This window comes from the organism of the source record quoted next, unplaced genomic scaffold (assembly GCF_019419815.1).
Source record: "Pyrus x bretschneideri cultivar Hongxiangsu unplaced genomic scaffold, Pyrus_bretschneideri_v1 Contig38, whole genome shotgun sequence".
NCBI classification, from domain to species: Eukaryota; Viridiplantae; Streptophyta; class Magnoliopsida; order Rosales; family Rosaceae; genus Pyrus; species Pyrus x bretschneideri.
Window position 1 is genome coordinate 3527695 of NW_025999701.1, and position 70559 is coordinate 3598253.

Below are 70559 nucleotides of genomic sequence, written 5' to 3' on the forward strand. Positions count from 1 at the left end.
CCACTGGGATTATCAAGATATTGCATAATTGACCTTTTCCAGTCATCGGGTAATGTCTCGACTACACAAACATCTATAGGATCTTCTCGTTCCAACAACGAAGGTAGGGACATAACTCGTATACAGATCACGTGGTCATGCTGGAGAACTTGTTAATTAACCAAGGCCGGGTGTGGTCGTCGCACTACTGGTATGACTCAACCTAGCTTGTCCCTCAGGAGTTATGCTCGAAGGGCTATTTGAGCCAATTCATCTGCATAGTGTTTCAAACTTGTGAGATGTGCTTGAATGTGATGCCTTCAAACGATTTGGCGAAATAGCTGGTAACTATGTGATAGAGCGCCAGAGTAGAACTCATGCAACGAAAAGTTCCACTGAATTAGTTAATCATAAGTTATGAATCGCAAATGATGAGCACACGGGATGCCCTTAAGTCGTGAAGGATGTTAAAGCCGATAATAAGGGCTTTGTATTCGGCTTGATTATTCGTACAATCGAAATCCAGCTTGAGAGAAAAATACCATTAGTAATTCGGGGATTGGATGACGATCCCAATGTCAATCGAGGTCGAAGTACTAGAGTCGTCAAAATACATTGTCCAATCATTATCACGTGTTTCCATCATGCCAGTTTTAACGTTGTTGCCCCAAAACCGTATGGAGAAGGATGTTGGGCTAAGAAATTGGCCAGCGTTTGTTCTTTTACAGCTTTCTGGGGCACGTATTGTAAACTAAACTCAGATAGTGCCATTGTCCATTTTTCGATTCGGCCTTTTACTATCGGTCGAGTAAGCATATAACGAATATCGTTTGTTTGAGCAATAACCTATGTAACAGAATAGAGCACATAATGTCGTAGTTTGGACGCAGTGAAGAACAAAGCCAAACAAAGTTTCTTGACGGGTGAATATTTATCTTGACCGAGTTAAGATTTTGACTAAGATAAAAAATTGGCCTGCTCTCATTCCATGTTATTGTCTCGTGCAAGAAAACAGCCAACTGATTCCTTGGCGGTCGATACATACAACTTGAGTGGTTTACTGCGTCAAGATGGCACAAAGACAGGGGGTAATGAGGGAGACCTTAATTTGTGTGAAGGCATCTTGGTGTTCCTCACGCCATTCCAATTTGTCAGAATCCTTAAATTTCAAGAGCGTGGAGAAAGCTTTCATCTTCCCTGCCAAATTAGAAATGAAACAATGGAGGAAATTGATTTTACCGAGTAATGATTGTAATTGCTTCTTGGTTGTCGATGATGGAGCATCGATGATCACTTGAGCTTTATTTATGTCCACCTCGATACCACGATGATGTACAAGGAAACCCAAGAAGTTGCCTACCGACACACCAAACGCGCATTTAACAGGGTTCAATTCAAGGTTATGTTAACGCATACGAAGGAAAGCTTACCGAAGATCATCTAAGTGTGTTTAGCGGCGTTTTGATTTGACCACAACATCATTGATATATACCTTAATGACGGTGCCAATTAAATCATGAAAAATAGTATTCATAGCGTGTTGGTATATGGCATCGATGTTTTTAAGGCCGAACGGCATGACGATCCTTTCATAAGTCCCGAGTGCCCTTGGGCAACGAAAAGCAGTTTTGTGGACATTGGCCTCAGCAATGAAATTTGGTTATAACCAACATGGTCATCCATGAAGGATAACATCTCGTGGTTTACTGTTGTGTCAATTAACAAATTTGAAATTGGCATTGTATATTCATCTTTAGGGGTTGCCAAATTCAAATTTTGAAAATCGATACAAATACGTAGAGCACCATTTTTCTTTAAAACTGGGACGATGTTCACCAACTATTCGATGTATCGAGCTGTCCAAATAAACCCGACTTTTAAAAGTCGAATGAGTTCATCTTTTATGCTGAGTTGTACTTTGGTCGAGAATCGTCGGGAAGGTTGGTGAAATGGTTTACAACCAGGTTTGATGTGTAATTCGTGCCCGATGAGCGTTTGGTCTAAACCAGGCATCTCATGGTAACTCCAAGCAAAACAATCCTTAAATTCCTTGACTAAATTACAAAGCTCGATTTTCATAGGTTGGGGAACAAAGCACTAATTAATAAAGGTCACGGGTCTTTGGCCATTCCAACATTTATTTCCTCTAAAGGGTCCTTAACTTGGGGCCAACTGTCTTTGAGCTCGACTAGGGTAGCTTGCACCTTGTCAAATGATAAAACTAGACCATTATCTCATTCGACGAGAAACTCTACCAAGCTCACACCCAAATTCGGCTGCTTGGAAATAGCATGCTAATAGGCCAGTAGTCATTCCATGGTGGATGAAACCGTGGCCTGGCATCTATCTTGTTTAGTATCAGACATCAGGATCGGCAATCAGGTCGGCCAACCTGAGTCTCGCTGACTCTTGGTGAATAGTCTTAACGCCTACCTCAATGGTTTTCTAAACTGAGATCTGAGTTGACTGTCCTTCCTCATTAAAACCTTGTAGGGTGATGTAGCCGACGTGATCGTCATAATAACGAGCTTGAATCATATTAGCTTCGAACGGCTGATTGTCGGCCGGATGAACCATGACCGATTTGCCATCCTAAAAAATGAGGACCTGATATAATGATGAGGAGATACATCTTGTTTGATGAATCCAATCATGATTGAACAATGCATTATACTTGGTCTTCGAATCGATTATGAAAAATACGATCATGTGATTACGACCTACGATATTTACCTCCAACGGAAGCACTTCCTTGGTTTGGGATTTGTTACCAACAAAGCTGCTTATGGTGACCCTAAATGCAATAAGTTCATTGTTGGAACAAGGTAATGCCTTCATGATAGCGAAAGGGATGGTGTTGACCGTTGTTCCATTGTCGACGAAAATTTTGGAGACCGGATATCCTTCAGTATAAGTCGTAACATATAACAACTTTAAATGATGGAGATTAACTGATGAAGAGTAAGGAAACAATTCGTCAATAAATGATTTGAGTTTATCTTCTTTTGTTGCCAGCTCAACCTCTTCGGTGGCCACAAAATCGATTTGCGTGGTTTCCTCAGCAACCACGTCACCATCTAGGAAATTTGGTTGGGATGTGGTTGGCTAGAACTCGGCAAGTAAGATATAGACCATGTTGATTTCCATGTTGTCGAAGACCGAATGACCCATTGGGTCGCGATCTTCTTCCTCTGGACTTTCGGGTAAGGTATCCAGTGCGTGGGCAGTATCTGCTTGATCTTTTTCGGCTGGCACCAGGGTATGTTTCTGCTGTATGTCTACTAGAGTCTTCTCGTTTTGCATGTCAACCTCGAGTTTGCTCAACGTTGGAATTGCGTTTTGGTCTTGTGACGACATACGAATTTGCTTCTGATATGCGATACGACATTTCTCGTGTCAAGGTAAGCATCTAATCATGCTACGCGTTCCTTTTCATCGGTCGTAAGGCTGAAGAGAAATATGGCTGAAAAGACTTCGAAATGGTATCACAAATATTGGAAGTCCTCAAACGAAAATGGAAGTTCAATAATGTCAATATCAGTGTATGGATCTACCTCAAAGCCGAAAACTCGAGCCTCTCATATATGCTGGAACCTAGCTTTCATCCCCATATCCGAGGTCTTTTGGATGATCCATTCGACATCGAGGCAAGTTAGAATGAGAACAAGAGTATTTTGGCACGCTTTCGGTAAGCCGTATAAACCATTTACCGAATGCTTCTTGTGAAACTCCCACATATATTCCAAAGCTTCATCGAAGAACGGTGGGTGAGATTTCGTCTAACTCTAATCAATGGTTATTGGGTAGATAGTGGGGGAAGTTTGCTCTCGGCCTTATTCTGGAAGTGCTCGAGGTGAGCTTTTATTTCCTCAAGTTGAAGAAGGAGTTTGATTCGCTTTTTGGATTCTTCAATCGTGGTTTCAAAGTCATGATCGATCGCCTTTTTCCCTTAGAGCAACTCGGTCATGATCGCCGGAGGTTATCGGTCATCTTCATTATCGGCTGTTTCCTTCGGCTGCCATTTGGTAATTGAGATATCCTGAGCTGCACGTCGGTAGGCCATGCAATCCATTCTTTGGCATCAAAGTTTCTATGATTTAAACAACGTAATATATATACCGGTAGGGGAGTTGTAGGTATACCAACGTTGATTTCGTGGCTGAGGATGTTTAAAGGTGCGCTGGTTTACGGGTGAACTTGAATTGCCAGAGTTGCGCACATAATAATCTTCGTTGTAAAATGGCGCGTCGAAATCAAGACGTCATTTGGCCAAAGATAACTTGTTATCTTGTACTTGAGAACCAAGCTTATAAAAAACTTTATGGCGTGGGCCTATACCGAGCACCTTTTGGGATGTTACCGCAGCTGTGGACACTTGGTGCGATATTTCGACCCAACGTGGCTTTTTCTTTAGCTCAGCTAAGACGACGCTCGCTTTGCATCAACTACATAAAACCATCGGCTCGTCAGTTTCCTCTACGCTAGAGTCCAACATTGACTCGACAATAACTGGTCCCGTCAAATCTTTGGGTGGCTTGTTTGAAAATAAATCAATCTTTAATTGTGGCCGAGAGTTCTGCTTTGGGATGAATTGCATTAGAACGAACTCGGCCTTTCCTTTTCCTTTATCCCTAAGAAGATAAGCATCTACCATGCTTACTGTCGTCGTAGGGAAATGATCGGTATCAATGCCCATTTACTTCTTAGGAAACTTGAGCTTACCATTGTCGATCTAGCTTTGAATGGCATCATGAAATACGACACAATTATTAGTCGTATGCTTGTTCGAATTGTGGTATTTGCAATATGTCTTGCCTTTTAAATCATCAGCCTTGGGAATGTTATGCCATAGCCGAAGCTTGACAATTTTCGTGAGCAACAACTGGTTGAAGATGGTGTCAACCTTAGTGATGTCAAAAGTATTAACTTTCGATGTTTTGATGGTAGCTTCTTCAGAAGTCAAGCGGGTTTTAGCATCATTGGAGTTAAGATGAGCCAATGCTTTGCATATGTATGGTTTGTCGATCACTATCTTGGCCGCGTCAATACTGGCATATTAGGATTCTTCATTTTTGGCCGACGCATAACTAGTTGTACGATTCTTGTAGATTGTTCCTCGGGATAGGGACTTCGAGATCTTTTCTTCTTGGTGGATTGGAGGCCTCACTGTCGTCTTCGTCACAATCTTCCACTAGTCTTTCAACAAAAATGCCCTTTGTTGTTTTGATGGGGATCTCTGTATCATGGGGTTGGCCACTGAGATTAACTTCCTTTTCTCGGTGTGTCACTCTTGTGGCTTCAGGAGTCACGGCAACAGAAGGATTCTGTGCCTGTAACAAGCCATCTTGTCCTGGATTTTGGACTGGAAGACTAGTCGTTGACTTTCCCATGACTGTTTTCTTCTTTACCGACCCTACCTAAATGGTCATGAACTTTGTAGTTTTAACATTGGGTCCCACTAGGCGAGCCAAAATGTTAACCCTAAAAACTACCAAGCCTACGTGGTGTGCAGGCTGAGTAACTAATAAGCTAACTACATCATTCAATTATGTGTGGGGCGTGCCAACTCGTCGACTGAGCTCGGCTAGGGAGTAAAATGTGTTGATGTCGTGTTGGGTGCGCTGCTGACTTCTACGTCTTACGATTGTGGTTGAGGAAGGAACACGTCTCGACCTTTGGGTTATAAAGCCTGAAGACAAGGCTACTAGTTTTGCAAAGTTCACAAATTGTCTGCGTCGGGTTCGGTCACGGTGATTATATTCGTGAAAGTATAAGCACGTCAAACTGGCACCAGACTATACGGACACAAATACTCGAAAGATATGTACGTCTTAGTGGTAAATGTGGTTTAGCTGTCGAAATGCCGAACTCTGAAACTTACTTACAAGTATCCAATCATAAAACAACTCGACGTTCAATGTGCCGAGCCTAGCAATTTGTAACACCTCACTTCCCCGAGAAGGCTAATGAGATGACATCTGCCAACAAGGATTCAAAATCCTTCTTGACCAAGGCTTAGATAAATAACTAGTCTACCTCGAAGTAGTGCTATTTATCCAAACTGAAGGTGTTCCTCAATCGGCTGATTCTACAGCTATAGTGTTGTCTATCCAAATTGAAGATGTCGTCGGTTGCCTTCACAGTGCTGTTTATCCAAACTGAAGATGCGTTGGCGGGAAAAAATAAGAGAAGGATAAAATCTCAAAGGTTGTTGAAAAGTTTTGCGCAGGGCAATTTGTATGTTGAATTGGAGGGGCCTTGAATGATGCACTCCATTCTCTATTTATAGTAGCAAACCCCCTTATAGCCGAGCTAGAATTGTACTCAGATTAGAACTCCTCATCCTAATTTGATTAGGTCTCGGCCAATCCTAACTCTAATAGGACTTTGAACCAAGCTCTTTAACAAACCAAATTCATCTCCTAGGTCTTAGCCTTAAAGACTCCTTGTTACACTAGGTTTCGACTACCCCACTCTTATCTAAACCAATCCCCTTCATGATAGGATTCGGCCAATCCTCACTAGACGGCCCGTGATAATTTTAGAAGATTACTAAGCCAAGAGCGGCTCTAAGCTTGGCCTAAAATAATATTTTGGGCCCAAACACATACATATTTCACCATTTGTATAATCACACATAATGTATCACTCTGTATTTCAGTTACACTGAAAAATCTCTCCAGTAATTAAGGGCTTGTTTGGTATCCTATTTGAAAATTTTTATCATTTCTCAAAACATTTCTTAAGAACATTTCTTAAAAACAATTTTCTTTAAGACTTAAAAACTTGATTAGTTTGCGATGTAAAATTTTTAAATCATACAACTTAAACTAGACAAAAAGATCTAAAAAGAGGGGATTGCAAGAGAAGGAGAAATAGGAGAGAGGTGGAAAGAAAGTAAGAGATGATTGAAGGAAAGAGAAAGAATAGAGAGGAGAGGACAAGATAGAGAGGAAGAGGAGTGAGAGAAAGAATTGAGAGAATGAAAATAGCAGATTGGAAGAGAGACGAAAAAGGTTAAAAAAAAGTGGAGAGAGATAGAGAGAGAGAGAGATTTGTAGTGAAAGGGGAGGAGGGAAAGAAAAGAAATTAGTGAGTAAGTTTAAAAATTCTAAAAACTCATTTTTTTATGTTTTTAGAGAATTGACTATATTTTTAAGTTAGTCTTGAGTTCAGTTTTTTAAAATAGTCATACTAAACAAGTTTTTAAGGCTTAAAACTTGAAAATTGTTTTTGAGTTTAAAAAGTTAGATTCAAGTAAAGTACCAAACATATGGTTGTCATGTTCTTAGTAGCAGTACCTATAGAACAGTGTACTTGGCCAGAATGAATTATTGGTATTGAATGTCAACCTTTATACAGAAGTTTCCCTACAAACTAGCAGTTAATCCAGCTATCCTGATGTACAATAAAAGTAGGAAATAAAATAAAAAATCGATTGCAAATATTGACATGCCGAATTTATTCTCTAAATAATTTGGATTCCGATTACATTTTAACACTTTCTCTCAAGTTGAAGAATGAATGTTAAGAACACCCAACTTGAACAGCATGGTCGGAAATTTTTCTTTGCCCAACGCCTTTGTAAACATAGTCGAAAACTGTTACGCTAGCTAACTGAAAGTCAAGTGTGCAGTAAGTGCTCATTTCTCCCTCCGTGTCCCAGATGCTACACGTGATTGTGTAAGTGCTTGATATTAATATTGTGGTGAACGGTGGTGGCAGCAACGGTGGTCATGACAGCAACAATGGTGGGAATATGGTGGTGTTGCCAATAGTAGGGTGTGGTGGTTGGAGTGTAGAGGTAGCATTGTGGTGGTAGAGAGTGGTGGCCTTCTTGGCAGTGGCAACAGTGATGGTGGTGATGTCTACGATGGTGTAAGGCTGATGGTAGTTGTTGTAGGTGGTGTTGACGATGGCAGTAACGATGACGGTGAATAGTGGGCGTATAGTGACAGTGCCAATAGTGGTATGTGATGGTTAAGGTGCATAAGTAATGGTAATAGGAACATCTGCGACAATTATATAAATGGTGACGGCAATGATGGTGGTGGCAAGGGCAGCAGACTAATCTTAATGCCGCTAGTACTTCATGAAAAGACACTCTGAAGTCTCTGGAAAAAGCACTCAAAACAACTTAGGTGCACTTTTTGCCAAATATAATGTGAACCATTTTTGTTTATTAGAAAACATTTATTTCCTCACAAAGCGCTTTTGGTCACCATGCTCGGTTTATTCTAGGACTAACTACATTTACACCCTCAATGTTTGAGATGGTTTTCAAAACATCCCAATTCATTTATATTACACTTCTTAAGTTTCGAAATTATCTTAGTTTATACGTTTAAATGAAACATAAGACATAAATTGATACAATTTCAATATCTAAAGTACAATATGAGAAAACTGAACAAACACGACTCACCACAAACTTAGACGGTATGAAATGTACTGTTACCTTCATTTTTTAGTTCCTTTGAAATATAGGGTATTAAAGAGTTTACGAAAACTTAAGAGGTCAGAATGTTGCAGAAAAAAGTTCAATGTAGTTTGTGATGTGGAACTAGAAGCCGATAAAAATGTTCCAACCACGCCATGTTGATATTCCGGGATCTGGAACATGCAGTGGAGTCCGGAGATCAAGGTCGAGGATCGGTAACGCATGAACATTCGATGCTCGGATGCTCGAAGGACGTCGCATGAACATCCAAAGATATCTACCCTGCAACTGTTGCGTCTGCAACTTTTAATATGCTAGTCAGTCACCTGACCACTTAATGTGAAAAGAACACTTGGGGGAAGAAATTCTCCGCCCTCTCTCTAACAGGTCAAACCAAGCTCTACATTCTTGCATTTTGTAGAACGTCCGATGTGAAGCCGGCATTTTCAGAAACGCATCTTGCCGGCCTGCTACGACGCTCTTGATAGGGTAAAAGACTTCATCTGCTTATCGCCATTGTAACAGTTTATACGGGTGTAGCTTAAGACATCATTCACAAGTTCAAAGAACAAGAGATAATAATAGAGAGCTTTTATTGCCCACGAGGACAAAAGTAACTGTTTACCCTTTGTCCCTAATTCAATCAAATCTTTCTATTCAGTTCCAACGGATAGAAGCAAAAGCGTCTGTTTCCGAGACCCTTTGTTTCTCCCTGCTCTGACAATCACAAGGAAAATGATTCAATAATTCGTACGACAGGCTAGCCAATGCACACTACTCTTACAAATACCAAATGAAAAATGGTAGAAGCAGCAGGCATACAAGAAGAGCAAACCCAACAATCCAAACCGGCGACGAACAGAAAAGAACAGCCTTCTCCGGTCGTTGGAGGAGTCAAACACAAACGCTCACCCGTAAATTTTTGTTTTCCACGTGAGACATTCTCCATCCAGCTTGGGTCTGCATAGATTGTTCACGAATTAGGCTCTTGGATAATAACAGGCAAGCTTAACAAATCTCAGAGAAAGTAGTCTGGTGCAGGTTTCTTGGCAGGCGCCCCTCTTGATTCCTGCATTTTATCACCATCGTTTAGTGTAAGGAAAGTGAGAGAACAGGAAAAAAAAAAAAAAAAAAAAGACAGCGGATACATTCACAGTCCATGTCACTGAACTAAGTGTTATTCTTTCATAAATTTAACTAATCATACTTGATGCTAATTATTTCCACATAATCCAATTCATAGACTGCATTTCAACTCTTTCCAGATTTTATTGACAATGTCAAGTAGAATCCTTCGAACACCCAGTGCAATTTTAATTTTTTTTTACTGGCTGCATTAACCCACATAACACCAATTACAAGTGGACAACACGTACAAAGTTTCACGGTGCTGCTCAAAATAAAGTACGTTTCTTATTTTTCAAGAAAAATCAAATTTTTGGACACACCTGTGGGGCAGCATCAAAAACACGAAACTGCTTGTTAAGATTTTCATCCAGCTCAAGAATTGCAGCTACATTACCACATCTGAAACAGACCACCATTGACAACTCAATATAAACCTTCAAACTCTGGAAAAAGGAGGAGAAACTTGATTGCAGACTGGTAACTTACCTGTAACAGTAATTTGGTGCTGACCAGACAGTTACTATCTGGTTATTAAACATCCATTTATACCCCTCCATTACCAACTGATGGGCACGACATATATAGTCAATGTTGTTTGCATGGTTAAATGAAGTAACAACACTGCCACCAAAGAGGAAGCCAGCACCACGCGGACTTAAACCCCAACCGTCCACGATATCTTCAGGATCTGACCATAGTAGGTCGCACATGCCACCATCATGAGGTACTTCTTGCTTCCTATCAATTGTTCGTATCTGCCAAACAGAACATGTTGGTCGGTTAGCATACAAAGGAGAGACTAAAAACTAAATAAAACTAGTAACAATTCAAACTCATAAAGGATTCTCAAACCTGATCCAGAGTTGTAATGGCAGGAGAGAGACCACCATGTACGCTGAAAATCTTATTTTCAATGAGAGCTGACAGACTGCATGAAACCACCATAAAAATTCAAAATATGTAAAGGAGAAACAATATAATATGCCCGAGCCTTGGGCTCTATTGGAAGCAGTTTAAATGAAGACTAAACTAAACTGCCTAATGGCCTGTATTGAGGAACAAAACGTTTACTTTGAAGATGTAGTACTTGCTTCTAAACAAAGGATGCATAGATAAACTGAAAAACCGAACACCTACTGAGTTTAGTGTGGCGCGATGGGTAGTGTGCCAAAAAGAAAAGACACTGAGAAATATGGGAATCAAACAGCTGGAAAGAATTTGAGAAAATTAACACATTAAATTAAGAAATTTCTAGCAATTATTCGATATGGGAAATTTGTTAAAATGGTGTAGCGACAGTAACTGTTTTACGAGACTAAAATGGCAACATCCAGTTATAATGATCTCAACATCCAATTTGGATGAAATTTAAAAATGGATTTTAATAACTTTTTCTCCTTTCCTATAGGTACATTTGAATCCCAAGATCTATCACAGTCCTGCACCAACCACCTGCTACCTCAACTAAGGCCAAGGGGATCCTTTCCAAAAGAAAGGAAGGGTAGTTTTGATAACTAATACAGGGTTTATTTCACAGATCATAATATCCTATGATCTCCTTCACAAGAAAATAAACTGTCATAAACCTTTATGAAACAAGGTTTCCACTACGAAATACTAATCTGTCCTAACCTTCAACACAAAAATCTTATGTGATAGGAAAGGGCAAACCTCAGATAATCAAATATATCTGTGCAATATCTCCAAACATTGACGGATCCATACTTTCGTAGACATTCATCGTAGAATCCATACACCTGTCTACAAAGGATAACTCAGTAAATATTCTGAATGGGTAAGCACTAAACAGTAGGCACCGGTAAAAGAGACTTAACCTGTGTGATCTGACGACTCTCGTGGTTTCCTCTAATAAGAGTTATCCGATCTGGATATCTAACCTGAAGTAATTAATTTGGGTTAAAATAGTAAAAAAAATATGAAATAAACTAATGAAACATGAGAATAAATGCACGACCTATAGTTATTGTCAAAATCCAGCATGACTATCAAAATGAATCACTATCAATTAGATATTCTTCTACAAATTCAGGTTGGAAATTTGTAGCCATAGGTAGGAAATTTGTAGCCATAACCTTATATGTACTAGCTTGCAGTTTACAAAAACCTTTACAACAGTTCAACCACCAAAGACTTGTGAGTGAAGTAAGATAAGGCATTAGAGCTCGTTTGGAAGTGCCTTTAAAATGGTTGAATGCGCTTCTGGTGAAATGTTTTTGGAACCAATCCTTAGTAAAATGCAATTGAATCCTCGAAAAGCACATAAAGTGCTTCCTGCAAGAAGCACCAGTTATTTGCTTCCTGCACGAAGCCCCAGTTATTTGCTTCCTGCACGAAGCACTTTAAGTGCTTTTAGAACCCAAAAGATTTTCGCTAGAAGTGCTTTCAGTCATTTTAAAGCACTTCCAAATGAGCCCTTAATGTAGTTGTATCATTGTGGAACAAGTTCTATCATCTATAAGAAACAATAGTGGCAGGCAAACAGAAAAAATAATAGTAAAATACCAAGTATTAAAGAAACTTAAACGTTTAATTAACCATTTAAAGACATTGCGTGCTCTTAAGACAAAAACAAACAAACTCTTAAAAACTTGACAGACTCCTTGTAATACTTGACAGTAACTTTCACACTAACAGTTTCACTTATTTAGCTATTTTTATTGAATTTTTTATTTTCTGATTTTTGCACTGTTGCATCACTGTGTGGTTTTACATGGCAGGAGATCCATGACATGGAATTTAGTGTACTTTTTACAAACACCAATCTACTGAAAACAAATAGATCCTACAGTTTTAAAAGGGAATTGTTATTAGCATGCCAATAATCTCATTTGGCACTCCAAACTTTCTATAATTAGAAAGAAAAATACACTTGTGAGGAGTGTAGAATGAGATTTTTGGAGTGCTAATAACAGTTCCCTTTTAAAATTAGGGTTATGTTTTGAGGCAATAGAAACAACAATTGTCCTAGAAACTTTGAAGAATGTGTCGAAAACTCCTAATGCAGTACACACAAAAAAAATAAAAATAAATGAATCGTCTTTAATGATATAAATATTAAATAGCAAGCCAAGCATCTTCAAATGCCCAAGAAATCAGGAAAAAGTAAAGAGAAGATAAGCCTATCACCTTCAGGGCAAGTAGGAGTAGAAATGTCTCAACAGAATAAAATCCTCTGTCAACAAAATCTCCAAGAAACAAGTAGTTGGTCTTCGGGCAATCACCTCCTACTTTGAAAAGCTCTTTCATGTCATAAAACTGCCCATGGATGTCACCGCATATCTATTCATCAAAACACAAAGAACAATAACAATTAATTAGCCTGAACCCCGCAACGTTCAGGACTTGAAATTCATATTTTATAGCACCATCTATTCAATAAGAAGAAATAGTTCCACTAGCCCTATTTCCCTGCTAAGCCTTCTTATCACTAGACCACCTCTAAGTAGTTCGTAAAATCAAGTAATAAGCACAAATTATAGCAAAAATGGGACTGATCGTCACTAAAGTAAATGGTAACTACTGATAACGCTATATTTCACTCCGGACCCCAAACCTGGGTCTACACGAAATTCTACAACCATTTGATTATCCAAGTAAAAATAGGAAACCACAATTGAAATATCATTCTAAAACCCTTATCTATTTCCTAGAATCCAATAGCAATTTAAGCTTTTTCCTTCATAAATTCAGGTAGCAAATGCACAAAAATTGAAATTAAAGACAAACCCACTTGTCTGAATCGAATTAAACATCGAAAAACATAGCAAAATCAAATCCAATAACCAAAACAATCAACGAACACCCAAATAAATATCATAGTACTACTTCGAAGACTACCCAAAAACCCACTGAGCTCGCAATTACAGAGAGAGTGAGATATATATATGTATATGTAGAGAGAGCGAGAGAGAGAGAGAGTACAGTGACAGGAGCATCGACTCTCTGAACGTTGCTCTCTTCGACGAGGATTTCCATGGCTTTGAGGCAGAGAGCCTTCACCTCCGACTCTTTGAGAGGCTCGCACTTCTTCAGCTGTTCTATTTGCCGGTCTAGGTCTGACATCTCTCCCTCCCCCACCCTCTCTCTCAACTTTCTCTCTCTACCCTACCCCCTCTTCTCCCCTTCCTCAGCCCCACGCCGCCGCGCCGCCACCACGACCAACCCTCTCTCTCTAGAACAGTGAGATAGTGATTCGTGAATCTGTCTCTCTCTACTGTCCTCCACAACCTTCTCTATCACTCTCCCACTTCCTTTTTTCTGCGGGCTCCTCTCACTCTCAGCCCTCCAGATTTTTTTTATTTTAGTTTTGCCCACTTCCAACTTTATCGTTGCTAAAATGGCCCCGCCTCAATTTCAATTTTTAAAACAGATCACACGACAAGTCGTTCGACCCGAAAGTCACCACGCGAATAAAAAACCTTGGAAGAAATAACCTGAACTTCTTCATCCTTGAGCTTGCGAGTTAGAGAGGGAGAAAGAAGAGAGAGAGAGGGTAGGGAGAGAAAATGGCATGGAGAGGGAAGCTATCTCAGAACTTGAAGGAGCTTAGGGTTTTGCTTTGCCAATCGTCCCCTTCAAGCGCATCCACCAGGTCCATTCAATCACTTATTCTTTTTATTATTTTAATTAATTAATTAATTAATTAATATATATTTTTTTTTTTTAATTTTATAGAAAGGGTAAATCTTTGTTTGAATTTGCAGAGCATTTGTGGAGAAGAATTACAAGGATCTGAAGAGTGCAAACCCCAAATTGCCCATCTTGATTCGTGAATGCAGAGGGATTGAGCCTCAGTTGTGGGCTAGATATGGTATTCTTCCCCATCCTTCCTAATTTTTTATGGATTTTTATTTTTATTTCTACATTTTCCAGTGCTTTTTAGAATTTGAAATGCTTAATTTCATGATCGTCATTGGTTCAAGCTAGATATTAGCTCTCACTACATTTCCTTACGATTTATGATGTGTATCGTCGTTGGTTTAAGGTAGATATTAGCTCTCACTGCATTGCCTTATGATTTTATGAATAATTCTGGAATCCAACTTATGACAGCCGCTCGTTTGGTTGCTATTTTGATTCCGGTATTTTCAATGGTTCATAAGATGATCTCTAATAAGCACGAAAGTATATGTATTGGAGTCTGCTCATTTTAGGGCCTTTTCGATAACATTTAGTTTTGTTTTCGTTTTTAAGTAGAGATAGAGAAGGGAAAATAAGAGAATAGTGAGAACAGAGAAAATAAATCTGAGTAAGTAAGGAGAAAATGGATATGGGATAAGGAGAAAATGTTTTAAAGAGGATGATAATTTCAAAAAATTTAGTTTTAGTTTTATTGGGAGCTGATCAACAAGAGGAACTTGAGATTTCTAAATCTCGGAACACTTGAAGATGTTTGTATTCTAGAATTGCAATAATACCCTTTTATTATAACCAGAACTATGTTTCACTTCAAGATGTTTGTGAAAACTGCTAAGTAGCGGAAAAAGAGATGCAGCAGTATCTTGGACAAATGCAGTGAACATTTTATAATTGATTGGTTAAAACTATTTACCGTGTTTTTTCTTAAGTTCAATGCGGAACATGAGTGTTTATCTTTAATTACAAGTGATAATAAAAAGTTTGAATATGGACTGGTCATGTGCTTGTTTTCTTCACCGGTATCATATATATGAACGAAAATGTGTATTTAAAGCTTTAGAAAGTTCTAATTATTTTGATAATGAACAATGGATAACTATTGAAAATAAGTTAATTCCTAACTTAAAGTTCCAAGTACATAAGGTTTACTCAAACGTTACTAAATAGATGTCGCCTCTGTTACTTTGATGCTCTGAGTTACAGTCACTGTTATGACATTTGTCACCAAATTTATGTATCTTGTTTAAGTTGAAGATGCCACCAGAGGTCAGAAGAGAAAGAATTTAGGTTTCGGCACTTAGAAGAGCATGATTGCTAGCAATAGAAGATGTCTTTTTCAGGTGGCCAAACTATGATGGTTCTAGCCAGCCTCTAGCAATTGGTTCATAGGATTGTTTAGAGTTGGAGCTAAAACTTTTATTAATTTCCTTTTTCTATTCTTCTGTACGGAATGCTTTAGAAATCCCAAGGTTTGGCTTTGCTTTCTGTTTTCCAATATCGCACATGCTATGGATACGCATAGACTAATTTTAATAGGCCATGTTAAAAATTGTATTTCAACTATGGTGAAATTTTCAATAAGCGACCTTAAAGGTGTAGGGACTCGAGTCTGCCTGCTTTCACCCTATTAGATAACAGCTTTACCTATATAGTCGTCATCTTGGGTGGGGATTAACAGCAAAGCAGGTTTAGGTATGACGACTTGACGAATGGTAAACAACATTCTCTCTTCACAATAAAGTGCCTGTACTTAACGACTCACTTTTTGCCACACTTTGTCCTGGACTCATGGTCTGATATTTTTCATTCTTGATGTACTTTTATTCAACCTATGTGTGTTCTTTTATTGGTTCTTTAGTCGTGTGCTGTTAACTTGAATTTTGCACCATGTTGCTCTGTCAACTTAACCTTTGATTATTTGACAGACATGGGTGTTGAGAGGGGCGTTCGACTGGAAGGTTTGACAGAGCCACAGATCTCGAAAGCACTAGAGGAACTGGGTAAGGTGGGGGAGTCTCTAAAGGCCTGATAATCGACAGTGTGAAATGAAATAAATGTACATTCATGGGAAATTCTTTCCTATGATCGCCTGCCCTTTGTTTAGCTCAGGTGTTTCTTGTGTAAGATGATTCTTTGGGTTGATTACGCGCAGTACTGCGCGTGTTGTAGTTTGAATAATTCATGTATTTTCCGTCTTCCATGAAGAACAAATCTTCTAGAAATTGAGTTCTTTGGTGCCTATGCGCTTCCTTTTCGATTTTTCCGTCTATTGGCCTAGTTATCAAGATGCAAACAAAGCCAACGTTGTGAGTTGCAAAGTCGCTTGCACCACCATCTATATCGCCATTACCCTGCAACCATCTTCATCACCATCACCCTTGCCATCATTACTCTCCCACACAGCATTCATTGGTCCTCCCAACTGTTGCGATCACCTATACCCACCACAGCCATTGGCACCACCACTTTTGCCACCGACGCCAATCACTATTGCCGTCACAACCCTCAACCACCGTTGTTGGAACCACCATCCCCACCACAAACGCCACCATGCTAAAATCTATATAACAAAAAACAGTCTCCTTCCATTGAGGGACACCTTGTCTGGCTCAATATATGATGGATTCGACGATCTGATCGTTGAATTTTTCATCCCTTAGTTCTACCAAAATATCATTAAGACAATTTGTCATAATGGGAAAAAATAGACCAACATAGTTTTTTCAATAAACAATAAAATGACTACTTTCTAATTAAGAGGTCACATGATTACCGATTTTGATGATTTTTTTCATAAAAGATCTATGAATCAAGAGATGAATATTCAACCGTTGAAACATTGAAATTTATCATACATTGAACGATCATCAACATAAGTGGATTGTTAAAAAAATATTACAACCAACACAAATTTGTTAATTTTTATAAATAGGCGAAAGTAAAAGAGATAACTTTTGCTAGAGATAGAAGTGGAACAGGTGCAATGTAACACACAAATGATGTAGGTAAAGAAAGGAGGGGATAGTGGTCTTATTGCTTTTCACTTTTGATCTAGTGTGTTATTTGATTATACACTAATGCTCTTTATATTGAGCCTTTTACGTGCATAATTCTACAAGGCAATTTAAGGCATGTTAAAAAAACCATGCTATATAAGTTGAAGATCATGTCATCCAACAATAGTAAATTTGACAACACCGCCATTTTAGTCCTTCTTACCTTTTAACTTTTGACTAAACTATGTAGGCATTCAAATCCACACCTTTTACAACATTAATCCTTTTCCTTGATACTACACACTTTCAAAGTTTTTATCTCGCAACAAATATCTTGGATTAAAGGACTAAACGCATTTTTAAATTATAAAAGTTAAAATAAAATATTTGTCGTTTCCATTTTGCAAAGTAATTCTTCCAAGATTACTAAATTACTAATAATTATTTAAGTAACTTCACACTTATTTAATGGAACGCGTAATTAATTGTGATAATCTCGATTAGCAATGTAAACCATAGAGGATAATAGGACTTGGTCGGCTAGACCGATGGAGAAGCCTTTGGGTACCACGACGATAACGACGCTGTATACGACACACAGCCACCAGCTAAACAAATTATAATTCCGACGTCGGGGTCGGACAAAGATTCCGCCCTCTCTCTCTACCCCTCTCCCTCTCCCTCTCCCCTTTGTTGTTGGTTGGTTGTGCCGCCGTACGGCGTCGTCTCCTTCCGTTAAAGTTAAGCCGTTTCCATTAATCAAATCAAATTTAATCAAACTGTCTTCATTCTCGTCTCTATCCCGATACGACCCCGTTTCGATCTCCCCATTCTCAACGACCCTCAATCGTAATCCCTAATTCAGGTAATTACGATCGCCTCTATTTTAATCCTGTTTCTCCCATATATATATATATATGCTATGTATCCAAATTTTCTTCCTTTCGTTTTGACAATTTCGATTAGGTTTTAACATTTTAGGGTCGATCAGCATTTTTTTTGTTTTGGCGAATTATGGGTTATGTGGGATCGTTCAGGTTTGTGCATGTTGTTTAATTAGTTTTTATTTGTTTAAATTTTTTATTTAGCATGGCTTTTATCTGGCCATGAGTTGCTTTGATTTAATATTTTCTTGAATTGGTTCAAATTGTTTTACTTAGCTTGAATTATGGAGTTTTCTTTAATCCAAAGGAGCTCGATTTGCATCTTTTTACTTTTGTTGCTCTCGGTTGAGCGCTATCGATTGAGAAGACTTGGTGGAACACTGTTTCGTGTAGCCCAATTAACTTACTTAGAATTAGGCAGATTAAGAGCTTAGTTATGGCCGGTGTCGCTGCATTGGGGAGTAAACGAGACAAGCAGGATTTTTTTTTTTTTTTTGCGAGCTGATGCAATGTACTGTTTAGCTGTATTTCTTGAATTTATCCGAGTTATATGAGCTAGTGGGTGTAAGCTTGTGGTCCTGTATATGGCGTTGGATATTTGTGATCGTATTATGGTAGAAAGTGGAGTTGTTACTTTTTGGGAAGTGGGAAGTGCTCATGATGTATATTAATGTTTTTGGTTCATCGTGGATTTAGAGGTTTTTAGATTCGTTAAGATTGGACTAAATATATAGAGATATTGAGATCTTATAAGTGGAAGTTTACGCTCCAAAAGATGGTGGTGTAACGGCTCTCAGCTGGCTATCAATTCCCTGAGAAGTTTCTTGGTTTGCAGTCGGTCAACACAGCACTTTTATTGTAACAAAAAGTACTTGGTAGTTTGGGCCGAATTTATAGCTAGGTGACAATGCTTTGGTATTGATAGGTTTAAATTAACTGGAAATTAGCTGCAGGATTAGATAGAAGGAACTGCCGATTTTGATGCGAATTTATTATTGTTTCTTAAGTGCTTATCAACCAAACAAGTACTGCTCATGCTATGTTACTCTTACCAAACAAATCCTTTGTCTTTTCAGCTTACCGTCAAAGATATGGTGGGTTGATGAAGTTCTTGGGGAAAAATAAAAATTGTGCTAACCAGAAAGATAAAATATCCTTACGTGATGCTATTCTAGATATAATCTGCTGCCTGTGGTTAACCTTGTATTATACTTGTCATTTGATTATTTTGAGCCTATACAAGGCCCAAAGATATGTAAAGATATTGTGTTCATTTGTACAAAAGCAATCCCTGAGTATGTTATTGATGAATTAGTGTGCCCTTTTTATTTCAGCACAATGGCATCTTCTTCGGACTCATGGATGAAGGAATATAATGAAGCAACAAAACTTGCTGATGATATCAACGGTATGATATCTGAATGGAGTACATTGCCCGCAGGTCCAGACACTCAGCGTCATGTCTCTGCTATACGGCGGAAGAATACAATATTGGGGACTAGACTTGATAGCTTACAGTCCCTTTTGTCAAAACTCCCTGAAAAACAGCATATGTAAGTCATCATAGACTCATAGTTGACTTGTTTTAATGCATGCGTCAACTGCCATTGGAGCTAAATGTAGGAACTGAACAATGTTGTATGCTCTTGTTTCATTTCCTGCTTCTATTGGTCAATGCTGCATGTGAAGGGGTTTATGCCCAACTTATGAGTTCTTTGAGTTAGTATTTCATGCTATCACCGTTTGTGATAAAAGCTCATGAAACTTTTGATCAAACATTGTTATTGTAAGATAGTCCTTTATAATGTTAAAGTGACTTCTGGCTATCATTATATGACATTCTTTTATGCTGCCAATTTTGAAACTCAGAACAGAGAAAGAGATGAACCGTCGGAAGGATATGATAGGAAATTTAAGGTTGAAAGTTAAGCAGATGGCTTCAACATTGACGTCCAACACTGCCAACCGAGATAGCTTGCTGGGATCAGAAATAAATAAAGCTGATGCCATGGGAAGAACAGTTGGCCTAGACAACTACGGCCTTGTTGGTTTGCAACGACAAATTATGAAAGGCAAGAGATCCTTATTCGGATGTAACTATTTTGTTGTCCTGTAATCTTTGCACATGATTGATTTTCACAATATTGATCTTTACATGGTATTCCTATGAAGCAGAGCAAGATGAGGGGCTCGAGAAATTGGAGGAGACTGTAGTAAGCACAAAACATATTGCATTGGCAGTCAATGAAGAAATTGACCTACACACTAGACTTATTGTATGCCCTTGCACTCTAATACTTGTGTCTTTGAATCTTCCATCTAAAAAGTAATTACTTATTTATCTAAAATGTATTTGTACTCTCAGTATAACTTATGTCTTTCCGGCCCATTGTGCAGGATGACTTGGATGATCATGTGGAAGTTACAGACTCCCGGTTACGGGTAATCATCGAACTCATGTATTTTAAATTATTATGAACCCTTGTTTAGCAAATGAATATTGCACAACTCTTTCTTCCCTCCTGTCTGAATTCCCGGAAGAAAGAAAATCAACAGCGAAAAAAAAAAAAAAGGAGACGTGTGTACCATGACACAACAGAAGTGTCCCCTGGTGGAAAATTTTGACCATCTTGTCGTTCATAAATGCATTTTGATTAGTGTGGGCTGTAGTTAATTCTTTGCTTGGTATTTCTAAGAAAAAATTATTATTGAAAGTAAGGCTGACAGGAGAAACAGTAGATGCTGTCGAGTGAAGAAAATTATGTTACTTCAAAGATGTTAGGAATTGCGATTCCTTACTGTAGCTGAAGTTGATGAAGTTGATTGTTTTGATCTTTGTTTTGTTTCCTTAAGAATTGCAATGTTTTATTGGGAGCAAATATTAATCAAATACTATTTTGTCTACCCGTTAATGCCAAAACAGCGGGTGCAGAAAAACTTGGCAGTTTTGAACAAGCGCACAAAGGGTGGTTGCTCCTGCATGTGCATGCTTTTATCTGTCGTCGGGATAGTGGTTCTGATTGCCGTGATATTTTTGTTGATCAAATACTTGTAATAGTACCAACTATAAGTCTACACCGAGTATGAAGATCTCCTGTTTGTGTGTTTTGATGTTGTTGCCGTGATATTTTTGTAACGTTCGATTGTTTATAAATGTTTTATGTGTTTTCTTGCTTGGAAGCATGTTTTTCAAGACTTTGACATGAGGTGAAAAGAATCAATCATTAAGCAAAATTGTTGACATATTCCTTTGTCATTGAGGGCTCGTTCACGTAACCGTAATCAAAATAAAGGAATTTGGAATGAGGAGGAATTGAACTGGGGAGGAATTGCAATTGGAGCAATTACAACGAATCATATATTGTGAATAACGTTGGAAGATGTGTGAATTGAAATCGTGACCTCATGTGCAACTATTAATGCTCTCACGCGCTTCAGTTACAAGCTACTTGCTTTTGTTCAAGAGAGGCAAGTAGCTGAGGAATTGGCGATGGGTATGGCATTTTATTCACACATTGGGTCACTGATAACAATAATTATACTGGACCGTAATATTAGTGACACACTTGGCTCTTTCATTTAGTTCAACCATACATATTTCTTATTGTTGAAATATGTTCGAAGTTCGAATTACATAATATAAAGGCAAATAATCACCCTCGCGGCCCAAAAATGACGGTTTGGGCCTAATTGATTTATAGGCCCATGAAAATAATCAACCTAGCTTTTGAACCTGATAATCATGGCTCTAACTTCATCATGTCTATTATTTAGAGACAAAGTTCAACATGTCATCAATAAGAAATAAACATATTTATTAACGTTTAAGTAATAATTCAATTATTAACGTCCATGTTATTTAGTTTACAAAATTTTGTCAATCAATTTAATCTTCCTAACATTACTCATATATTATATTAAACCGCATGTGTGAAATATGGATATATCCATATTGCTCCACATATACAAACATATATAACCATGAAGCTGACGGACCCAGATGAGTTTTTGGCACTTTCTTTCTGCTTAATCTCGTTTCCTCGCAAAATTTGATACCCAATTGGCCAATTTCGCAGCTTATTAGGGTTTTTCTTATTAATTCGATAATTGCTTTCCAGAACCAGTGGGGTTGTTCATGATGAAAGAGGGTTTATGTAAAGAATTAAGCGAAAAAAATTTGTCAGATCAAATAAAGATGAGCAATGTGCCGAAAGAAGCTATAGAGATCGTAGCACAGAACTTGGCGTTTCCAATTTGTACCCTGATGTCGCCCTTGCTTTTATTTAAATCCATTTAACCTTGAACCCAACTTAGTTTCCATATTCATATTATTTTTAATTAAAGAATTAATATCTTTTTAAACTCAAATTTATTACCGAAAGTACCCTTCCTAACCTAATTAAAAAGTATATTTATTTTTACACCCATTATAAAATAAAAAAAATCTCAAAGAAACTCAAAAGTGAAAACTCTTCTCAGTCCTTTGTCTTCCCTCCCATCTTGATCTATTTAGAAATAGAGTGTTTTGTTTTTCAAATTTTTTTAATATCAAGCCTATTGGGTGTAAATGGGTATATAAGACAAAAAGAGATGCTGCTGGCAGAGTTGAAAGATATAAGGCATGTTTAGTAGCAAGGGGGTTCAATCAAAGGAAGGGTGTAGACTATAATGATACATTCTCACCAGTTTCTTCCAAAGACTCGATGAGGGTAATTATGGCTTTGGCATCACATTTTGATGTAGAATTATGCCAGATGGATGTAAAAACTGCTTTCTTGAATGGAGACTTGCAAGAACATATTCACATGATTCAACCTCTTGGATTTGTTGAAAGGGGGAAAGAAAAGATGGTCTGCAAGCTTAATAAGTCAATCTATGGACTTACGCAGGCTTCAAGGCAATGTTTTCTTAAGTTTGATCAAGTAATCACATCCCATGGCTTTACTGAAAATAAGATGGATGACTGCATCTATCTTAAGTTTAAAGGATCGAACTTTATCTTCTTAATTCTATATGTTGACGACATTTTGCTTGCAAGCTCAGATTTGCAGTTACTTATGGAAACCAAGAAAATTCTGAGCACAAATTTTGAGATGAAAGATTTGGGAGAAGCTCATTATGTGCTTGGAATCGAAATAGTGAGGGATAGACAAAAGAAATTGCTTGGCTTGTCTTAGAAGGGTTACATTGAAGGGGTCCTTAGCAAGTTTAATATGGAAAGCTGTAATATAGCTGATGTCCCAGTAAACAAAGATGATAAGTTCTCTCGAAATCAATGTCCTAAATCTAAGCATGAGATAGAATTGATGAAGATAAGGCCGTATGCTTCATTGGTTGGAAGTCTTATGTATGCAAACATATGTACTAGGCCTGACTTGGCAATCATAGTTGGTTTGCTAGGAATATTTCAATCAAATCCAGGTGAATCTCATTGGATAGTTGCAAAGAAAGTTCTGAGATAATTGTAGAGAACAAAAGAATTCATGCTGATGTATGGTAGAGAGGATTGTCTGGAGATCATTGGCTATACTGATTCAGATCTTGCTGGAGATTTGGATGAAAGGAAGTCAACTGGAGGTTATATTTTCATGATGAAATGGGGTGTTGTTTCATGGAAAAGTGCAAAACAGACAATCGTATCAACTTCTACAATGGAAGTTGAGTTGTAGCATGTTTTGAGGGGATAAAACAAGCAATTTGGCTTAGAAATTTTGTTGCTGAAATGAAGATTGTTGATTCTGTGAAGAGGCCTTTAAGAATGTTTTGTGACAATTCTGCAGCAGTATTTTTTTTCTCAAAGAATAACAAAAGAACTTCAGCTTCAAGATTGATGGATGTGAAGTTTTTAGAGAAATGGTAAAGAAGGGGGAAATCGAAATTCAGTTTTTTGTCAACCAACTTGATGATTTCGGATCCTCTGATTAAAACACTCCCTAATAATATTTTTAAAGGACATGTTGTTTGAATGGGGGTGTTAGAGTCTTTTGACAAGTGGGAGTGAATCATAAAGGTTGTTGTTTGATATTTCATTGCTCTGCATTGATATTGAAGTTGCAGTTCTGCAAGCTGAGTTAGTTTTATATATTTTGGTTGAGTTTAATCTTCTCAGGTAGTTTATTGTTAGCTATTATTGTTAGTTATTTTCAATTAAGGGTTTCAGTTTTTCCATCTGGGATTAACTTGTGCTAGAAAACAAATTTTATATATGAGATAGTTTGGTTTGTTAGAAAATCATTTTGTGATTTTGTTGAAGCATACTTTCGGGACTATTGATTATACTATTGGTATTGATAAATTTTAGTTATCAACTGTGATCATGGCCTTATTGTGTCAAGATTGACTTATATGAGTGGGAGTAATGTGTTTTAACATTGCTGCAAATTTTAGTTCACATGTTTACAAATTGCAGATTGGGTGTGTAGTGATTGATGGGTTAATTCTGTAATGGACAGAAGAAACTCAGCAGTTCCATGCTTTAAAATGCTTAGGTAAGGTTGTATGTGATAATGAGCTTTTGGTTAACTTGGACTTGGTGATCACTTCCATGATTTATGAGGCTGTTAGTCATATTTCATACTCAAGTGGGAAAATGAAAGAGTATGAGTATGAGACAAATATTTAGAGCCGGATTGTATAAATCTTTGTTTGGAAAAGTCCCGTTGATAAGCTTTTAGTAAATCCTGTTTGTTATAGAATTATGGGTGTGGTATACCAATTCTATATGGGATTTGACTCAGTATCAGGAGTCTAGTTCATTCATATTGTGATATGGTTTAGCTGTTTGAGTCCATACGAATTCTAATAGGAGAATATTTGGAACACTGCTATATGTATGTTTAGCCACTGCTCTTGCAAAGATCTGCATTTTTTATATTTGTTCTGAATACCTATTGTTCGGTGAGTACTTGTGCTTTGTTAAAGAGGAGAAGGTTAAACCTGTTCGAAGAGCTGCAATGGCGTCGTCTTCGATCTCAGGTTTTGCAGGCCAGTTGTTATGCAGGTTTCAGTGTTTCTCATGAGCATGTTTGGTCTAGATACATATCTTGTTCTTAGTTTCTGATAATTCAATTGGTTAACTTATGATTGGTGGTGTTAGGACATACATATGTTTATATTTGTCTTACCCCATAAACATAACCCACAATTTATAGATAATTTTCCACCAATCCTACATAGAAGGATCAAATTACTCTCTCGAAGAGTACTTTGGTAAGGTGGTGGTTGATGGTTTCAGGGTCCGAGTATGCACAATAGTAAAAGCTCCTCGCAACTATGGAAAAGGTTTGCTTGGTCGAAGACTCTGCGCCGTGCAAAGGCTTTTGGAGCAACATTTGCACGAGTTGCTGCATGTCTAATTCAATTTCCTGGGTTGTTACAATGTAGCTGCCATTTTCATTCACCTGAGAAAAATAAAAAATGAACTATATCAAAGACGCCCCAAAAACAGAATCTGGAGAAAGTATAGCTTACCCTAATGCAGAAATAGGTTTAAATTTCTAACTTGTGCTTTTGGTTTTGGTAGCTGCGGAGTCTGTTGCAAACTCTGTTGGTGATCTTCAGAAGTTGGTTATGGTCAGGATCATTGGACAACAACGGCCCCTCTGAAAGCAAAATGCCGGCAGTTTGATTTATCGTTTCCACCAGCAGTGCGGCTTCATCTTGGTGCATGTCTCCTTTATCTTGTCACTTCAGAAGCCAGTTTTCCCACTGTATTTAGTTAATGAAACAAAACAGAAAAACCCAAATTAGATTTTTGGGATTGTGAGGATGTAAAAATTTTCGCATGTCGAAAGTTGAAGTCGCATTGCAATGGCTTACAGGAGTTGGGCCATTCCCTCTGTTGCCAATTGGTTTTAGGTAAACTTATGTTGTTTTGCTAGGAACTCACAGCTTGGCGTAGAGGGTGGCTGATGTTTTGGCCATGCGCCGCCATTGCGTCCATTGAGAAGTGGTGTATGGTTGCCAGCAAGGTCTCAATAAGTCCCTGCCGTTTCTTGTTTGTATTCATCTTCCTGTAAAACAAGGCATGTGTAAATTAATGTCTCATCCAATGTACGTAAATGCATGCTTCCTCAACAACCGATTCCTCATGTATATGCGCAAAAATTTTTCCTACGGCGATGCTAATGAGTACTTATACACATATATCAGATTGTTATTTACCTACAAGTAATTAAACTATATAATTCTGGCATTTGTCTTTTTTAACAAACGATATGATAATCTTACACTAAATGTCTTTGCTTGGGGAATTGGTACTAAATCTAAGCTGGAGGCCAATATATATATAAGACCAAGAAAGACCAAATTAACAGAACGGTTGTATTTACGTACTTAGTTCTGAACTCATGTACAAATGCCCTCCTTTGTTCAGAAGTTTCTTCCTTGAAATGAGACCCAATAGTCTCAATTAACGATGTTGATTTAGCCCATGCAAACCGTTCGTTGGATCTTTCCGGTTTAAAAATACTTGCCGCCGCAACAAAATAAGCCATGAGGAGGCTTCTGCTGGTCAATCCATAGTCTTCAAGTTTAGATTCTGCGTACCACCGGCGTATAATTGATACAGCATATATATGTAAAATTAAAGTTCCAAAAATTAACAATATACAATTTGTAAGTTTTAATAATGAAATAGCTTTGGTTTGGTTATACTTTTGAATGTTGTCCCATTCGATCAGATGCAGTGTTTGGCAATTGTTGTAGTCCAGTTTTGCCAGCTCGAGATACAAATCATTGTTCACGTATGGCATCCTAAAACCAATCAGTCGTTAGAAACCAAGTTCAAAATTATTGAAAAAATTAGTTAATAAATAGTCCTAGATCGATGCTGCCCCCTTACAGGGGCTGTCAGATTATATAGGACGAATTTGAGAATTTAAAAATGGTGAAAACATAAATAAATAAGTGAAACACCTGTTGAGAACCTTGCCAATGCAAACGTCGTCTCCTCCAACTTACTGTTGGATGTAGAATCTGGCCTCCAGTGGAGGTAAGCTCGCATACCATGGAACATCCAGTGCGTATTCCACTTGTTTATTGGCTCGTTCTCTTTAGAATATCCTTATTTATTTTTGGACATCAATGAATTGGTTACTGGAGAAAATGTACTCATGTGGCAACTTTTGTAATTGTTCTTGTTTATTAATAGAATACAGCTACCGATTCTTGTTAAATAAAAATGCTGCACGACCTAATGAAATGGGGAAGGACGTGTGCCAGAATCTGAGGGATATAGGAAAGTCTCTCCCCATGAAATGACAGCCCGACATTCAAATAAAAAAAAAGTCTTTGCTGGGATTCTGCTTCATACCTCGCCGGGCAAGTCCTTCGTGATGATCCATTTGTCTATCAGCTCATTGGAAGCTTGTTTTTCTCTGAGAAATTTTGTGGAAAACTCCTTAGCCTCCTCAAGGATCGTTTCTCCTGGGAACAGCACCTGGCTAGCCCTAAACAGGTTGAACGTTCCAGTCACAGCTTGTGTGCTTTGTCCAGCAAAGCAGATGAACTCATTGCCCTTCTTGAAATTCTTGAACACATTGTCCACATTACGAAATAGAATTAATTAAAGGGAAAATTAGGTTCACATCCTTCATTTTGTTACTCCATTGATTAAAATTCTATTCATTTTGAATTTTTGATCAAGGTCCTTGAGTATTGATTGATAACATCATTAATTATTTGAATAGTAAAATATTTTTATTTTTAAATATATTCCTTTAGTGTTAAAAATGTTACAATTAGTATATTTATATTTATGGCTAAATTTTTTATCATATATTTTTATTTTTAGTTTGTACCTATTTTTAATTTGAAAATATTTTTTAATTTGTACCAATTTTCTTTTCATGTTTAATTCGTACCCATATATTAGTTTCTTTTTGTGCCCATACTTTTTAAAGTTTTATTTGTGTTTGTACCATGTGTATAACATCACGTGACATTGTATATTTAATCAATGATAGAAAAATTACATATGATATATTTATGTTTTATGCTAAACTTTGTATCATATATTTATATTTTTAGTTTGTACCCACTTTTAATTTGCAACATTTTTTTTTTGATTTGTAGTATTTTCTTTTTAGTTTTATTTTGTACCCATGTATTAATTTCTTTTAGGGCCTACAATTTTAAAAATTCATTTGTACTCATAATTTTTAATCTTTTATTTGTACCCTAATTTATTTATAATGTACCCATTCTTCTTTATTAATGTACCACTTTGTTATATGTGAAATGTACCAATTTTTTTTGTAAAATGTACCAATTTTTTAACATTATGGATACATTCTTTTGCCATTTATTATTTCTTATTTTTACATAGTTTTTATCCATTTATTCAATCAAAATGTTCGAATCTTTTTATTATAACCATTTCTAATAGTATTATAATGAGGGATTTTAAATTTACAGGATTATAAATCTCATAAAATATCAAACAATTAACGTCAAAACTATAAAAATATAAATATTAATAGTAATATAATGAGGTGTACAAAGTCAAGGGACCTTGATCAAACTTTAAATACTATTAAGGTTTTAATTAAAGAATGTTAAGGATTAGAGACCACATCCAAAGTATCTCATTTATAGGTTATTTGCCATCAGGTTTGACTTATTAACCAAAACGATTGTACATCGAATGAGACGTTAGCTTGGTTAAATTTATTTTATGCCTCCAGTGCACGAGGACTTGAAATCCATTGGAAAATATGTGTTTGTCCAAAGCCAACCATAAGAGAATATAAAGAGGTGCATAGTAGGAGGAGTGGAGTGTGAAAATCATTTCCCAGAAGAATTTGGGAAAATTCTAATAAAAAAAACCTTGGAAAGGAAAATACTTTTAAGATAAACCTAGGAAAGGAAAATACTTTTAAGATAAACATGATAGATTTTTTTTTTTTTGGGACAATTAAACAAAGCGTTAATGAGTTAAATTGTTAGTTGTTAGGGGGAGGGAAATCGGTGAAGATCAAACTCACATCAAGATGCATAGACATGTTTGTTTTCCACAATTGCGGTAAAGCGCCCTTTACAAAAGCAATTTAATTTTAGTCATAGCGGACTCTAATAATTTTTCACTTTGGAATGTAGTTTTGAAGGAATTTTTTTATTCCTTGGCCTCAGAGGCCATTACCTTCCAAACCTTTTACAATATGCCTTATTGTTTTGCTTCTTGTATAATTGACACCTATGGGTTTTGTTGTCTTAGCTGCGAGGTCATGGACTCACTCAATATTCTAATCCCATGATCTATTAAATAAGTCATTATGTGCTTCACTAAGCACTATCATGTGTGTGTGCTTCAAATGATGTATATAGCTTATTGACAAAAATATTACTATTATATGTAAGGGTTTTTATTGCAAATAGTTTCAGAAATTGACCTTCACCATCAAAACGATTCCTGAAATTAAAAATCAATCAATGTAGTCTCTGAAAATAGGTGTCGCAAATCAATGTGGTCCTTTCATCACAATTCTGTTAAAAATTCCGTTAAATGATGATATGACACATAAAAAGGGCCCTACAAGATTTACGGATTTTTATCACAAATGGTCCTTGAAATTGAAAATCAATCAATGTAGTCCTTGAAAATAGGTGTTGCAAATCAATATGATTATCCCGCCACAATTTTGCAAAAAAAATTGTTATGTGCTATGTGGGTTTAATAATTAATTAAAAAAATTGTGTAAATACCTTTTTGCACAATGAATTTTTTTTTCCTTATAGTAGGGCCTACTTCAAAGAGAAGGCATAAAGCTTAACTACGGCCTAAGAGGGGGTGTGGAAATAATTTTCAACCAACAATGGACGTACCTCGGTTATAACCTCATTATCTCAAGGTAGACCTCGTAGTTCTTTGCATCACCATACCACAAGGGAAGCGTCGAACAAGCTCTCCAAGATTAAGGTTGTGAGGATGTTGATCGCCTAAATGTTAACGATGATGTCCCAGAAATCCTTGCCAATGGGCCAAGCCGCCACCAAATGTGATCTTGATCCAGGTTCAATTCGGTGAAGGGTGTCGAAGTGTGTAAAAATGGGTGTATTGAGATTTTTTTTTTTTTTTTTTTTTGAGAATAGAGAGCGAGGTATAGAAATGTGGACTGGGATGAGAGGTGATTGCAGGACTGGGTTTTTGGGTTGACAATTTTTTTATTAACTGTTAAATTATTAAGCCTATTTGTATTTTTTTTTAAATTTAATTAGACTTGTGTAAGCCATTTATGTGTCACATCAACACATAACAGAATTTTTGACAGAATTATAACAGAAGGACTACATTAATTTGAGACACTTACTTGCGGGATTACATTGATTAGTTTTTAATTTAAAGGGCCATTTTGATGTCGCCGGTCAATTTCAAGGACAATTTGTGAGAAAAATGACTTATGGGGCCCATTTATATGTCACATCAGCACTTAATAGATTTTTTAATAGAATTGTGACATAAGGAGCACATTGATTTTGTGACACGTATTTTCAGATACTGCATTGATTTATTTTTAATTTTAAAGACCATTTTGATGGTGAGGGTCAATTTCATGGACCATTTGTGATAAAAACCTTTATATGTAAAGGTAAAGACCCTTTGGAAAGATAAAGATTGGAAAAGTAGATAGCTAGGGAACGACGGCAGAAAGTTGGAGGAGAAATTAGGCGAGGGCTTAGGAAGGGGAAACCTAAAACAAGTGATACCATATAGTTCCTTTGACTGTATTGATGTCACAATATTACAAATATATAAACAAGTTAACTGCCTTAAGATACAAGTCATTCTAAGCTCACGGAGATTTACAAAACCTAACCCATTAGGATTCTCATATACTAACAAAAACAATAAATAAGTTGTAATAAAAAGAATCTTCGTGCATCTTCAACACGAAGAATCTTTCAGTACGTGCAGTGAGAATCAAAATTAGAATGGATCTAAGTTACCCGGTTTTTAAAAGATCATCTTTTAAAATTTTGAGTAAATTACACAAAATTACCTCAACTATGGGTCGCACCACAATCTCATACATCATGTTTTAAACATTGCAATGTCATATATTGGACTGAAAATAGTGACATCTCATAGATTGGAGCTTCAGTATCATTACAAGGCAAAATGCACGAGACAAGAAAAATACCAAACTGAATTAAAAGAAAAGCTTTCTGGGAGACGGTTTTGATGAAATGGTAGAGGACGACGTTGAGGACTTGAGGGGAAGCGGAATCCCCCTGCTTTCTTGACCCCCTGCAACCTTGTCAAGCAGCCTCGCCGCCTTGGGGTCTGTTAGTAGAGTCTTCTGAAATGACTCTGAAAACCCTGTTGCAATAATAGTCACATGAATCTCTCCGGTGTAGCGGTCATCCACAACAGCCCCAAATATTATGTTTGCAGAAGGATCTGCCAAACTTGTCACGACCTGAAATAATTTACAATAGTTTGCAGACTATATTAGACTAAGGAAATGGAAATGTAAAGGTAGGACAATGCATTCCTCAATATGGGGAATGTATGATGAGAATCCTGAGGAGCTGTTTTGAGCTCGCAAATTACTTTTTCCCTCCATAAAACTGAAGAGAGCACTTTTCAATATTAGTCAAAGCTCTCATTAGATTAAAATGGAAGCAGAAAATTTTCAGGGTCCCCTTCTTCCGTAAAGATTAAAGCATAAAACTCTGATGTTACCTGAGAAACTCTGTTGACTTCCTGCAGGGTTATGTCCTTTCCTCCTGTGATATTATACACAACACCAGTAGCTGATTGAATTGAAGATCCAATCAGAGGAGCTAAAGTTGCCTGTTCAGCTGCTTCTTCTGCACGGTTTTTACTGGAGGAAACACCTACTCCGAGCATTGCAGTTCCTGAGTCTTTCATGACTGCCTTTACATCTGCAAAATCCACATTTACCAGTCCGGGTATCTACATAAAAAGGAAACAGCAGTTTAATTTGCCTGAGATAATCAGAAAAAAAATTGTGGTACTATAATTTAATTCAGTACAAAGAGATGAAAATAAGATTATTCTGAGAACGGGATTAGTTTCAGCATCTTTGTCCTTTTGTATTTGCAAATTATCATGTAGTTCACCAAAGATAATATAATTTATAATAGGGCAAGTCTATAAATCAAAATAGTTCTCCATATATTTGAACTCTGACATGTTTCAGCATCTCAAGATAGCACTTACTGTGATTATGTCAGAAATTCCTTGCACTCCCTGACGTAAAACATCATCAGCAAGAAGGAAAGCATCTTGAAGGGGTGTCTGCTCATCAGCAATATCAAGGAGGCGATCGTTCGGTATCACTATTAGAGTGTCAACATTTTTCTGCAGCTTTTCAATGGCCTCGAATGCCTGGAAGAAGCCAATGAATGCATGTAAGATTACTCCCCAATCCAGAGACTGCATAATGGTGGGGAAATCCAATGATAATAAATTTTAGTTTACTTTCGATTATGTAAACTAAAAAACTTTCAATTATGTTCAGATCTAGGGAACTTGGATATTATTGTAGTTGGACAACTACCGGTAACAGAAGTACTAGGGTCAGTTCCAATTTTGGTTAAATTTTAATTGGTCAAATGTTACTATGATCTTTGATTTTTTTCATTTGCTGTCCTAAATAAATGACTTTAACCAATGTAAAATGCAGTCTCATAAAGCAGGATTAAAAAATACAACATGCCACACCACAGAACAGTTAACTAACAAGATGTGAACGCGAAGTAGTAACTATAAGATCATGGTATCATTCAAATGTCAAAGCATACTTGGGAAGGAAACATTTGTTTTTATACAATTCTGGCAAAGTGCATAAAGCAATTATCAGCAGAGATCCATTTGTGCAGCTACAAAAATTCAAGATATAGATGAGGACCAAACTGACACCTGCCTGCAATGATCTTTTACGCCCTTCAAAGCTGAAAGGGTAGGTAACCACACCAACAGTCAAATAACCCGCCTCTTTGGATATCTGGGCAACAACAGGAGCAGCTCCAGACCCTGTTCCACCGCCCATCCCAGCTGTTATAAAGACAAGATCTGAGCCCTTTAGAGCATTAGAAATAGCCTCCTTTGACTCTTCAGCCGCTTGCTCCCCCAAAAGTGGATTCCCACCAGTACCTGCATCTCTATCAAATCCATTAAAGTCAAAAGGCCTCATAGAAAATACAACAAATCATCACCAGTGATACCACCAGTGATACCATAAACACCAACACTTCAGGTGTAGATACAAAATATGTTACTACACTATAGTATATGAATGCATAAATCATGCCCAACATATATGCACACCCCCATGAAAGATTTTCCCAAATCGAAAGCAGAGTGCCTGACCTAGCCCACGAGTCAAAAGCTCCCCAATCTGCAGCGGGTACTCGGCAGCAGACTGCAAGAGTGCTTGAGAATCCGTGTTTATGGCATAGAAATCAACACCCTAATGTCAAAAGAAGCAGCAAAGCTTCAGGAACCAATTAATTGCAAGTACTTGCCAAAGAATTGCTAGTAGCACGTTCAGAAAAATTCCTCTTTAAGCCTAAATTGCCAATTCTCGACGCCATACTACAGTCGGTTACTCAGAAAAGTCAATCCAGTACCAGCAACAAGTAAAGAAATTTAAATTCTCAGGTTCTTAACAACTAAAAACATATTTGGGTTTGTAAAGTAAACACAATTACAACAACACACTATTGTACTGAACATATTTATTCATATTTACAAATGGGATTCAAACATATTTATGCATAATTCCAATCTCAGTTACACAAACAGAGAGAGAGATAGAGAGAGTACAGGGAAAACCCACATGTAAACCGCTGCCAATCATGCGATTAACGGCATTGTTGCCGCCTCCGCCGACCCCAACTACCTTAATCTTGGCCGATTCCATGGGAGCAAAGGAACAGCTGACAACCCCGAAACGGTGACGCTCCCATGCGCTTCTTCTTTTGCTGTTCAGAGGAATGCACGTTCTGAGGGAAGGCAGTGGCTTGTTGTGGTGGTGAAATGCTGCGGGAATTGAGGACGACGTCGTCGAGATTAGCTCGTTCGGGTTCGTCCATGCAGCCATCGTCGTTTTCGTGTTTGCTTCTCAGTGTCTCACTTTCACAGATATACAAATGGGGGTTTTGGGTTTTTTAGGGTATTACAAAATTAGAAATTGAACCGTTTATGTTAGCAAAAAGTAAAGAAAAATCCCATGCCAAGAAAACCGCATCCAAAACATATAATTATCCAAAACTCAAAGTAAAGATGAACTTAAACTGTGAAACTTAACGTGAATACCTCATATGTAATTATACGATGAAGTAAATCAAATTAGACTTTGGTAACAATCTTTAAAAGTTTTAGGTGAATTGTAAGATTTTTCTTTGTGCATGTGAGGTTGTGTCGCATCAAAATGTTTATATGGAAAAGAATGTTTGTAACCTCATTACAATACACAGGAGTGAAAGTAATAACAATATCCCTCCCATCCTTACCTCCCATCCTTACCTGCATCATTTGTGAGATACAATAATGAAAATAAACAGTATGATACACTGAACCTGTTCCACTTTTATCTCTACCAAAAGTTATCTCTCTCTCACTTTTCTATATTTATAACATAAACAACATTAATAAAAAAAAAAGTTATCACATTTATCTTTCTCAAGGCCCCCAGAAGAGTGACCTCCCGTGACGAGCCCTCCAATTGGTCAGCAATTTTAAGGGAAGAAAAAAGGTGGGCATCGTCTAAACTTCAAAGCTTAGTAACTAACATATTTACAACTCTTGGCTAAGCAACATTAAGAGAACTACGCATGTAAAAGAAAATAATACAAAAGCAAATACATAAACAGTCGATATAGTTCGATGTATGGAGATTTTTTTTGTTAAAACGAGATTCTTTTTGTTAAATTTTATAGCGTAGACTTGTAACTAGAAGCATGACATTGAAACGAGATTCTTTTTGTTAAAGGCAAAGATAAAAGAACCTTGACTATTCAAATGTGAATAATGGGCATCAACTTGAAGGTATCAATGTATCACTTGTAAAGAACCCAGTGCTGAAGATAGTTCAAAATTCATAACTGAGACTTGGCTATAACTTATTCCATTTAACTCATATTTATCCGCTTTTGAATGTCTGACAGTGAATTCTAAAATGAATGAGGGTACATATAACAATTCCAAACAAATTCGACGTTTAAACTCCGACATTTACATACTAATCCAACACCATAAGATACTAAAAACAGTCAATTGGACTAAAACTTGATGTTCTCCGGAAACAATCCATCATCCCACCGGGAAGTAACCAAATGAGGCGATATATATGCTTTTCAAAATGCAACTTCACTCTCCTTCATTTAGAATAGGGACTATGAGCGGTTTCATTTGTGCAAGATACACAATTGCCCACCTAACAAAACCAAAGATTACACAAATATGATGTCAGGTAGATAATTAAACAACTGAATGCAATCTCTCGAGCTACACACTAAGCCAGAAAAAAAATTGATTGATATTCATCGAAGAAACTTCATCCCACGAGAATTACACAGAGAAATCATATCAAAGTTTAGAAAATGCGTAAACTCAAGAGGCACCAATTCATCTAGTCTTTATATCTTTATAGCAAGGCAGGAGCGCAAGAAGGCTGACTCGAATAAGCATTAACTTATCATGATAGTCAATGACAAACTCTAGCAATCACTGCACCACATAACTGTCACCATTGTGCAGTCCAACTAACAAAAGGAATAATGGAGGGGTTTTTTGTTCATTTCACTTGGAAAGATGATAGCCAGCACAAGTACATTACCATGATGTGACACGTTGTCACTGGCATGGGTGGATTGGCTGTTACAATGAGGGAATGACTATACAGGCTAAGTTCTAAGCCCCTCCAAGGAGGATTTTCTGTATGAGGCATCCAATCCATGAGCTACACAATAATATTCTCACTTTTCCCACAATCCAGACGACGACTTTGTGAAGTTTATTTGGACAATAAATTGGAAATAATTCTCTCATCGAGCATAACTGGGTGTTCTGGATCTAGAGTCTGGACCAAAAATCTTATGTTCCACCAACTATTAATTATCAAAAACCTGGTTACTGATGACGAAGAAAAAGATATACGATATATATGTTACAGAAGAACTTACATCATCCAACAGCAGATCGTTGCTGTAATAACCAATGTTAGATGGAACCTGCGTAAGAATATAGCATTCAGTATTTTGCACAACCAAGCATGATTGTATCTTAAAAGAAACTGCAGGGCATTTTCTCAAACCACTCTTACATACTGAATGATAAACTTTCTAGACTGTTATCTTGAACGACGATATCATATTCGTAAGACTACTTATCCTTAAAAATGCTATCACTTTAAACAACATTGGACAATCCGAGCCGAAGGGTCGTGGAGCCCCCCACGTCAGTGGATTAGCTCTAAAGATGATCCCTGGTGGAACGAAGGTTCTGAGTCACATTTACAATTACACATGAATCGGTTAGTTCAACGACAGAAAGTCTCAGTGAACACTTAGAAACCATTGAGACTAGACTACCCAATGATACTTAAAAATTAGCAAATAACTAACTAAACAAGTTTAACCAGTTTGCACACAAGTTCGTGAGTATCGAAAAGCTTGGCTCTTTACATTATGAGAAGCGCATAACTCTCCAACATCAGATATCAACATAAATGAGCAGTGACATAATCAATTTACTTGGAAAATAGTACTTGCAAGCAAAATTACATGAGTAAAAATTCATCAGCTCCCAAATACAAAACATTTTTGGGATCTGCTTGATCAACAAATTCAGAAGCTAGATACGTTTTGGTAAATAAAATAAAAAAAATACAAAACAAAATTTTGAGGGATTTAGAGAGCAAAAAAGTGAAATCGGATGATGGGGAAACTTACAAATTAGCAGAGGGTCCTCTGTTGCAGCAAATTCTGGTACATAAGGACGCAATGATTCCAATCACAGCGAAAATTAGGGTCGTAACTAAGAACCCCATGTTGGATTTCTCTTCGATCTTGATCCACACAACCACAAAAGTTCAATTTCTGCAATACAAGATTGAAACAAGAAGGAATTCGAACGTGATATAGGGTTTAATAACTTAATTTTGATAAATAAGAAAAAAAATGAAGGCCAAATGTTTCAGCTTAAAAAAATTGAAAATGGAAACCTACCGGCTGTTTGGCTACCGAGAAATGTGGAAAAAAAAAATTAGAGAGAGAAAATATTTGGGATCTTATATTCTATTTTGATTACTCTGGACGCTGTCGTTTGGAGGAAACGTCTAAAGTGTAAACAGTGCATTGTTGAACAGGGCTTTGTGAACCCTCCGATTCTCCCAAGTTTTTTGTTTTTATGTCAAAATGGTCTCAAAATTTTTATTTGAACTCATGTTTTGTATATTTATATTCACTTAAAATTTTTGAGTAAATTGTTACAAAAATTTAATAAAAAAACAAATAGTATAAATGTTTTACTCTATTACACAATTACTGTTAGAGACCAGATGTAACTAAATTTGAAACTAAATACAATTTGTGAATACAAAATTTTAAAGTAATTTTTTTACTCTATTCTAATTAATGTAATTTTAATAATAAAATATTTTTGTTATATTTTTTTTAAATATTAAATACTTTTGCGGGCAAGATTTATATATATATATATATATATATTATTATTTTTTTCTTTTAAAGTTTACCCGTCAAAAATTTTGTTGGCTTAAATTTTTCTTTTTTTTTTTTTTTTTTTTTTGTGTAAAATTAAACTTTGCCCGATTAAAGAGTTTGGCCGGACATGTTAGGTTCGTCGAACAAAATTGGTCAATGAATTTTTGCACGACGAAGGTATCGTTAGAAAATCAGTTTGGCAAAGTACTTTTGCTTGACAGTTTTTTATTTTAGTTTGGCAAAACTTTGCCTGGCGAAGTGTTGTCAGGCAAAATATAAGACGACGAAATGTCATTTTGCCCAACTAATTTCTTTCATATGGAAAAGGTGTTTTTGTTGTTGAAGCGAAAACAAAATACTAAAACTTAAAAATAAAATATCTAAATATACGTGGTCTCTCCTTTATATTTTCTACTGAGCATAATAATGTTGAGAGAAATTTTATTTAAACCCATTAATTCTCCTTTCTAGCCTACTTAACTTTTTTATCCCATGAAATTTCCATGTTGCCATTACATACAATTAATAAAAATGGCAAATTTAGGGACGAACCCATTTTTACTTTATTTCAGTAGAACTACTTAAACTATCTATTAACAAAATTTTCTTTATCAACAAAAAAATATTGAAAAGACCAAATTAACTTTGTCAATAAAACTATTGAAAGTAATAAGAACAAAAGTTATGGTCAATATAGTAAATTACTATTTTTTTTAAAAGCCTTCGGCGGAGGAACGGACGTATTGGGGAAGATTGGGTTTCGACTTGTCAGGCTTCTTTTTTGTGGAGAAAATGAAGGAGATGAGAGGTTAGACGAAAAAAAAAAAAAGAAGAAGAAAATGAGTGAAAGGAAAGAGTGAGTCAAAAAAAAGGGAAAGATTATAAATAAAAACACAATGAAATATTATATTATATTACATTCACATAGTACATTTTTTAGTTATTTAACATCCTCACAATAGTTTTATATTACAACAGTTTTATTTTACAGCAAGCACCAAACTAGCCCTAAACCTGGGGCAATGCTTAAGAAAATCCCGACGGATCCATGGTCCTGCATATTACAAGTATCATGTCAGTAAGTAATAATAATGCTGGAGTTTGACGTGAGGGAGAAGAGGAAGAAGGGAATATCATAGAGTAACAGAGAAAGCTACAAGACCTTGATATGTCCTCCGAACGTCGTTCCTTGTTCAAATTCAACAACCACTCGACTGAATAATTTCATCTTCTTCTACGAATTGACGGATGAGGTCTGAATTGTCAAAGAAGGAGGTCCAGCACTGGGTCATTGATTGCTTTAGCTCCTCCACTTCGTGCTTGTATAAGAGACGAATACCGGTATCCTCGACAGTCAAGCCTGGGCAAGTATGATAAATTCTCGCTAGTACAAGTTTTATGTCCTTGAATTCTGCCAGGCAAATTCGGGGTATGTAAGTCAGCCAGATAAATCCACGGAGATGCAACCACTTGAATTTCTCTTTAGTTGTGGAACAAAAGGGAATAGGGTTCAAGCAATACTCCTCAGTACTTAAGTGACACATAAATTCGACAGTCATTTCTGAACCCCGTTTTTCAAGGGTAGCAGTTGGAAGCTCATGGACTGAAAAAGCAGCACATATCACAAATCCCCTCCAATTATCATCATCATACAGACTCTGAGGTAGTTCCAGTCCGATCTTGGATGACTTACTAGTCTGATTTTTAAACCATTCTAGAATTTGCTTCTGAGGGAAAAAAAAGTTGTATGGTGCGGAAGGATTGAAAAGCTTCAAAACAGATATTGTATGTCCTTTGAGACTGAGAATGGCCTCCTCCCAAATTTGAAGCAACACCACAATACTTTTTTTCCACGCAGCAATATTACAGCTTCCATAGAGTTGATTCTCAGCCATGATGTATAACCGTCTATCCAATGATTCTGAATATCTTTCCGCATCATGTTGTCGGATGGAATCCCTATTTTCCAAAATATAGCGTTTGGAATGGACAAGTATATGGTCAAGTGGTTCCACAAGGACTTGCTTTTGTTCGAGATAGCACATGTAGTAGTGCAATCTTGAAGTGAAATCTTGTTCATGTACTTGTTCTTCAGGACCTGAGTTCAGAAGCAGATCTTGCCAGAACAATTTAGAAAGTTCCCAGATTTCTCTGCATTAATATTCCACAGAAATATTTGTTAGATTGAAAATTAACTTTGTGATGCATGATGACAAATTGTCAGCGCATGAAATTAAGTATAGGGGTTTTATATTTAAACATCACTATCGGCGTTCACCCATCACTTTTCTTTATTAAATTTTTTTAACTGATTAAGACTTCTTGTGCTTTCTTGCCCGAAGTCACACACAGACTTCTTGTGCAAACAACTAAAATTGTGGTATTTAATCCTACGATCCTCATTGAGGCTTCAAAAAGTAGATACAGGAGAAAAAAAAAAAAAAGAGAAATAACAAACACACACCATTTTTAGCCTCTTACAAATCTCAAAAGAACGAAAGAAAAAAAACTCACAAACATGATGCATGATCACATGGACCTAGCAGAACCCCCAAACTCATACTCATGTCTGCTGAGTGCAATCCAAACCCAAATCAGCCCCAATTGTTTCCTCTCATGCTTTTTAGGCCCCAAACTCATACCCATGGAACATGGACAAATGCGCAGAATGATATGTGGGTGTGGATGTGATAGTATTAGAATAGGAGCAATTTTGGGAGAAAAGACGAAAATATCAAGTAAAGTGTGGGGTGAATTAAGATACGAGTGGTGTTTAAATATAAAAAATTCTAACCTGAATTGAGGTGGTGTTTAAATAAAAAATAAAAAAAAATTCTAACCTGAATTGAGGTACTAGTGCTTCACGTTGAACCGTCAAAGCTTCACGAAGTGGACTTTCCACCATGTTTTCAACATATGTTCGTGCCTGCACATAAAGTAGGTCGAGTGGTCCCTTGAATGTGCATTCAGTTGCTAATGCTTTGATTAACTCTTTCAAGTCTTGCTCATATGCCAGACGGCTCCCACACACTTCGACTTCCACGTCTAGGGTACTGGTTCCAAACAAAGCGCAAACACCTTGACATTGATCCAACTCGTGTTGTGAAAAACAAACACGTGGGATGTGCAGAACAACTAGTTGCTTTTGTCCAAGGTTGTGTATTTTGATGCACCTATGCATTATACGACCTTCAGGGGAACACAAATCAACATGGAGCCATGCAGAATGGGGAGGATTGTTGTAATCAGATGAAGACCAGGTAAGGACAACATATAGTTCGAATCCTACCCATCTCCTGTCATCATATAAGTGTTGAGGAAGGTGACAAAGTGCTACGCCTCCAGCATAGTGATGGATGAACCAGCGTGAAATTATAGGATGAGAAAAAATAAAATGAAAATTCTTCTCGCGTCCATTGCATCCCTACACAGTACATATATAATTAAACTTTTAGTGAGAGGGGGAGGGGGAGAGAGGGAGGGAGGGAGATATAGAGAGAGAGAGAAAGAGAAAGAGAGAGAGACCTCATACAGTGCTGAAAGCAACAGCTGTAACTCCCCATTTGACTGCTCGATGTTAGAGTAAGTAGTACTTTGGCTACTGCTGCCTTGATTTGAAGTTGAAGTTGATCCTAGCTCTTGTAGATTAAAGCCAACTACGGTCACCTCACCAGAGCTGTTCAGTTCCCTTGCCCGATCCAATATTCCCTTACAATGTCGACCAAAATTCAAATTCAGATGTCCATTAGCAGATTCTGATAAATCGCGAACAAACGCTGCAGCATCTTTTTGGTATATTAGTTGTAATGTGCACCCTTTTACTTTCAGATCAGGTCTATTTGTTGAAACTGAAGCTTTAAGTAGCCTACTTTCTGTACTCAATTGCCGTTGCCTGCCTCGTGGCTGATAGCAACAAAGTCCATACGACCCCTTTCTGAAAGTATTAAACTTTTGAAGGACTAGAGGATTTTCCAAGGTGCTAAAATGGCAAAAAGTGTCTTTCATTTCCCAACTGTTATCAAAATCTTCCTTCACGAGAAGTTCAAAAACAACAAACAGGGCAAACCCTATCCACGTGCTATCAGATAGTTGGATGGTTACAGAATCCCGACTTGAATGTTTACCACACCAGTCGGGAATTATAGCACTGTGAGGAAAACGCAATTCAAACGACTCTTCACTTTTTATTCGCTCCTGCAAATTTGAAACAGAAAAATCAGACGAAATAAAGACGTAAGTGTGGCTATATGATACAAAATGAGGAAGCTTGCTAGATTGAAAGATCAATGTGGTGAGTGAGTACCTCAATGTACTTAGGAAGGTGTGTTTCAGAATGGTCTTCTGTAATTGGAAGTGGAAAATGGTTATAGTCTTCTTTCTCTTCATTTTCGGAAGGGTTTCCACAATCTATGTGACAGAAACCGCCATCAGCCCGTATTGTCACATTACTTGAATAATTTTTCAACATTGGGCACTCACGAGCATATACATGTGTTATCTTGGATGGAAGAGTTTTTGGTAACAACTCTAGATTTCTGCACCTAAACAAGGAAAGTCGTTTAAGCTCAGGAAGTTGAGAGATGCCTGCTGGTAAGCTCACAAAATTGTTTTCACTCAAATCCAAATACAACAATGAAGATAAGCAGTCAATATCATCAGGGAAGGCTCTTTCCTCAAGACCGCATTGACTTAGATTTAATCTATACAATGAGGTCAAACCTGAGAAAGAGTTAGGCAACTGCAAACCCATTTGCTCATCTTTACATCTATTTAAACATAATAGTTTAAGCTTATTCAGACGTGAAATGGAGGAGGGAACTTTTCTTATGCCGCTGTCACAGGCATCAAGCTCCTCCAAATGTTGCAAGTTCCCTATGTTCTCAGGCAGTTCAACATGCGAGCAGCCAGACAAATTGAGATCTTTCAGAGATGTCAAACTACCAAGGATGCTTGAACGACTCAAATGAAGGTTCTTGCAGCCTTTCAGATTTAACAAAATAAGACCTCTCAACTTCTCGAATGTTACCGGCAGCTCTCTTATAGCTGTTCCATCTAAATAAAGTCGTGACAACTTTTCCATACTTCCCACAATCTCTGGGAACTCAGTGAGTTTTGAACAGCCCGAAAGAATAAGAGTTTTGAGAGATCCCAAGCTGATAGGGGGAAGGCTCTCTAGACTTTCACAACCCTTTAAATTCAATGAACGAAGGTGTTGGAGGTTCCCAATTGTCGGGTGAAGCTCTAATAATTTCACACAGCCTTCAAGGATCAGCTCCTCTAGATTTGGGACCAAACTGAAGTCCAGAGTCTTTGTCAAGCTTTGAGAGTTGGAAAGATCGATTTGCACCAAATTTTCCATCAGCGGAAGCTGTTATGAGATATTAGGAAAGGAAAAAAAAAAATATTTTAGCCTGAACATCTTCCTCCACTAATTCTGCGCATAATTTCACCGCCAGAAAAAATAGGTATAGTAAAGAGTGTCTTACCCTTTCATTCCATAGCTGCTTAATGCGGCTGTTAGGCATCTTGAGTTCAACGAGCTGATGCGGTCCAAAACTCGATGGCAGGGATTCTGACGGATAGTCATGCCATTCCAAAAGCCGTAACTTCTTAGAGAAATATTCAGGGCATTCAGAAAAGTTTGCATTACAAATCTTCAACAATCTTAGGTTGTACATTTTTGAGAATGGGTCAGCATCCAACTTTATTTGTCTCGTCTCAGGCAAGCATAGGAACATGCCTTCAACAAGATTTGTTCCCTATGCCAAAAAGATAAGGTTCAAAAGTTAGATATATAAGCAACCTGGTAAGACAAAAAATTAACGAAGTCTTATAAACACCTATAAAGGTATATTGGATCAATTATATAACCCCTTAATTGAATAATTAACTCACAAACTAGTATTAATACTTACAGTATTTTCTGTGAGTACTTCATTATGCCACGACTCTTTGTCTTTGTAAGCCTTGTTATTAACCCACAACCTACTACGTTTTCCCAGCTCTTTAGGAAATTCTTTGACAACAATTTGTCGACCCGTTTGTTGTAGTAAATCATGCATCCACAGTTTATTGTGCTCAATTGTAATTAGAGACTTATCAACGAGGTCAAGTATACCATTGTTAGGATAGAAGCCACAACTTTCTAGTATCTTTTTAACACGAACTTCATCCTCTCCATTGAAGAAGCACGCAATGTCTAAAAAGATTTCCCTTTGTGTGTTCTCTAATCCACGACAACTTATTTCAAGCACACCATCAATGCCTTTTTCAGGATACTCTTTAAGTTTATCCAACACTTCTGCCCAATCTTTTTCCTCATTCAAGTATGAACCTAGCACTTGAAGAGCCAATGGGAGGCCACTGGCATACTCGACAAATTTGTCCGACAGGTCTTTATAATGATCATCTGCAGCATGACTTTTCTTAAAGGCTTTCCGACAGAAGAGCTGAAAAGCTTCTCCAGGAGTCAGTTTCTCAACCTCGTATATTTTGTCATCATTTACTTGACACTTCTTTAAGGTCGTCTTGTCTCTGGTTGTTACAATGACTCGACTTCCTGGACCCAACCAAGAACAATCTGCTAAAGCTTTGATCTGTTCAAAATCATCAACATCGTCCAGGACTATGAGCACCTTATGGAAACGGAGTCTTGCACTTAACAGCTCTTTCCCTTTAGGGATGTCTTGTATGCGATCATCTTTATTGCTGTCTGGCAGAGTCTCAAAAAGATAATTTTGCAAGTAAACTAGACCTCGGCCATGTTTTCCGCATTCCTCTCTAACACGGTCAAGAAAGCATATGTGTTTAAATTCCTCACTGCTCTCTAACACGATCTTTTCAAAAGCTTGTCGTGCCAGAATTGTCTTTCCTATGCCCCCAACTCCCCATATCCCTATTGTGCGAACATCATCATTGGATAATGGCGCTGGATCAAAGCACAACTGCATCACTTTCTTTAGCCGACAATCTATTCCAATCAAATCCCTGTTTGCACGTAACGGTTTCAACAGATCTAAAATCTTTTGAGCAATGTCCTGAATAATTTCTGACTCATAAGACCTACAAAAAATAATAAAGCATTTTTAGTAAGAAGTCCCCATCAGCCATCAACACAAAAATGGAAAAGGAATAATGTGTGATGAGTCCGAAAGAATAGTTTTTTTTTTCTATCTAGACCCTGCAATTATCCAAGTTCACCCCACAATTTTTTATCTTTTTATTTTCTGAAATCCAATTTCACTCTTAAAGAAACCAACAACGTCCCCTACAAGGGTAGATATGAGGAATTAGAAAACGCATCTCAAGGGCATTACAAAGGTATGTGGTAGAGATTTGTAAATGATGCCTTCCAAGTAGTCATTTGCAAATTCCTCGCCCGTTGTAATGTTATGCATTTCTCATGGTGTGTTTGGGGCGAGGAACTTCCAAATTCCAAGGGATTTAGGCATAAGTAATGAAAAAGTGAATCACATAAAGTTTGATTGAAGTGATTAGAAACGCAGCATGTGAGCATTACAAACATATGCTAACATACAAACATAAACCCACTTGCATATCATCCGACCTAACTAAAGGAGCAAATACATAAACGGATAATATACCTATAAATAAGATGTTAAAAACAAATAATGGTGAGAAAAAAAAAATAGTGTGAATCTATCTAACCAATCATATCAAGATAGTTTGCTTATGAAAAAGAATAGTTTACTATCTGATAAGTGAAATCAGGATAGTTTGCTTATGAAGTGAAATTTCTTTTTGATTATGCAGATCTCAATCTAATTTTTCGTTATTTGCAAGATAGATCCAAGCAAACTATCTCAATTAAAGAATACAAGCTAGTGGATGAAGTGGAATAATGCATGGGGTGTGTTGTGTGTATGCTACTATAGCTGAAGGAAAATTTTTATAAGATGGCAATAAGGCCAACGATACTTTATGGAACAGAATGTTGGGTGGTCAAAAAGCAGCATGTGCAAAAAATGAGTGTAGCAGAGATGAGAATGCTTCTTTGGATGTGAGCACACGAGAAAGGATAAGATTAAGAATGAGGATATCCGAAAAAAAGTATGAGTGGCCACAATTGAAGATAAAATGAAAGCAAATCCGTTAAGATGATTTGAACTCATGAGCCAAAGACCTACAGATGCTCCGGTTAGAAGATGCGACTATAAGATGAAGGCATAGGGCAAAAGGGGTAGAGGAAGACATAGAAAGGCTTTGAAAGAGACTATAAGAAAAGATATGGAGTACTTGAAGCAAACGAAAGAATTGGTACAAAACCTAGCCCAGTGATGTTTTAGAATTTATTTGGCTGAACCCTAAGGGCCAGTTTGGAATAATTAGTTGTAAAGTAAAGCAGATCGAGCATTTGGTTAATTGTATTTTAAAAGTGTTGTGAGTATGAAAAGTAGTGTAAAAGTATTTTGGTAAATTTTAATGTAAAATGTTGTAATTGTATACAATGACAAAATGGACATGGTACGTAGTAGGAGTATGAACGAGGACAACAGTGGCTAGGATGTTGGTTGCAGTGGTGATTGCAGTGGTGGCGATGGTAGCAGTAATGGTGGAGGTATGGTGGTGGTGCTAATAGTGGGATGTGGTGGTTGGGTGCAAAGGTAACAATGGTGGTAAAGGCAGTGGTGATAGTTGTGGTTGTGGTGGTAGCTTTGGCGGCAATAGTTGTAATGATAGTGGTGACTATGGTGAAGGGTATGGTTATGGCGATGGTGGTGGCAACAATTGTGGTGGTAGGTGGTAGCGGTCACTTTACTCTCTAAGGCTTCGTTTGGCAATTCGGACTGTACTAATTATTTCAGTTTAATCGAATAAATAGTCATCGGATGATAATAACTAAATTAGTCGGGTGTTTGGTGTGGTATCGGATTAATTTGTCTATCGGATAACACGTCAGACTATAATTGTGCTTGATAAATTGGCTACACTTATGTGGAAGAATGAAAGTATTTTATACTTATGTGAGTTTGCCATTTTAATTAGGCCTAAATGTCAAAATGGTCCCTGTGTGATAGCAATATGGCCAATTTAGTCCCCTTGTTTTCGATTTGGCTAATTTAGTCATCGTGTTTGTGTCTATTAGCCAATTAAGAACATTTGATTCAATCACTTTTAAAAAATTCGTAAGAAAAATTATATAAGATATAATTACCTTTTCTCTGTACAAAAAATGCAAATCAATGATAAATAACACATATAAGAGATAAAACTTCCAATCTGAAAAATAATTAAGGTTGCGACATAGAAAAGAGAGGGGGTAAAGTTAGGGAGGAGGTGAGGGAGTTGGGAGGAGAATAATTTTTATTTCAATTTTTAATTTTATTTCATTTTTTAAATATTTTAAATGAAAAAAGTTTATAATAATTTGTAAATTCCTTTATAGAAATTAGATGAAAATATGTGTAATTGGCTAACGGAGATGATCACAAGGACCAAATTGTTCAAATTGAAAACATATGGACTAAATTGACCCAATGACTAAAACACAGGGACCATTTTAACATTTAAGCCTTTCAAAAAATAAACAGAGTTATATTTTCTTTGACGGAAAATAGAGTTACATTTAAATTAGGAAGATATATTAGGACTTTTATTTGGAAACGACATATTGGAATAACCAACACAGAGAGGTTATAACCCACTCTCTCCATATTGCCCACAATTACTCTTTGATAGGAGGATTATTATATATAAGATCAATTGGTTTATTTCATCATGGCTTGTTTTCTGTTCTGAATGCTTGACCGATCGATTGCCTGGGCACTTTGGACTACAGAAGGAGAAGATCAGTTGGTGTATTTCATCATGGCTTCATATAAAAAGTTTTTCCTTATCACTTACAAATCTGGAAATCTATATAGTAAAGTTTATGGAATGTGATACAAGCATTTAACTTGTTATTTCAAAATTAAATGTCTAACATAATTCACGGCATATATTGTTATCAAAACAGTTCAGATATACGATTACTTCATTGAGAAGAGAAGTGCGTACCTTTCTTTCTGAATATGCCATCCGGAGATATTCGACACATGCTTTAAAGCTTCCCTCCACCTTTCCACCTTCCCGATTTCGTTCTTGAAATCTTCTTCATGCTTAGCAAGGGCCTTGCCAAAATTTCCTGTTCTTTGCTTTCTTACCTCAGATGGATCAACGTAATAGAAAACTGGAAAAATTTGAAGCCCCTTGTCTTCATTGCACTTTACAATATGCGCAAGCTCATCTAAACACCACGTTGAAGAAGCAAAGTCATCTGAAAGAATGACGACTGCCAACTTCGATTCCTCAATTGCCTTCAAGAGTTCTGGTTTAATGGTCTTTCCCCTCTCAAGTTTATCGTCATCCCGAAATGTATTGATTCCTTTCCTTTTCAAAGCAGTGTACAAATATTTCGTAAACCCATCGCGGGTGTCCTCGCCCCTAAAACTCAGGAAGACCTCATGTACGCATTCAGGGGTTGGAGGAGATGAATGTGCCTTTTGGGTTCCCATGCAATCTGCTAGAACTTCCCCATGCTCCATTGGTGTTTGGGTTGAAAGAGAAGAAGAATATCCATAAGGCTAAGAAGAAGAGAAGGAAGAAGAAAGAGGATAAATAAGATATAAAATTATGAACGCGCTGGAAGACAGTGGAGTAAATTAAGTAACTTACTGGCTAGCTAGGTCGATAGTGATACGAATATTAATTTGTATAATTAAGAGGAGAGGTTTTGCTGAACTATCTTTCTTTTCTTCTTTAGGAGAGTTTGCTGGACTACGGCAGTTCTCTTAGTATTACTGCGAAACGACGCTTAAATTAGTTCATGTATATCATGTGAGAATAGTAAATAGGTGAAGCTTTCAAAATACCATAAAATACCTCTCCCAACTCAGAATTCTTTGAATCAGTCAGTTTAATTGAAAAAAAAAAAAAAAAAACGACGTTCAAAGTAGTTGATGTCGCTGTAAAAAATAAAATAACAAAAATCAACCACTGACTTCATCTTTTCCTTAATTATTTTAAATAATTTGTAAATTAATTTATTTAAATAAAGAATAAAATAATCAACATAAGATCAAGACAAACAAACAAGAGTCAATTGGTAGAGGTGCAAAGACACAGTTGATAACAAAATAAATAAATATATATATATATATATATATATATGTGCTTTTTACAAACGATAAAGTTAATTGGTTAATAGTTAACTGTTAGGAGAACAAAATAAGTGACAATTGAACTCATACCATAGTGCACATGCATAATTCCTTTATGTCACTTGCAATAAAGCTCCATCTGCAGAATTTGTAAATAGGTAAATATACAAAAATATGCCCTGCTCTAATTAATAAGAACTAGCAATTGTACAACATTATGCATGTGCTTATACAATTTTAAAAATAAAATTTACAAAGATAGAATATAAAATAGTCGCTAAAATCTTTTGGTGACGACCTTCAAACTATTGTTTTGTCGTTGAAAAGGATGTTCATGTATTTTGCCACTGTTTTTGGATAACTATTTTGTCACTAAAAGTTTATTTTATTTGAGAGAAACGTGAAAGAAAAAATAATAACAACTAATATGAATCATGATCACCTGGCTGGGAGTTAATTTGATAATTTTTTTACTTCATTGACAGAGTTAACTTTATATTTTTACTTTCCTTAAGTTGACAAAGCGATTTTGTTAATAGGTAATTTAGATAAAATGATAAAACAAAGTATCAAGTCGAATTTTTTTTAATAACAAAATATCAAGTCAAATTTTTATAATAAAACAAAGATAATGAAATAACATAAAAATATAGAAATGTTATTGACAAGGCTTATTGTATTGAAACCCACATATTGTTGAGTACAACTCACATCCTTAATACACCCCATATTTGCTTTTTTAATTTAAACTTATCTTAATACACCCCATTTACTTTCCTATATACCCTCACACCCCACACTCTCACCATATAACTTACATTTTCTAAGTATACCCCACTTTTCAAATTTTAACGGCAAATACATAAGGTCATCCAAAAGAACCTTCGGTGTAAAGCTGAAGCTGGTGCGGTTTCGAAATTTTTTAAATTTTTATATTGGAGTGGTGCCGACAATTGTTTGATTATTTGAATGTGTTTATCCCATCATGTTTCCCTATCCCTTCCATGGAAAGGTGGAAGGCTGTGGGTATGCTGTACCAGTAGATGAAGAAGATGATTTTCACAACAATGGATGAGGAAGATAAAAATCCAAAAAAACAGCAGCTATAGAAGTGTTGAGCTTTGTATAGAGTAAGAGCAGTGGCACTGGGTAATGGGGATTAAATAAATATTAGGGTTGATGATTATTCCTCTTCTTTTCCTTTGATCGAATCATGGGAATGGATTTAGTTATTGAATCATTTAATTAGAGAAGAAATTAGGTTGTTACGCTGCTTTTAAAATCAAGGGATCTTTGTAATCTAATATGGCTAAGGTTTATTAGGTGTGATTCTCATCATCAATCATATTTGTTTTTAATGGATATCATTCATAACGCAACTATATGCATACCGATGTCGTTGAAATCACTAAAACAATGAAAATACAAAGTCTTACCTTATGTAAAGTTTCCGAAAACGTTGATTTCACATTTCATTCGTCAAGAATAATTTTTTCAATTAACACGTTTGTAGTTTCATTAATTATACAATGGAGGATGAGAGTGGTTTTGAGAGTTGAAGAAGATAAATAAACTTATAAGTTTTGTTTAATGATTAGTATAAAGCCCATATTAAAGTAGTCCAACTAAAAATAGCCCAAATATAATAAATTATGATTTGTCAATTTTACTCCTAATTTTTTTAGGTTGAGTTCCAAATTTTCATCATTAATGGAGTTCATCGTTATTTTGCAGACCTTATTTCTCTTTCAAACAAAAATATAGATCCTCATGCTATTTAATTTATATTTTGTATTATTTCGTTGAAATGTGATCGTCGTTATTATTTATAGTGTATTCGAGGTACTATTTTTCAATTTTCATCGTTTGTTTCTTCAAAAAATAAATTTGAAATCTGCATTCTATTCAATAATAATGACGGGTCAGTGTTTCTGGACTGTAAAAATAAATTGTTTCTGAATTTTAAGTAAAACCGTTTCTGGAATCTAAGTCACTGTTTCTAGAATCTAAGTTACTGTTTCTGGAATCTAATTTACTGTTTCTTGAATTTAAGTCATTGTTTCTAGATCCAAATGAAATAAACACGCTGTTTTTTTAAACATAAGTTAGAAAATAAATGGTGAAATTCACTATTTGCATTCAAAGCAAAATAAGCATCATGTTTCTTAAACATAATCAACTAATACATGAAAGAAAAAAAATAGTCAAAGGTTAAAACATAGACTGTTTCTGGAATTAAATCACTGTTTCTAAAATCTAAGTCACTGTTTTTTAAATTTAAGACATTGTTTCTAGATTTTGGTTCTTTTCTTTCCAGTATTTGTTTGTGCATAGACAAAACAAATGTTATATCTGATTTTTCTTTTTTCTAGAAGCAGTGTTATGTTTTGGGTTATCCAAAAACAGTTTTATGTTTTAGTTCTTTTTTTTATCCAGACACTTTTTTGCTAGTTTCTGCTATTAAACTTTTTTGATGGTTTCTGCCATTAACCTTCTTTGAACTTGTTTCGACAGCTTTGTGCTAATGAATGCTTCATTTTTCAACTTTGATTTGGTTGTTTTTGAAATGGGAGAATTCGATTTGATAGGAAGACAAAGAGTTATTATGGGGGTTTCATGTTGGGTTGAGGTTGGTGAAAAATCAAGATAATATGAAATCATTTAGAGCTATTCACGAAACTGTAGATTTGTAGTGGGTTGGGTTTGTAAGTTTGACCTGTGGACTATCGTTTTGAATGGTTTTTTGTTAAACTTTAAGTTCTTTTGGTTAAATAACATTTTAGAATAATTTTTGATTAAATATTTATTAGCTCAAGCCCTTTCATTAAAATTTCCTTTAAAAATTTGTTAAAAATACATACAAAGTGAGCCTTACACTATGTGTAAAAATTGTCGGGTCCCCCATCTCTCAACTCATATAATATAATTGTATGGATATGTATGTATATTATAAGCACAAGTAGACAGTCACTCAAATAGCAACAGCAGTCAGGCAGTTACTAATGTTGGGACAGTCTCCTTTACGGAAGCTGTCGGCAAAAGGATAGTCAAACACGGATTTTTGTATGGATTTAAGGGTGTAAAATTTAGCATGAGAGTCCAATTTAGAATAGGTATGTTGTTTCTATAGAAAATCGACTCTCTTGATCCCAAATGAAGACCCTCTCCAATGTGGGTTTCACATTCTTGGTGCACCTTTCTTTTGTTTTGGGTATCTATTTTGTTTTTCACCTGTTTTTTCATCTCTTTTATAGGAGCTGTTGCCAGTTCAGATATCAGTAAAGAAAACGACCAATAACACAAGAACTGCACAAAACAAAATAACACAAGAACATGCCTGGATTGTAGATCTATAAGTTTGTAGAGCTGGGAATTGCCGATCTGGGCGCTTGCACATGCGTTGGATAATGTGATGGGATGAACTGGGTTTGCAGATCTACGTCCTCCAGGTCGAGAGGGGTGGGCAGCGTCGATATTGGAGTTCGTATGAGAGGAGGATGTTGGAGAGAAGCAGATAGAGAGGGAGAGAGAGCAGATTGAGACGAGGGAGATGATACTCAATCTTGGGTTTGAGAGATGGACATGGAGCTATATATTTATAGTGGATGTGAAAGCACTGCTCAATGGAATTACAAACCAAAAAAATATTATTATTATTATTTTATTTTTTTTAACAAAAGAAGGTAAGAGAAATGTGTTAAGCTTCGTAATAGGCTATAATTCAAATTTATTTTTAACAAGAATCAAATTTTAATATTTTTTATTTACAAGTAAAGAAGAATACTAATACATAATAGATTGTAAGTGGCAACCAAAAGAATAATTAACAGTTGTCAAAAAATATAATTAACGGAAAGTAGCAGTTGAAAATAAAGAATCCGGATTCTCACCGAATCTAGGAATCTATGAATCGTGTCTGTTCATTATACATTTTACAGTTAATAATTATTTTAAATATTTTTATTTAAAATTAAATATAAATAATAATTAATAAAAAATTATCATAATGATAAATAGACATTATTTATGGATTCTTAAAATCTTTACCAAAAGAATCGGGGGAATCTTATTGGGAAAATAAAAGTACCGTAATTAGTGGAAAGCAACACCGAGGACACGAGTATTTGAAAGATAAAACAAAAGCCATGTCTGACAAGCACAGACATGCCACGAGTATTTGAAAGATAAAACAAAAGCCATGTCTGACAAGCACAGACATGCCAGCCTATCAGAAAATTTGGACGCATATCACAGGTCCGATACGCGCCGGCAGTATATTGTTAAGGTTAAGTTTTACATGGTTCTGATTGGGTTTGGGATTCAATTATATCGTCCAATAATATTTGACAAGCAAAACCGAATGCTTCAATTATTTATCCTGACAAATCCTTAACACCGCAATCCCTTAATCAGATCTGGGTTTCGGATTAAACTTTTGGAGTCTTCTACTTCTAGACATGCCATCGCAATCGATGTTTCATCTTCTTCTTATATTTCTTCAGCAGCTAGCTCTCATGGTGATTTGTTGGTAGGGTTGAAGAATCATGGTGCTTGATGGTGGAGATCTGAAGGGAAGAGGAAACAAAGGGGCTGGAAAAAATCTGGATCTTGAGTTACGAGAAAAGAGAAATTGATACTTGATGGCTTCAGGTGAGATGAGGAAAGAATAGGCGAGCGCTTGATAGTTTGGTATTACTAAAACTGCTCAACTAGCTGTGAAACAATAAAGTATTTGATAAACTGTAATAGTAAAATAGCTCTGAAATAAAGCTGTAAAGTATTACAAGAAGAAAAAATAGCCTTATCGTGTTTAATAAATTTTACGTAAAATAGCTGCAAATCTATGACAAGACAAAAGGTTTTTTTTTTTTGTCGAACGATACATTTTTTGGATTAAATATTAAGAGTCTTAACAAAACATTATTGGTATTGCTCACTTTTAATTTTAAGAATATTTTTACTCTAAAAAATCATTCATGATACTATTCACCTATAACACATTTTTGTCCTTTTGGTTAGAACTTAAACTTTTCATACTATTTTCATTAGTTTTCCTTTGAATATTTGATTAGGAAGTAGGCGAAGTTCGAACTCAAGTCGTGATACAATGGCAACACTCCACTCTGTAGATCACCGCTTGCCAAATCTTAGATTTTCTTTTTCTTTAATCCTATCCTTTTCTTCTTTTTTCATTTTTTTTCATTTTTTTTATTTTTTTTTATTTATGTCAAAAACTTTCTAAAGCTTTTCTTCATCTTTCGTCATTTTCTCTTTTTTTTTTTCCTTTCTTTTTCATGCTGCTAAAAATTTCTAGATTTATGAACACTATTATATACTCACACACAAAGTGTGTGAATTTTATTTTTTTTTAAATTAAAGGAGATAGGAATAGAATGAGATAGAACGTGAGCTTAAAGAGAGAAGAGAGAGGTTTTTATTTTATTTTTTAAATAGATATAATAAAGTCATCTCTATGTGAGGTTTAAAAAAAAAAGTAAAATTTTATTCTGTAAAATTACGTTATTATCTTTAACCTTTTGGTTATGATAAAAATAAATTATCTTTTTACCTTCTTTTTTGTTGGACAAAAAGAAACTTTATTAAATGTAGTTTAGATATCAAAAAGAAAGAGCGGTAGTGATAGAATCATAGGTTTGTGCTAGGGTTGCAAATGGACGGTATGCAATAGTTGCAGGTGGCGGTGCAGGCTACCGAACGACACGAGACGGATCTGGAAATACTAAAAAGAATCGATGAGATCATGTATTAGTAGTATATCACGTGTTTTTATATAAATCGTGAAAAGTTTTATTTTTTAAGTTATTAATTTTTTAACATATATATTCTATAATTTATATAATGACACGTGATTTACCATCTTGTGTATCGTTTACACTAAAAAATCTCTCCATGATATGCTTGTTATTGCAACAGTAGATACTGTCAGGTCTGCTAGATCGTTGGCGAGTCAGATCGCAGTGTGGTGGCAGGTTTGGTTAAGCAATAGAGGCAGGTCGAGGTGTTCAAGTAGGCACTGGCGCAGGAAAAAAAACCAAAGGAAAACTAATGGTAAAATATTTGAAAATTTTAAGTTTTAACAATAAATGTAAAATAAAGGATAAAATGAATAATATAAAGATTGATTTTTTTAATGTAAAAGTATGATTTTTCGTTAAAATGAATAGCACTGAGAATTTTTTATTAAAGTTCCCAAAAAACAAGTTTGGGATAAAAAGCCAGTTTTCCAATCTTTTGCTGCTTCGGTTTTGCCTCAGTTGTGGGGAAAAAAAAAAAAGGAAAAAAAAAAAACCACAAGTTTTAATATCTTTATCAAACATTAGAAAGTTGAGTTCAAACATCATTCTCTTAACATACTACGTAAGATAGAGTAATAAGTTGAGTTCAAGCTAGCAGTGACTCAACTTGAGCATATTCATCCATAAATAAAAGGAATTTGAATGAAACATAACTTATTTGCATGATATTGGTGGGGGATAGCACTTCCTCTAGCTTGTTTTCTTAATTTGTGAACTAAAATCTATTTTCGTTATTTAATTTTTGTTTCCAATCTTTTATTGCTTCGGTTTTTTAATTCTTATTACCCTTAGTTGTGGAAAGAAAAAAAAAAGAAAAAAAAAGGGTTTTAGCATGTTTATCAAACACTAAAAGATCTCATCTCCTTTTGGTATCCGCTTTTCAAAAAACGTCAACATTACCAAGAAGGTACTAAATAATCTTTTATAATAATTCAATATTACGATTTGGTAATATTCATCTTTTTTACCAAAAAATGAAAAATTTTAAGTTGAAAACCTATAAATAACAAATTCGACATCGAATAAAGTTACTCATGCCGTGTTCTTGCCCTTAATATAAAAACATATCAATGTAGTAAAAAATTACACTAGCTTTCTTGTTGCATTATTTATCAGGTGTGGAGCGTATTAAACGGGATGGACGGGTCAAAAGTATACAGCGCACGTTTCACTAAACATAGGTTCCTTATCGAATACCGTGCGAGGTGGGGGGCACCTAACGTGGCATGTAAGTACTAATTACAAACTGGAAGATTGCTTGGTTTTATATGGCTTTTTGTTTTGGAATTCACACACGAATCTGCCATGCATCAGTCGAAAGACTACTGTTGTGTTTGATTTTGTTTGGCTCCACCAGAAAGTTGTCATTTTCTTCATTTTTGGGACTCTTTTACTCTTCTATCGTTTACATTGGTGTGCCAAACACGAATTTTTTTTTACTATTTTTAGGCATATGGCTTTTTGTCTTTTTTTTTTTTTTTTAATCATGCGATAGCATTTGCAAGTTAAATGTTAGATTAGTAATTGATAAAGTTTAAATCCATGCAGTCATGCAAGGATACAACATTTTTTTACCATATGGATTTTAGCTTTAGAACTAATATACTTGGAATTTTTTTCTTTTTTACAGATTTATTTAACATAGTGTATATTATATTGGGGTGGATAAATAAATTGTTTACAAACTCGTGACTCTCGAGATCCGAATTTAAGATATTTCATTTATTAATGAAAATAAATATCATTATAATATATTAATTGATAATATATTAATTGATAAAAAATTTAGTCATAAATGTAAATATACTAATTGTAACATTTTAAACATTAAATGAATATATTTAGAAATAAAAAAATATTTTATTATTGAAATAATTAATGATGTTATTAATACCCAAAAACCTTGATAAAAAATTGAAAATGAATAGGATTTTAATCAATGGAGTAACAAAAGGAAGGATAAGAACCTAATTTCTCCTAATATCATATTAGTAAAGATTCCTAATGAGTCTTGTCGTAATTTTAGCTTGTTAAAATAACAAGGCATGCACGATTTGACAGTGAAATTCACATGCATAACAATTAGGGTTTTTATCATAAATCATCCTTAAAATTAACCTATTCAATTAAGATGGTTATTGAAATTAAAAATCCATTAATGTAATTTTTGAATATAGATACTGAAAACCAATGTTGTCCTTCATTTAAATTTCCGTCAAAACTTATGTTAATAGCTGTTGTGGCAAATTTGTAGATATCCCCGGCTTCCAGCTGGTTCTCGCCGAACCACATTGTTGGGTCTCGGCAGACCACATCCACCAGCAAGGTCTGATTCGGCCCTTCGTCTGCAACTCAGCTGCTGCCATGACGAGCCCAATCGTGGGGTCGTTAGGGTCGCCTGAGATCGAGTCTGTACTGCCGCATCCCAATCCATCCAAACCATCTTCCCAGTCCATCTCTACACACCCAGAACAGCTTCCCATGTTTCAGGACGAACCAACGCCGCCGCCACGTCTTGTTGTACTCGTCGCATGAGTTTTGTGATTTCATACCATCTTGTTTGATTTCGTACTTTTTCTTCATAGTGATGAAAACCCAATTGAGTTTTGTGATCAAGTTTTTGTTTTCTGGTGTTCCAGAAAGAATCATGGAGGGCAATTCTGACTCTGGTTTACCAGAGCCTCCACGTCGTCCATGGCGATTTGATCACTTTGCCTTAAGTACGATAAAAAATATGTTTGATTTGAGCACGCAGAAGGGGGTGGTGAGAGAGTCGAGTAGATCCAAAATATGTTCGATTTACTGGGTTGCAGACGGAGGGTCGTCTGCTGGGTTCCGGTTTTTCGCCTTTTTTCTAAAATTTGTTAGCAATTTAACTGTTATTATCCCTGAAAAAAAAAAATTTGACTGCCGCATATATATGTGGGGAATGGTGGTCTGGAGTGGGGAAGTCGGGAAGATGGTGGCTTGGTGGTTGGGTTGGGTTGGGTGGTCTCAGCCATGAAGACCATAAGCAATAAGATCCCTCAGTCTGGTGGTTGGGTTTATGTGGGGAACGCTTAATTTCGTAAATGTCTTTTTTTTGTTTAAATTTTTAAAAAATAACAAAAAATCCACTTAAATACCTTTAGAATTAAAACCAAATAAACATAAAGGCAAAAAGTCTGGGTTAGCCAAGAACTAAGGACCATAAGCAATAAGATCCCTCGGTCACATCATCGTTCCCAACCTCCTTGTTGTAACGACCAGCAGCAAACATTGCTGCCAACAATGAAGGTACCATTAAAAGCCTTTCTGATGGGTACAAGCAGTGACGAAGTTAGGAATAGTCGAGGGTAGGGACGGAATTTAAAACAGAAAAATGTAGTACGACCAAATCATTGTAGATAGTAGATAATATTAATGTAGTTTTTTTTTTTTTTTTTTTTTTTTGTTTGACATCAGACATTAAATTTAGGAGAGGGGGGAATTGCCCTTGGGGGGGATCGAACTTGGGTGTCCTTGGCCCTAGTGCCATTGCCACTAGACCTTGTCCTCAATATTAATGTAGTTAATAATCAAGGTTCTAACAAACGTTAGACACTAATCGGGAGACGAATTGGGGCCTAGCGCTTAGACAGAGGTTTAAATGAATTTAAGTAAATTCATTATATACCATAAAAACAAGTGACTTACACCTTAAAAGGACTATACTTGTATTGGTGATTCAAATTTATTTTCTCCTATTTATTATTTAACATATAAAATACAAGAATATTAGAAATTTCGCTTTACTATTTTAATGAATATGATAGTATGAGATGAAGGGTATTGCTAGAATAGATTATACATTTCTAACAAGTGTGCGATACTTTCGAATTTTTATAAAACTCGAACCATAGATTAATTAATAAAAAAATAATACTTTGAAATCTTTTGATAGTATTGACAAAAATAAAAAAATGAAGAAAAAAAATCAAAAGTGGCTTCCAGCTGTAGTTCCATTGGTAGCCACAACAAATCAAAACTGTGCATTTCAAGTTAAATAGGAAGCTACCTTCTTCCTCATGACTCATTTGAACCTTTGCTTTTGCAACAGTTGTGGCTCCGGCTCGCATCGGAAAGACTCATATTTCGACTGAATCTTCGATATTCGCTGATAATACCTGGGGTTTTCAAAAGGAAATGCACGCAGCTGAGGCTGCACAGCAGTAGAGCAACCAGGGGCGTTTGCTTTCCGACCGACCAGAGGGGTGCCTACTCGCTCTTGGGCTTCTTTTCCGGCAAGAGGCGCAGCAGTATAACCAGAACCGGAGAATAACAGCAACAATGGGAGGGGCTGAACTAGCGCTCTAGTCGTGTTTTTCCAACAAAGGGAGTGGTGGCCGCCACTCCTCGCCCTCATGTGGCTTTGCCACTGGGTACTAGACTCTGGGGGAATCACTCTTTTTCTCCTACTGTCTTCATCGTTGGCTCAACCATATGGCAGTACGAGATCGCATATTTGATCAATCAATTGGCCAGATAAAGGCCCAAAGCTTTCGAAGCGGCGTCCCGAGCAACCGAACTTTAACACCAGCAGCAACAATGGAGATCGATCTTGTGGCAAAAGGTAAAAGCAAGAAGACAAAGCGCACTACGCCCAAGTCCGATGATATCTATCTCGAGCTTCTCGTCAAACTGTACCGTTTTCTTGTCCAAAGGACTAGAAGCAAGTTGAATGCAGTCATTCTTAAATGTTTGTTCATGAGCAAAGTCAATAAGGCACCCCTTCTCTCTCGAGGTTGATTAAGTATATGTAGGGAAAAGACGACAAGATTGTTGTGGTTGTGGGGATTGTCACCGATGACATTAAGGTTTATGAAGTTCTGCCATTGAAGGTTATAACATTGAGGTGCACTAAAACTGCAGTAGTAGGATAGTGCTTGACATTTGATCAGCTTGCTTTGAGAGCACCGTTGGATTAGAATGTGATTCTTCTCTGAGGTCCTAAGAATTCTTGTGAAGCACTTCTATGTAAATGGTTTTGAATTTTGAGGGTATTTAGGTCTATTCATGTGAGTTTTCTGATATATTTGAAAGTTTATAAAAAATGACATTTATGAATTTGGGTGTTAATTTTGGTTATTAATGATAAATACTCCATGAAACCTTTTCTTTTATGTTAATTCTCTTTTTATTTATTTGTTATTATTTTCATAATTGAAAATTAATTATTTTTTAATCTATGCGTGACCACATGTGTGCCACATGAGTGGAGCAAAGAAGTTTTGGCAGAAATTTAACGGGAGGACAACATTGAGTTGCAGCATCCATATCAAGGGACTACATTGATTGATTTTCAATTTCAGGGACCATCTTGATTTGGCGAGTCAATTTTAGGGACTATTTTTGATAAAAACCCTAACAATTATTCACAACCACCAAGCACCTTTGAACCAATAGGTAAACCAACTTGTTAGACTAAATTTGCAAATCAAGTGATGTATCACCAATACAAATAAGTACGTTAATCAACACTTAAGTAATAATCCAATCATCAACAATCACATCATATAATTTACAAAATTTGGTCTAATAGTTAGTCTTTCGAGCATTACCTTATTTATACCTCTTCCATTGAAAGATTCATTGAATAACTTTATTTGAGGGACACTTTGTGGGACTCAATCTACAATGAATTTTGGTGACTTGATTGTTGAATGTTTATTTTTAATTCATGGATATTTGAATGAATTTCAATAAAATATTAATAATTTACGTCGCATACCAGTATAATGTTTAATGACTAAATTAATGACAATTATATTTCCTTGCTGAAACCACTTAGCGTCTAAGTTAGCACCTTTTTTGAGGAATCATTTCCTCGCTAAATGGCTTATATGTTATAGTGGTATGTAGCGAGACCAACACGCTTATGGATTTGCCATTTCAAATATTCTAAACTAAGATTTTTCATTTATAAGTAAAGAAGAGTATTAATAGACCGTAGTACTAAATTGGTTAAAAACTTGTCATTTTTAACAAATGATTGGATTAAACATTTCTCATAATTTTCTATTTTCAACATGGCAACTTTGGATTTGTTCCATCCAATTTGGTTATAAGTCGACAAACTTAGCACACCTTGGTTCACCCCTCGTCCAAATTAAATATAAAAGTAAAGAAGTTGGTTGGATCAAACTTGAGAGAACTATCAACTCTTATTAATTGAGTAACTCAGTCTGGAATATGGATAGTAATTAAAACGTACGACACGCATCCCTTTATTTAGAAGGAGCTCATAAAGACAAAGTCTTCCGAGTCCTAACTGGTAGAAAGGAAGAAGAAAATTAAACAGTGAAGCACTACCTCACTAGCCCATGCAAACTATTTGTACTTATTTAATTGGTTCTCTTCAACAGCCTAACCTCTTTATTCCACAAATTCAGTAGTACTATGAGCCTGAGGGAATGCTTATGAAAGTCCCGATGGATCCACGGTCCTGCATATTACAATTATCATGTCAGTAGTGAACAATTATTCTGGAGTTCGTGAGAGAGGAGACAAAGAAGGGAATATCATAGAGAAAGACAGAAAGTTACATTACCTTGATATCAACCACTCGGCTGTATAATTTAACATTCTTCTACGAATTCACGGATGAGATTTGAATTGTCTAAGAAGGAGGTCCAGCACTGGGTTATTGCTTGCTCTAGTTCCTCCACTTCATGCTTGTACAGGTGACGGATACTGCTATCCTCGACATGCAAGACTGGGCAACTATGATAATCTCTGGCTTCTACATATGTCCTTGAACTCTGCCGGTAAAACGCGGGGTGTGTAAGTCATCCAAATAAATCCGCGGAGATGCAACCACTTGAATTTCTTTTAGTTGTATAACAAATGAGAATAGGGTGCAAGCAATACTCCTCAGTATTTAAGTGACACATAAGTTCGAAAGTCATTTCTGAACCCAATTTTTCAAGGGTAGCAGTTGGAAGCGCATGGACTGAAAAAGCAGCACAAATAACAAGTCCCCTCCAATTATCATCATCATACAGCTTCTGAGATAGTATCATTCCTACCCTGGATGACTTACTACTCTGGTCGTAAAACCACTCTAGAATTTGCTTCTGAGGGAAACAAAAGTTGTATTCTAGTGAAGGATCGAAATGCTTCAAAACAGATATTGTATGTCCTTTAAGACCGATAATGGCCTCCTTCCAAAGTTGAAGCAACACCACAATACTTTTTTTCCACTCAGCTAAATTATAGCTTCCATCGAGTTGATTCTCAGCCATGATGTGTAACTGTCTATCCAATCATTCTGAATATCTTTCTGCATCATGCTCTTGGATGGAATCCCTATTTTCCAAAAGACAGCGTTTGGAATGGACAATTACATGGTCAAGTGGTTCCATAACAACTTGCTTTTGTTCGATATAGCTCATGTAGTGGTCCAATCTTGAATTGAAATCTTGTCCGCGTACTCTGCTTTAGGACCTGTGTTCAGAAGCAGATCTTGCCAGAACAATTTTGAAACTTCCCAGATTTCTCTGCATTAATGTTCCATATAAATTTGTTAGATTGAAAGAATTAACTTTGTCATGCATGATAACAAATTGTCAGCATATGAAATTAAGTATGGGGCTTTTATATTTAAACATCACTCTTATCTGCGTTCACCCATCACTTTTCTTTATTAAAACTTTTTAACTGCATAAGACTTCTTGAGCTCACTTGCCCGAAGTCACACACAGTTCTTGTGCAAACAATTAAAATTGTGGTATTTAATTCTACGATCCTCATTGACACTTCAAAAAGTAAATATAGGTAAAAAAAAAAAGAAAAAAAAAGAGAAATGATAAACACACATCATTTTTAGCCTCTTACACTCCTCCGTTTAATCCTTGTCATTAATTCCATTTGATTTATTATTTCCAATGTTTGTAAATAAAACAGGGTGTTTGAGAAGCCAAAAATAGTGTGTGAAAATCACTTGCCAAAAAATATTTCCCTTTCTTCGCACTTCTCTCTCGTACCCAATCCCTTTTCTCTCTCATCCTCTCCCCAGTCCCCAAGTTCCATCTTCCCGCTTTTCTCGAGAACACAATCTCAGATTGCAATTCACATATAGCACTTCACTAAAACTCCCGAGGAATTCTAAAATCGAAAAAAATCGAGAAAAAAAAGAACTCACAACATTATGCATGACATGGAGCTAGAAGAACACCCAAACTCATACTCATGTCTGCTGAATGCAATCCAAACCCAAATCAGCCCTAACCGTTTCCTCTCATGCTTTTTAGGCCCCAAACTCCTACCCATGGAAATGGACAAATGCGCCGAATGATATGAGGAGGAAAAGGCCTTTTTCTTTGTTTCTCTCTCTCTGGTTAAAAGTGGTGTGGGTGTGGATGTGATAGTATTAAATAGGAGCAATTTTGGGAGAAAAGACGAAAATATGAAATTAAAGCGTGGGGTGAACTAAGATAAGAGTGGTGTTTAAATAAAAAAATTCTTAAGAATAAACCTGGATTGAGGTATTAGTGCATCACGTTGAACCGTTAAAGCTTCACGAAGTGGACTTTCCACCATGTTTTCAACATATGTTCGTGCCTGTACATAAAGTAGAGGGAGTGGTTGTAAGCCATTAAAGATACTGCATGCATAGAACCACATATATATTACAACATGCATACGTAAAGGAAGTATGCTTACCTGAAGAAGAACTCGCCATTGCTGCAGAAAATGAAAAGGAGATCTTCTACACTCAACAACCAAAAGTTCCAGCTTAGAATAGGGTTACACTCAAAAAGGCATAGATGTTGTGAGCGTAGGGACCTCCTAATATATATAGCCAATCACCCTTAATATCAAGCTTATCAACTGATGCCCAGGATATTCCATATAATTAGGGTTTCTATATAGTCCTACTTGGTATTGAACTCTTGTCAAAACATAATAAGGTTACTTGAATATAATTGCATGTTAGGACTCTTAATCTTATAGCCAAATAAGAATGTGATTTTCTTGACGTGATAACTCATAAACTGAGTTACAAGTTTGTCGAGAACAAGAAGTCATTCTCCATGACACTCACAAACTTACATTCTCCCACTTGAGTGTCCAAGAAGAATGACATTACATTGGTTAAGATTAAGGTGATCACTGAGTCCCCAGAAGTTGCAATTAAACCTTTAACAACCTGTCACTTATAGCTTCGATGTTGTATGTAATTCCTCTTACATGTGCATTTTATTGTCACAAGTATGTAAGTCATGAGCATTGAATTAAGCCTCATGCAAAAGCATGGCTCATAGTATTTCAATAAGATAATATGAGAGCAAAACATAATGAAAACATCCAATTAAGCAAAATGAAACATAACAGAAAACAACAAATGGGTGTACTACTCCCACTCATTAACAGAATTAAAATCCTCACATTCCCATATTGTAGACATGTTTCTTGAACACTCCCATTGGTAAGCCCTTAGTTATTAGATCAGTTGTCATAGAATTAGTCCCTATATGAACTAGGTTGATTAACCCTTTTCTGACTTCATCTCTCACACGCAAATACTTTATGTTCATTAGTCTACAAGTGATAGACCTCTTGTTGTTTTGGAGAAGAAAATTGCAGCCTTATTGTCACAATAAATAGTTATAGGTATTTCAATTGAATCTACAACCTTCAATCCCATGATAAAATTTCCCAACTAGATTGCTTGTTTGGTTGCAGTGTAACAACCAATAAATTCAACGTTATAGTTGAGGAAGCAATCACTTTTTGCTTGGAACTCTTCCACGAGACTGCACCATCAACAAGAAGAAAAACATATCCACTTGTAGATTTTCTATCATCAACATAGCCAGCTAAGTCTGAATCAGAATAAGCCACCATTTCCAAATTCTCAAGTTGATATACCACTGCAACATTTCTTGTTCTTTTTAAGTACCTGAGTACTTTCTTTGCTGCAGCCCAGTGAGAATTCCTAGTATTAGACTGAAAATGCCCTCGAACACTAACTACAAACCCCAAATCAGGCATTGTGCACACTTTAGCATACATGATACTACCAACAAGTGAAGCATAAGGCTTATCTTTCCATTCTTCTCAAGATCATTTTTAAGGCATTGATTAGTGCTTAGCTTGTCACCCTTTGCAATGGGAAGCTCGCCACTTGTACATTTTTCCATGTTGAATCTCTTCATGATTCTGTCAATATAGGTCTTTTGGGACAATCTTAGCATTCTCTTGGATCTATCTCACTCAATTTCAATGCCAAGAACAAAATGCGCCTCACCAAGGTCTTTCATATAAAAACTTTTAGTTATGTGCAAGAGAGTTAAGTCTAAGCTAGCTAACAAAATATCATCCACATATAATACCAAAAATATGAATTTCGTGCCATAGACCTTGAGATATATACAGTCATCAATCTTGTTTTCTTCAAAACCAAAAACAGAAACAAGTTGGTCAAATCTGATGTACCACTGCCTGGATGATTGTTTTAACCCATTTATTAAGTTTACAGACCATAGACTCCTTCCCTTTCTCCACAAAACTTGGTGGCTAAACCATTACTATTTCTTCGAGCAAATCATCGTTAAGGAAAGCTGACTTGACATCCATTTGATGTAATTCCAAGTTGAAATGGGCTATTAAAGCCATAATCACCCTCAAGTAGTCTTTGGATGAAACTGGTGAGAAGGTTTCTTTATAGTCAATGCCTTCTCTTTGTGTGAAACACTTAGCTATGAGTCTAGCTTTATCTCTTTCAACCTTCTCCACTGCATTTCTTTTGGTTTTGAACACCCACTTGCAGCCATTGGGTTTGGCATTACATGGAAGTGGCAGCAATGCCCAAACTTTGTTTTTTTCCATAGCTGCAAGCTCTTCAATCATTACAGCATGACATAAATTTGCTATCGGGGTGCTGACAGCTTGATTAAAAGTGAAAGGATCATCATCATCTCTAATATTGTAGTCATTATCTTGCAAATACACAAAATCATGTAGGATCACAGGTTTTCTTTGCCTGTTTGACTGTCCAATAGGCAGCTGCACCTGTTGAAAAGGCTGAGCAACAATAGGCTCAGGGACTTGTTGTTCAGGGTTGTATTCATGAACTAGTGATTGCACTACTTCTGGAATAAATGTAGTATTCACTGGCTGAGCATCTTGGAGAACAATGGGGAGAGAAAATGAATTTTCTTAATTCACAAGCAACAATGCATCAATTGTTGCAGGATGCTGATCAAGATCGTTTCCAATTTATTCAAAATATGAGCTGCTGTGTTGCACTATTCCTTCTTCCAGATCTTCAATGAATTTTGCATTGTTGGTCTCCTAAATTCTAGTGTGAGAATCAGGACAATAGAATTTAAAACCCTTAGATTTGTCAGCATATCTAATAAACTTGCAACTCACAGTTCTCAGATATAACTCTCTCTCTTGAGGGTTGTAAAAACATGCCTCAGCCCTACATCCCCAGACATGGAAATGATTGAAACCTTTCCTCCTACCTGTCCAAGCTTCAAAAGGTATAACTTTGACAGACTTGCTTGGAACCCTATGAGTGTATAGTTGGCTGTTTTGAGTGCTTCTCCCCACACAAAAATTGGAAGTTTAGACCTCAAAAACATGGATCGAATCATGTCTTTCAAGGTCCTATTTTTTCTTTCTGCCACTCCATTTTGATGTGGAGTCCCTGGAGTAGTATACTGAGCAACAATCCTGATGCTTCAAGGTAAGATGCAAAGGCTCCCTTATGTTGTCTAGTTTCCATAACTTTCCAAAATACTCACCAGCCCTATCAGGTCTCACTATTTTAATGTTGTTTTCAAGTTGGTTTTCAACTTCAATTTTGTATAATTTAAAACAATCAAGAACAGAAGACTTTTCAGATATAAGAAACACATAACAATATCTCAAACAATCGTCAATGAATGTGACAAAATACGAATTACCACAGATTGTTTTATTTGGGAAGGGGCCACACACATCTGTGTTTATTATTTCTAAAAGTTGGTTGCTTCTTGTGGATCCTAATTTTCGGTATTGGTCATTTTTCCTTTGAAACAATTGATACAAGTTTGGAGTCTTTCAAAATCAAGATTTGCTATGAGATTTTGTTTTGTTAAAATCACAAGTCTTTCCTTGGATATGTGGCCGAGTCTTTTATGCCAAAGTGAGGGGGAATTTTAATTTTTAAATAGTCTTTTGGAACCAATATGACATACTGTAAAGCATTCATGTAAATAATCACATTGTAATTGCCACAAATCAACATTAAGGAAGGCATAACCAAGCAAAGTATCCAATTTATTCGAATGAAAAAGTCTAACACTTTCATTGTCTCCAATAAAAGTATAACTTAATTTAACTAACTTAGAAGTTGAAATCAAATTCCTTCTCATAGAAGGTACATAGAGTACTAGACTTAAAAACAAAATGAAACCAGAAGAAAGCTTTAAAGAAACACATCCAATGGACTTGACTGCTACTTTGCTCCCATTTCCAACAAAAACATTGTCAACTTCATTATTCCTCTCCTTTAGTTTTGAGAAGCCCTGCATGGTATTTGTAATGTGAGTTGAGCAACCAGTATCAAACCACCAACTAAAAGGAGGAACATAAATTAAATTTGACTTGAAACAAACATAAACATTGATTTCATTACCTTTTTTAACAAGCCAATTTTTTAAACCAGTGCAATCTTTCCTTGGATGACCAACTTGTTTATAGAAATAACAAGCCTTTGGTGCTTCAGGAGTAACTTTAAACTTTTGTGATCGTTCAAGGGGGTTAGCATTTTTTAAAAGAAGAAAATTTTGATTTTTTCTTCTGCTTACCAGCAGCCACAGATGACTGATCAATTGCAACATGTTTACCCTTTGCAGTGTAAACAAGATTCACAACCTCCACTTTATTAGTTGATAGCCTCAACTCTTCACGTGCATACATGGAAATTAAATCATCGATGTGCCAGGTTGCTTTCTGAGTGTTGTATGACACTTTCAACTTGCCATACTGTGCATGTAAGGTGTTTAATGCCATATACACTAAAAACTGATGTTAATGGATGTTCAAGGTCTTTCAACTTCTATGCTATGTCTGAGATTTTCAGAATATGTTCTTTCACACTACCAACACCATCGAACTTCATGGATGTCAGTTTTGTGAGAAAAGTCCCAGTCTCAGCTTTCTCAGATTCCTTGAACTTGTTTCCCATTGCATCGAAAAACTCTTTTGCACTGTCACTCTTTGGAATGCCACCTTTCACATTGCTTGTCCCTCCTCATAATCATAAGAGCCATTCTATTTGCCTTCTCCGATTGAGCGTCTGATTGAGCAAACTTCAATCTTTGTTCTACTGTGCTTGTATTAGTTAGTGCAGTAGGTTTGTCTTCTCTCAAGGCCAAGTCAAAGTCCATCACGCCAAGGGCTATCTCCATTTCTTCTTTCCACTTCTTATAGTTGGAACTAGTTAGGGTTTCAATGTTGGAGAAGTTAAGAGAAGTCATAGCTGCATCAACCATAAATGTTCATTATTTATTCTCATAAGCTCATCATTGAAAGTTCAAAATATGAACAATTAATGGTATCAAAAATCATATAATTCCAGTCACATCCTTCGATCAAAAATTGATTATATAAGGGTTTGCACAACTGAAATACAAAAATTCATATTTGTGACACAATTTTAACACTTTTGAGCAGATAAAATTGCATCAATATTAATTTTTGCATCTCACTTATACACCAAAAGAGATTTATCTTTCAAAAGAGATTTATCTGTCAAGTCATTTAGTGACAACAAATCATTTGGTTTTGGTTCTCCAAGGTCTGGAGATACTCCTTCGCTTTCCTACAAATAAAATTTTGCAGAACAAGTATATATATGTACACATTCACACACACACACACACACACACACACACACACACACACACACACACACACATATGTGTGTGTATAAGTGAATTAAGATGTTAGTTTAATAACATGGTGTATATTGGTAATAGGCAACAATTATATCTGTTTCAATATGCGGAAGTCTTTTATCAGGATCATGAACTTTGTTAATTATATTCTTGTGCTTATAAGGATTCTAAACACAACAGTGTGTGCTCTGATACCACTTGTAAGCCATTAAAGACACTGCATGCATGGAACCACATATATATTACAACTTGCACATGCTTACCTGAAGAAGAACTCGCCATTGCTGCAGAAAATGAACAGGAGATCTTCTACACTCAACATCCAGAAGTTCCAGCTTAGAATAAGGTGACACTCAAAAGGGATAAGCGTTGTGAGTGCAGTGACCTCCTAATATATACCCAATCATCCTTAATATCAGGCCTATCAACTGATACCCAGGATATTCCATATTAATTAGGGTTTTTATATAGTCCTACTTGGTATTGAACTCTTGTCAAAACATAATAAGGTTACTTGAATATAATTGCATGTTATTAGGACTCTTATTCTTAGCCAAATAAGAACGTGATTTTCTCAACGTGATAACTCATAAACTAAGTTAAAGTTTGTCAAGAACAAGAAGTCATTCTCCTTGACACTCACAAACTTATAGTGGTTGCTTGAATTTGGATTCAATTACTAATACTTTGATTAATTCTTCTTAGTCTTGCTTGTATACCAGACGGCTCCTGCACTTCAACTTCCACGTCTGGGGTACTGGTTCTAAACAAAGCGCTAACACCTTGACATTGATTCAACTTATGTTGTGAAAAACATGCACATAGGATGTGCAATACAACTAGTTGCTTTTGTCCAAGGTAACTGTGTGTTTTGATACACCTATGCATTATACGACTTCCAGGGGAACAAAAATCTGTTGGTTTTTCAAAGTTTGCTGACTCAATACCAACTCGTGGGTTATAGGTTTTCTAACTTTATCACACCATTCACCTGTTTCTGTTGGAAAATATTAGTATTTAGGTTTATTTTAGTATTTAGGTTTTGCTTGTTAGCTTAGGATTTGGACCTAGCCCATCCGAGTTAAAGTTTCTTAGGTTTAGTTCTCTATAAATATTGCTTGTAATTTAGTTTGAAAAACAAGTTAGTCACGATGTATTCTCTTAGGATTCTGTAGCCGTTTTGGCATTCTCTATGAAACCCCACCCCCGAGTTTTTATGGAATTCCCCATTTTTCTTAAAATTATATGAAATTATATTTTAACCCCTCATTCCTACCCTATCCGGATCCCTATTTTAGGATTCTCTTAAGTTATCTCCCTCTCTCTGCTTGCCACGTGGCAGCCCCCTAACCCATCCCTTCAGTTTTCCCTCTTCTCCCTGAGCTTTCTCTCTTCTTCTCCCCTTCTCGGAAACACCCACACACCTAATCACACCACAACAACGATGGCAACACCACCACCATCACCATGCTAACTCTTTCCCTCTTTGTCTCTATGGAGCACAGAGAACCCCCGGCGAGCCGTGGTACTCAAACCCAGATTTCGGCTACCTCAGTGTGCATCACAAGTACGAATCTCTTCCCCTCTCTCGTATCTTCAATTTTAGGGGTGGATCGTAGGTTAGAACGGTGAGACGGTGTCAATCGAAGCTTGGGAGGCTCCGACCTTCATTTTCGAAGAAAAACGGGTCAAACGACCTATACTCGAAACCTTTAGGAACTCATCCAAGGCCTTTGGGCCTAAGACCTTTGGATTGGGCTTTCAAGTCCAAGGCCTGTGAAACCCCAAACCTAAACCCTTTTTAAACGCAACCCAAAACCCTTAGAAACCTAGGCCTTCAAGCCGTGCGAGCCTAGGCCTTCAGCCCAAGAAACCCAAGCCTAGGAACCAAAC

General features: G+C 36.3%; 7 protein-coding genes across 11 annotated transcripts; 2 read left to right on the forward strand and 5 right to left on the reverse strand.

The window, feature by feature from the left end:
- Positions 1–8995: 8995 nt before the first annotated feature.
- On the reverse strand, positions 8996–13764 carry LOC103927002 (serine/threonine-protein phosphatase PP-X isozyme 2). Of its 3 annotated transcripts, none has more exons than XR_007250815.1 (9): positions 13490–13764; positions 12695–12847; positions 11383–11445; positions 11219–11304; positions 10400–10475; positions 10034–10302; positions 9868–9946; positions 9332–9488; positions 8996–9136 (listed from the first exon to the last, which is right to left on the reverse strand). XR_007250815.1 is itself a non-coding variant. In XM_009335894.3 (8 exons), exons 1-8 carry the CDS (start codon positions 13628–13630, stop codon positions 9438–9440), a joined length of 918 nt encoding a protein of 305 aa, XP_009334169.1. In that variant the 5' UTR covers positions 13631–13764; the 3' UTR covers positions 8996–9437. The 3 variants fall into 3 exon arrangements, 1 of the variants encoding a protein (XP_009334169.1); XR_007250814.1 differs by having other exon boundaries at positions 9242–9488; XM_009335894.3 differs by having other exon boundaries at positions 8996–9488.
- Positions 13765–13996: 232 nt separating this feature from the next.
- LOC103935598 (NADH dehydrogenase [ubiquinone] 1 alpha subcomplex subunit 2) lies at positions 13997–16445 on the forward strand. Its single transcript, XM_009345368.2, has 3 exons — positions 13997–14159; positions 14272–14378; positions 16132–16445. Exons 1-3 carry the CDS (start codon positions 14074–14076, stop codon positions 16233–16235), a joined length of 297 nt encoding a protein of 98 aa, XP_009343643.2. The 5' UTR covers positions 13997–14073; the 3' UTR covers positions 16236–16445.
- A 1448-nt stretch (positions 16446–17893) lies between these two features.
- Positions 17894–21266, forward strand: LOC103927004 (syntaxin-52-like). Of its 2 annotated transcripts, none has more exons than XM_009335898.3 (6): positions 17894–18067; positions 19421–19639; positions 19956–20158; positions 20262–20362; positions 20484–20528; positions 21010–21266. In XM_009335898.3, exons 2-6 carry the CDS (start codon positions 19425–19427, stop codon positions 21139–21141), a joined length of 696 nt encoding a protein of 231 aa, XP_009334173.1. In that variant the 5' UTR covers positions 17894–18067; positions 19421–19424; the 3' UTR covers positions 21142–21266. The 2 variants fall into 2 exon arrangements, with proteins under 2 accessions (XP_009334173.1, XP_009334172.1); XM_009335897.3 differs by lacking the exon at positions 17894–18067 and adding an exon at positions 18093–18239.
- Positions 21267–31145: 9879 nt separating this feature from the next.
- Positions 31146–34246, reverse strand: LOC103935596 (cell division protein FtsZ homolog 1, chloroplastic-like). The gene is made up of 6 exons (XM_009345365.3): positions 33893–34246; positions 33424–33523; positions 32978–33207; positions 32272–32439; positions 31771–32004; positions 31146–31504 (listed from the first exon to the last, which is right to left on the reverse strand). The coding sequence occupies exons 1-6, from the start codon at positions 34154–34156 to the stop codon at positions 31235–31237; spliced, it is 1266 nt and encodes a 421-aa protein (XP_009343640.2). The 5' UTR covers positions 34157–34246; the 3' UTR covers positions 31146–31234.
- A 920-nt stretch (positions 34247–35166) lies between these two features.
- LOC103927007 (V-type proton ATPase subunit e1) lies at positions 35167–37438 on the reverse strand. The gene is made up of 4 exons (XM_009335902.2): positions 37284–37438; positions 37008–37154; positions 36240–36287; positions 35167–35491 (listed from the first exon to the last, which is right to left on the reverse strand). The coding sequence occupies exons 2-4, from the start codon at positions 37103–37105 to the stop codon at positions 35425–35427; spliced, it is 213 nt and encodes a 70-aa protein (XP_009334177.1). The 5' UTR covers positions 37106–37154; positions 37284–37438; the 3' UTR covers positions 35167–35424.
- Positions 37439–38647: 1209 nt separating this feature from the next.
- Positions 38648–49079, reverse strand: LOC103927013 (TMV resistance protein N-like). Of its 2 annotated transcripts, none has more exons than XM_048564226.1 (10): positions 49028–49079; positions 48453–48577; positions 47796–48316; positions 43694–44840; positions 43265–43537; positions 42082–43146; positions 41304–41972; positions 40619–41202; positions 38941–39929; positions 38648–38832 (listed from the first exon to the last, which is right to left on the reverse strand). In XM_048564226.1, exons 3-9 carry the CDS (start codon positions 48290–48292, stop codon positions 38978–38980), a joined length of 5187 nt encoding a protein of 1728 aa, XP_048420183.1. In that variant the 5' UTR covers positions 48293–48316; positions 48453–48577; positions 49028–49079; the 3' UTR covers positions 38648–38832; positions 38941–38977. The 2 variants fall into 2 exon arrangements, with proteins under 2 accessions (XP_048420183.1, XP_048420182.1); XM_048564225.1 differs by having other exon boundaries at positions 47796–48361.
- A 15331-nt stretch (positions 49080–64410) lies between these two features.
- On the reverse strand, positions 64411–64767 carry LOC125468414 (secreted RxLR effector protein 161-like). The gene has a single exon (XM_048564103.1). The coding sequence runs from the start codon at positions 64765–64767 to the stop codon at positions 64411–64413; it is 357 nt and encodes a 118-aa protein (XP_048420060.1).
- Positions 64768–70559: the final 5792 nt, after the last annotated feature.

Bases quoted from the DNA above. Each gene is read 5' to 3' on its own strand.
- LOC103927002 (XM_009335894.3), bottom strand. From the start codon at position 13,630: ATGTCAGACCTAGACCGGCAAATAGAACAGCTGAAGAAGTGCGAGCCT. The intron at 10,303-10,399 runs GTTTGAGAATCC...TCTGTTTGGCAG, and splicing joins CCATTACAACTCTGGATCAG to ATACGAACAATTGATAGGAA. The intron at 9,489-9,867 runs GTGTGTCCAAAA...GATAAAATGCAG, and splicing joins TTTTTGATGCTGCCCCACAG to GAATCAAGAGGGGCGCCTGC.
- LOC103935598 (XM_009345368.2), top strand. From the start codon at position 14,074: ATGGCATGGAGAGGGAAGCTATCTCAGAACTTGAAGGAGCTTAGGGTT. The intron at 14,160-14,271 runs GTCCATTCAATC...TTGAATTTGCAG, and splicing joins CCTTCAAGCGCATCCACCAG to AGCATTTGTGGAGAAGAATT. The intron at 14,379-16,131 runs GTATTCTTCCCC...ATTATTTGACAG, and splicing joins TCAGTTGTGGGCTAGATATG to ACATGGGTGTTGAGAGGGGC.
- LOC103927004 (XM_009335897.3), top strand. From the start codon at position 18,217: ATGGGTTATGTGGGATCGTTCAG. The intron at 18,240-19,420 runs GTTTGTGCATGT...TTTTTATTTCAG, and splicing joins GGTTATGTGGGATCGTTCAG to CACAATGGCATCTTCTTCGG. The intron at 20,363-20,483 runs GTATGCCCTTGC...CCCATTGTGCAG, and splicing joins ACCTACACACTAGACTTATT to GATGACTTGGATGATCATGT.
- LOC103935596 (XM_009345365.3), bottom strand. From the start codon at position 34,156: ATGGCTGCATGGACGAACCCGAACGAGCTAATCTCGACGACGTCGTCC. The intron at 33,524-33,892 runs GTGGGTTTTCCC...TTTTGACATTAG, and splicing joins TGATTGGCAGCGGTTTACAT to GGTGTTGATTTCTATGCCAT. The intron at 32,440-32,977 runs GCAGGTGTCAGT...GGCTTCTTCCAG, and splicing joins GGCGTAAAAGATCATTGCAG to GCATTCGAGGCCATTGAAAA.
- LOC103927007 (XM_009335902.2), bottom strand. From the start codon at position 37,105: ATGGGGTTCTTAGTTACGACCCTAATTTTCGCTGTGATTGGAATCATT. The intron at 36,288-37,007 runs GTAAGTTTCCCC...ATTCTTACGCAG, and splicing joins AGAGGACCCTCTGCTAATTT to GTTCCATCTAACATTGGTTA. The intron at 35,492-36,239 runs GTAAGTTCTTCT...TGGTTTTGTTAG, and splicing joins ACGATCTGCTGTTGGATGAT to GTGGGCAATTGTGTATCTTG.
- LOC103927013 (XM_048564225.1), bottom strand. From the start codon at position 48,322: ATGGAGCATGGGGAAGTTCTAGCAGATTGCATGGGAACCCAAAAGGCA. The intron at 41,203-41,303 runs GTCTCTCTCTCT...TGTACTGTGTAG, and splicing joins TGCTTTCAGCACTGTATGAG to GGATGCAATGGACGCGAGAA. The intron at 39,930-40,618 runs GTTAGAATTTTT...ATATTAATGCAG, and splicing joins GCACTAGTACCTCAATTCAG to AGAAATCTGGGAACTTTCTA.
- LOC125468414 (XM_048564103.1), bottom strand. From the start codon at position 64,767: ATGCCTGATTTGGGGTTTGTAGTTAGTGTTCGAGGGCATTTTCAGTCT.